The following is a 58,652-nucleotide window of genomic DNA, read 5'->3' as shown; positions in this document are numbered from 1 at the left end:
ATATATTCCTCTCAGTCCTCTCCCTAATTATTACTAAACTATTCTATTGCACCCCATATAAAATATGTCTGTGATCTTTCGTTTATGGTCTCCTTCATCACTTGGATTCAAATTTTAAATTAGATTATGTGGAGTTAAATTTTCAGAATCTCATGGTTTTGATATGAATGATAAGATACTCGTTTATCTCCTAGTTTTGATATGGATAATCTATTTTGGATAGAATTGAGCTATGAACTTTAATCTCAATGGTGAGAAGCTTAATAATAAGAGAATATCACCCCAAAAAAAAAAAAAGAGTCTCCTTGATTAATCATAGGAGTTCAAATTCCAGATCAAGTAAATTCCATAGCTATGACGTGAATGATCCACTATAACAGGACTTTGAGAGATGAACTGTAATGTTAATAGCTAAAAGCTTGTAAGAGCATCTCAATATTTTCTTTTTTTTAAAAAAATGGTGGCATGCATGCCTCATCATGTCTCTATTTCTTAAGTAAACTCCAAGAAGCAACAGAGGAGTGTCGCGGTATCAGGAAATTAAAAGAGATGATTGTTAGAATCTTTCCACCTCTTTTTTCAACAAAATCAAAAGTGGTTAAAAAACAACAACAAATGTTTCTTAAACTTCAAACGTCTTTTTAGTTATGTCTGATCACTGGGTCATGATAATGTCCCGCGGTGTCTTTAGATACAATCCGGGGAAAGGCAACCATAATCTTAAATCATCGCTATAACATTGCATTATGAAATTACCGAGTTGACCAGACATATATATTTGATTATTTGAAAACAAAAATCAAATAAAAATATATATTTCTAACCTGATTTTTATTTTCCAATAGAATATTATCCCGTCATTTCCCTCAGTAGTCACTGATGGAAAATTTTTATCGGTGATTGCCGAGGAAATAACAATTGGAAATGAAGGAATAAAAAAAAATAACATATCATTATTATAGATGGAATTATTGAGAAAACATGCCCATCGCAAATACCTGTCGGTGAATCCACCGATAATATTTAAATTATAACTTGACAGATGACCCCCTTTCTCACACTCCCCCATTTCTTCTTATTCTTCCTTTCTATTCAGCAAAAATCAACACACAACACCCTCTTATTTTTTCACAAATCAAGCTCCTATCATCACAAATCCGGACATTTTAACACTCAATCTGTTAGCATTCTTGTTCTAGTTAAGTTTTTTTTTTTTTGAAGATTCACCACGTCAAGCAAGCAAAACTATCTTTTTTTTTGTTGAAATTCATTTTTAAAATGTTATTTTTTGGCATTTTGATGTAGTATATGTAGTTTGTTTATGTGTTTACTTGTTTTATAGCTTTTTTCCATAGAGATTTGTTGTATGAATATATGATTTGTACATGTTAAAAGTTTGTTTGAGATTTTGAAAAATAATATTAATTTGTTTGTCATTTGATGAAAATGAGTTTAATTTTGTAACTTAAGTGTTTTATAATGAAATAATAATGGCTTATTTAATGGATATATTTCATATTTTGTTAATTTTATGTTAAGTTGAAAATTTAGGTAAATTTGGAGGAATTTGAATTTTTTTTTAGAAAATTGATAATGATTTAAGGATATTATTAAAATAGATCGAATAAGTTTGAGTTAAACCAATGATAGCTAATTAGGTGGGCACTAATAATTTGTTTAGTTCACATTACTAATTAATACATGTTTTCATCAATATTCTATATAGGTTTCATATTAGCAATAGATGATCATTCTTGGATGTATTGAGTTTCACTCAAAAGGTTGCGCAAGATGAATTATTGTAATGGAGTTGATAATTTTATTAATTACACGCAATTTAATCCAAAAAATATTAGTGGATGCGATTTAGATGTCCATGTAAGAGGTGTAAAAATAAAAAGTTTCTTAATCCTGATGTTGTCATGATGCATCTTTTATAAAAAAAATTTCATGGATAAATACTTATGTTGGTTTACACATGGAGAACTATATGTTCCTTACAAGATCATGATAGAAAAGATGATTATGTTAACTTCTAGTTCTAACAATGTGTATGGAGTTATAGATGATAATGATAATCGTTATAGGAGTATGGTTATGAATGTAATGAGAATGATACCATTATAAGATGGATGCATAAATCATAGTAAATTATCAGTCATTGTACATGTGTTCACCATCAAGTCAAAACATGGGCCGAGTTAGGCTGATTACGACAAAATCATCAAATAGACAAGAAGAATTTTACCTGGAGGGATTAGGCAGAAAGAGAGCTTCTATGCTACGAAATCCATGATGAAATCCTTTAGCCTATAATACCAAAAAATTGACATATTTAAACTTCTGCATATTGTACTACTTAGAAAATATAGATTTGACTGAGTGTAAAACTTGTGGACATACTTGGTATAAACCCAAAATTGGTAGGGAAAAGTCTCTTGTCACTCATAAAAAATGAGATACTTTCCAATCACTCTTAAACTATAAAGGTTATTCATGTCTTCAAAAACTATTGAGCATATAACATGCCATCATTTATATAAAATGGTTGATGGAATCATGATGCACCCTTCTAATGGTGAAACTTAGAAGCAATTTAATAGGGTACATCCTCAGTTTTCAATAGAACCACGAAACTTATATGTTGGGTACGCACAAATAAATTCAATTCATTTGCTGCACCATATTCTTATTGCCGGTGATATTCATGGTCTACAAATTACCCCCATGGATATGTATGAGGCCAAAGTTCAATAGTCATATCCGGTTTTAATAGTCCATGTAGGAATATAGATGTTTGTCTTTGACCATTGATTGATGAGTCGAAGCAATTGTAGTCCTCCAAGACTTTGACGTATGGTGTCTCAAGGAAATAAAATTTTCAGATAAAGATAATTTTAATATGGACTATCAATTGCTGTGTATGAGATGGTTTTTGGTTGGAGCTTGCATGAAAAACTAACATGTCCATACTATGTGAAAAATAACAAAGCCTTCACCTTAACAAATGGTGGTAAAATGAATTTTTTTTATTGCCACCGGAGATTCTTGCCAACTAATCACAAGTACATAAAGAATAAAAATGACTTCTTTATAAGTGGAGTTGAAAGGAATGTTGAACCGCCGGTACCATTGGGTGAATAATTGTATGATGTTGTCTCGTAGTACAAGACACTATGTTTGATTTTCAATTTGGTAAGCACAAGTTTTCTATTTTTGCTGCGACCCATATCTAAGTTAAACAAAGTATTTTTGGAAGCTTTCTTATTGGAAGACTAATCTCCTCCACCATAATTTAGACGCCTTACATATTAAAAAGAACATGTTTGAAAATATTTTTAACACGATAATAGATGTAAAAGGAAAGATAAAGGACAACATGAAAGATATAATGGATAAACCGTTGTTTTTTCACCGTAAGAATATAGAGTTTATGATGGGTCATACGTCATAAAACTCAAAGCTAGCTTCACCACATATAAGAATGCATAGTTAGTTTTCTAATAATAACTTAAGAGTTTGTGTTTCCTTTATGGATATGCTTTGAACATATCTAATTTATGTTTCTATTAATTATTTAAGAGTTTTTCCTTAAGATAATATTTTTTAAAACTTGCCGACAATTTTTTTTTCAAGAAACATATAACACTCGATTGCAGGAGAGATATAAGAACAATACTTCGAACCATTCAAAACTCGATCTGGATTTTTAGTTGGAAGCAGGATTGTTCGTTGGATCTAATAGAAATCAGATTTATGATATCTCAAACACTACGACCAATGATATACGGGCAGACCATAGTGTATTGACTGCTAGTTCCTCACAATCAGGTTTGAGCTCCCGATCTTTGAGTATCTAGACAATTGTATAAGAACAAGTTAAGGCTTAAACAACTCGATTTAGTGTTGAGATGACTCAACTTTAGTCCAAGATGACCAGACTTAAACAGTTGTATGAGAAACTGTTGTCAACCCTTAGTAATCCATTTGGTCAACTTTGTCACCAGCCTAGTTCTAGTGAAGATCCCCATCCTCCTACAACTTCTGTCTTATATAAATTGTATTCAAACTAATATTTTTTAAATTAGTAATAAAATTTTGGTTTTTTTATTTTAGTTTTATTTCTTTTAATGTTTTATTCTGTTTTGTTTATTAATTTATTTTACAAAAAATATTACATAAACCACTGACGAAATTAGCAATATTACAAAGCACTTTTCTACTCGATCGCACTATGTAGAGGGATGTTATTTTGAGAGGGACTTCCTAGAGGAACTCACACATATATAGTTACCATCGCACAATAGTACTGTCATGGGAGAACACTGATCAAGTTGCAGGAGGAGACTAAGGAAAATACATGAAAGAACACGTTCTTCACACGGTTTTCTCTCAAGTACTACAGCAGGCAGCTGCTATTGGGTGCCCAGAATCAGCAATATTAGCTGCACGTACGATTTTTTCCAAGTTAAAAGGGACAAGTGATCGACATCGTGCCGCCCAGAAGAGTCCCGAGACTTGAATTTTGGACACTTTAACCGTGTTTTGACGTGGTGTGCTGCCGACCATATATATATACATGTTTTCTTTTCTTGACGACACGGGCGTAGTACCGTGTCTCTACCAATCCATTTACTTTATTTACAAGACTAATAACACTTTCGTCCTAACCTAACTCTGATTACGCCATAATTAAACCATTGCCTGTTCGTGATTACGTGCTATAATTAAATATGCTACTTCATATCAAATAAGAATATCACAGTTTCGAACTCGACTAAACTGTTCGATCCACAAGGCATCAAAATTAACTAAATAAAAATGGGTGGTCGTTTGACCGAGTGGGTGAGGGGCTGTCTGCTTGTGGCATTCAGAAGCATTCGATAATTATAATATGATGCTCACGCTTAATTGTTTGCATGTGCATATAAGCTCATACGATAAAATTACAAAATATATATACATTGGACGTGAACCTTTTCTGTTTGGAGAGCTTGCTCCTGGCCGTTTTGAAACCAATTCTTGCTTCTTACTTGTATATATATATATATTAATTCGTCATTTGAGACAAAATAAGCCTATTAAGATTCACTAACTCAAAGCTTATTAGTTTCCCTTCTTTATTAATTTTATCGATCTCCTAAGATCAGCCAAATTAACAAGTTGCTTTCTCAGTAAGGAATATGAAACTTTCTGGTCTATTTTTCACAACAGAGATCAAAGTCAACCCAAAATGCTATATTAAATTTAATGTCACTATAGATATAGTTCTTGTGGCCTAGGGGTGGAATTTGCATTTCCCAAGTGAGGGTGTCAGAATCAAGAAAAACCCTCTCAGGATACGTGCCCCCCCTCCCAACAAGAAGGCATGCAAAGCCTAGTTTCTCCTGTTAACTTTTTCTTTGACAAAGTTGGTTCGCAGAGAAAGTGGGAGAAAGGAGGTAGAGGGGATGGTTTGCGAGGTTAGATTGTTTTCGAACAAATTATTGGGGAACAAAGTTTACGGCGGGAACATGCCAAACGATAGCTTGAACCAAGCGCATCGGCAAGGAATTGCAGCACTCAAAGCCATACATAGGAGCAACTGTAAGTGTGGCCCATCATGTGCAATATCACATTATTGTTGGCATAACACTTTTGACATACTAGCATAATCTAAAAAACATTTGAAAAAAACAGCATAGATCTTGAGTTGCATTGTTGGAAGTAGTACAACCTGTAAATTGCACTACTAGAAACAACACAATCTATGGGTTGCACTGTTAAAAACATAGCAATGCAACCTGTATATTCTCAAAACAGTGTAACCAAAAATTATTATTTTTTAAATATAAAGATTGTGTTATTCGAAACAATGTAACTACTTCATTTTTTTTTAATATTTTCAAAAAGTTATGCTATTAGAAATAATATAACTTGTTGATTTTTTTAAAATTTTTTTTTAATTTAATATATATGTTGTTGGGAATAATATAGCATCAAAAACTGTAAATGCTTATGCTTTCTCGAACAACGAAGCTTTTATATTTAAGAAAAAAAATAGATTACATCATTTTCAGTAACACAACTCATAATTAACTGTGTTATTTTAAAAAAAAAAAACAATATCATGAAAATTGCAATAGTTTGTCAAATATCTTTTAGCATATGTTAGTTTTTTTAAAAAAAAACCTCGTTTTTTTGTCACTGATTGCTTATGCCTTCAGGACGTGCACTTATTCCTTTCTCACGAGATGCAAATTTCTGAAAATAATTTTTGTCCCATTGTTATTGTGCATGCCTCCCACCATGCAGCTAGCGTAGGAACCTTTTCGGGGTCAAAAGAGACACCGCATCATTTATGATTGACATGATGATTTCAGTCTTGTGCGCGAAAAGAAAAGGCTACAAATTAATGATTTCCATGTGTTTTCTTGTGTGTGACAGAAAGTGATTGCAAGCAGCTCAACTGATGTGCTCAAGGATGGAAAAAAAAAGGTCTTAAAAAGGAGATTCTCCAAAAAAAAAACCTGCGCTCCATATGCCTGTGATTTGTGGTGTTGTTTGTCTAATCGGGATGTATGGAGTTCTTTGGAAGGTGAAAAGCACAATTCCTGTTTACATTTTAGATAATTAGTAGAAAAAAAATAAATCTTGTAGTTTAGTTGGAATACGATAATACCTGTTCAAATCTCACATTTTGCAACTATCGGCACGAGATCCCGTGTAGGCTTGCCAACTCTGTGCACTGCATGCACCGGAGACATGTTGAAGCATGAGGCAAAGGAAAACGAGTTTTATGTCTGGTTTGGAGGCTGTCCTGCAGCTGCAACTCTAGCTTTTTGTGATCGTATTGGTTCTTAGCAATCAAATATATTTGGTTAAATGAGCTGTTGGCATAGAAGTTATGAATAATATAATGAAAAAAGATTGAAAAGCTCTAAAATTAAGGTTTCCAGATAAAAAAAGTTATCTTTTTGAGTTTTTTACATGAAATTCATGCAAATCCCACAACCATTTTTTTTCTTTCGATTTTATCTCTCTCTCACTCTTAAGAAATCATACCAGCTTGCATGTTACCGTTGATATATATAATTGATAATAATTTACATACTAGAGCTACTTGTAGAGCGCACGGATTAAAAAGTTCTAGTACGTAGCATTTTGTTTTAATTTCAATAATCAATTCGAGAGCAATGGCTTTTAGAAGAGAAAAAAAAATCTGAATATATTACAGTGACACTTGTAACAAAACTAGCTAGTCCTTGACAAGAGGATATAACAATAAAACATTGAACAAAAGTTTGAGTGGTTAGTGCGCCTGCTATTTTTCAACTTGTAATTTCCGATCCCATCTGAAGCAGCACCACCGCACCACTCTTTACGCCACCACCAACACACCACTGACCCAACAAAACCAACCATCATCACCATCACTAGTCCGCCATCGCCTGTCAACAACCCCTTCCCTCATCCTCACCACCAGTACCGAACAAAAAACCATCCACAGCCCCGTAGTCATAATCCATCATACAACACAACCACCATCATCTCCATAACCTATTATCACCGAATCAACCTTCTCCTCCACACTACCACAACAACCATTGAACCTCATATCCTCTCTTTTTCTCGAGATTCACCTGACTTGTACAGCACCGCCAGACCCCACACTACTGACCTCACAGCCCACCTGAACCACCAACCACGCCCCAACCAAACCCATCTGCAACCACGCTCAAACCAGGAATATTGCCACTAGCACAAAACCCACTTCCAGTGTCCAGTAACCACCACGTACCACCGAGATGACCCCAGTAAACTCACTAGCAACACCAAAACCGAGCCATCCACACCTATGGACCAAGCCCAACTGAAGCAACACCATCAATCGCCAATGACGAAGCAAGAGAGAAGAAAAAACCAACCTAACTTGAAGAGAAATCGACCTAAATTTAGAGGGGGGACAGAGAGATGAGTTTTGAAGAGAGAAACAATGTGTAGTTTGTAAATAAATGAAAAAGAAAATGATGTATATTTTATATTAAGAAGAAACACTTTATAAATATGAATTTTTATTTTATAATAAATAAAATGAAAACTATATGAATATTTTATAAAAAATTGATTTTTTAATATTATTATATGGATATTTAGTGTGATAAATATTACTTTTCAAACTTAAAAATACATCAATTTTTTTTAAAAATTCATTTTTAATAACAACAATTAAAAAAAAAGACCCGCACAAGCTTTGGAAACCATGCCACTAGAAAAGAAATTAAAAGGCTAAATGTGTGCTCACGAGACACCTGGTATCCATGGTTGTTCTCACTAGGCCCACAGGCCTAATCTTACAACCTTGTATAATATCCAAAACTTTCCCGCGGTTTAACCCAAAGAGCTCAGCTGGAGCTGAGTCGTTGACGTCGTCCAGAGGAGATGGGCAAATAACCTCACTTGAATGAGGAACATTGAGCAAATAACAAAATTTCTCCACTGTTGGACATAACTCCTCCGTGGTAAAACCGAAGTGAAAGAGACTTAAAAAAGAAGTCCCAACTCCCAACACCTCGCAGCAACTCTCGGAATCTCCACTCCATCTTGCCACCTTTCAAAGAAAATAGAGCCTCAAGCTCATACTTCTTCAAGTTGATCCTCTCCACCTTCGACATAGAACAAATTCACTATCCATTGTGTCTCAAAAACTAAACCCTAAACGATGAGCGTTGGCTCTACAAATGGATACTTCTAAGATCCATACCCATGAAAACAAAAACTAGGAGTCCAGTCATAAGACTCATTGAGAAAGAAATGTTTAAATCATACATGCACCATAAAATCTGGGGAAGAAAAGAGCAACATGGAGCAAACAACTAAGCGTTAAAGGATGATGTGCATACCTCTGAATTCAAACTAGCCGGAAACTGAAAAAAAATATTCCACTCTCTCATTCATTTCCCTTCTTTTCTCAATGTTTTTTTTTCCTTACATAGGAGTTAGTATTTGAAGATTTACAATCTAAGCAGAAGTCATCAGAAAGTAGGATTCAATACTTGTTGAGGTAATTATGTTGGATCCTGAGGCAATACCTGATCCAATGGCTGAAATGTAAAGCCAATGTCAGCAAGTTTCTACAACATGAAAAAAAGACAAATCAGAAAATATAAGAAAGCACATAACTGGAAGCACAAGCCAAGTTCGTATCCTGGAAATGATTAATGCAATGAAAAACTTACAGGTAACTGAAAAGGAATATCTAGATTTGTTTCCAAATGCCAATCTGGCTCCAATTGACGCACAAAAGAAGATATGCGTTCTCCATCCTATAAAATTGGACCTACAAAAACAATAATGAGTTCGAGTCAGGTCCATGTATTCATACTTTGGAAAAAGAAAAAAAAACCCTAATAAATCATACATGGTTCAGTTCAAATACATGCAGGACCAGCCCAAAGAAGCTTGAGTTCAGTTCAGTTTGAACTCAACAGCTATAATCAAGCTTGAACAGGCTGAAGAGCAGGTCAGCTTCAACCTTAGTTTGACTTGGCATAGGCTACCACTGGAAATCTGTCCATTGATCCTTATTTTGGTGGTGTAAGGTCAGAAAGACATTTTAGTTTTTGATGAGCGAAGAGAGGTGCTTCAGTATATTTGATTAAAACTCAAACAACAAACACTTTGAAACTTAAAACTTTTTAGAATTCAATTTAGAGGTCACTAAACTTTCTGCATATTAACGAAGAGAAGGGGTTTCTAGATTTGAAGGATGCAAGAAATTGGTATGTACTAGGGTAGCAGAATCAAACTACACTATGGTCCAAAGTGCGTCTGTCCATGCATAAACATGAGCAGGGTCTAGGTCTTTTTCCTTGAGTTATTTATAAGGAGAACCAAAGAATTTTCCTGATCTTTAACCATTCATGTAAGTTACAACATTCCTGATTTGCATATGATGTTCAGAAGTATACAATTATTCATGCAAAAGCAGCTCAAATGTTATACATTATATCAACATCACAAATCAACAAGTCGTGCATTGGACTTAAAGTAAAAGGGAGGAAGAGCAATAGAAGGTAAAAGACTAATAGAGAAAGAAAAAGCTTCTCATCTTAATATGTGAAATTTCATGAACAAACCAAATGCCTATCTTAATCACATCAAATTTGCACAAGATAAATAATTTTGCATGAGCATTGGCTTAGTGTTATCCCAGGCCACCAGGGTTTAAAATAAACCTTCAATGAAAGTTAACATAACTAAAATAAAACAGAAAGAAAAATTTAGATGCATGTGGGTACATGGGTGTTTTGTATATTTATATACAGAACAAAATTGGAGTTTTTAATTCCGTATAATTTAGAATAGGCATTGACAATTAAGGCATGCAACCCCTGTAAGTTGTATTTGATGAAAAAATACTCTTGCAAGTATGACAACATAACAAAAAAGTAATGCTATACAAATAAAAATATTGTACACAAAAAAATCTTACATACCAAAGAGAGAGCATTTAATACAAAATGTCATCACTTCGCTTCTAGCAAGTGGTAGTAACACAAGTCACTTGCCACATCAGTTTGTTTTAAAACTATGTATAAAATTCATGTTTGTATAGAATTTTCCTAAAAGAATATAGGACAAAATCTAGGAAAGGTTCTCTAGGTCGAGTACATGAAAATCTTTTAGAAAGCTACGGTAAAAATATAAACATGAAAAATCATGATCTGCATATCAATAACTCTCACTCTGTAAAACAAGCCTAGGCTGACTACAGGAATCATTTTTCCCCCATTCTACGTGTTGAGGGCCAAACTTGAATGCAACCACTCATTCACACCAACGCATCTACAGTTCTACAATGTTATATTGCAAAACTATCTTAGAGATGAAGATCCATCCAACTTATAAAAATTGAATTGATTTTTACCATCATGAATTGTCATTATCATTACATACACAAAGACATTTGCGGCAGGAAAAATAATGTTTGTAAATAGAATGATTTGGAGAGATTTGTCACAATGGGCACACATCAGGGTCCATCAAGTGATCCCACATCTTGATCATCTAGCGGTTTTATGACTTGTATGCAACACCAGTACTCCCAACTATCTACCGGTCAATAATTTGTCAGAAGAATCCCTTCACCTCCTTGTTTCTAATTGAATTTTCACTCTTAGGACCCACTTCAATTGAAACATCAATCGGTAATATTTTTATTCACTGCCAATCCAAGGGTACAATAGCTGTAATGTATATGATATAACATGCAGACAAACACAGGAGGGGACAAGCGCCTGGTTTTCTCAAAAGTAAAATAAAAGTGTTATAGTTGCTTGAAACATGACGTTCAACAAGGTAAAACAAGGATAATAGAAAGGTGTTGAAAATAAGATACAAATAAAAGAGGGGCAATTTATCATCTTATGTCATGGAAGAAAATCAAAATCCAGTTTCATATCTTAAAAAATTCCATTTTCAGAGAATGAACCTTGGCCACCAGCAACTTAAATTAAACAAAAAGGTGGATAGAGAAAGAATACATGAAAATTTCAATTATTCTCACTAGCTAGCTAAACCCTTACAATAGTCAATGTTCTTCTATTTTGTGCCCATTAAAGCAATAATTAAGGAGTTTGATTTTCATAGTCTATGCTGACAGTGCATTGTTATATATAATTTTGATAATAGATATATGGAATCCATTGACCATCTTGGAACTTTTGCAGTTTTCCATTCTCCAAGTTTCTTTGGTCAGAAGAGAGTATGTAAGTTTGAAAACTTCATAAAAAAGAAAATGAAAAGGATGCAGTTTCTTTCACATTCCTCTGCTAGGGTAATATAAGTCCTAAAGGCAGTTAGCCAGTTACTCGTGCATTTCCAAATGAAACTACTAGAAACTATTATACCCATGTTAGATTTTAAGTAAATCAATGTAATTAATAAGTTCCAGATTCTGCTATAGAAATGCAAAACACAAAGCTAATGCAACAATCAGCAAACATCAACTGGTTATTTGATGAAATGATACCAGATGGATTTCAAGATGACCATGATTTACTACTTACCCCACTTTCATCATCAAGAGTTCTTTCCATAAGATAGATATCACAATATTTACTTATTTCCGACGGCACATCCATCACAGATTCCCTGACAGTTACATGATCCTACAAAAGCATATCATCTGGCATCAGTTTTGGCTCCTTCTGACTACACTCAAGAACTAATTTAGTCACCAACAAAACACAGGAATAGACCTGAAGTCATCAGGACTGCTTTCTTCAAGAATAACTCCCAGTAATCAACAAGTCATCTGCACAAAACCCTAAACATACAATAAACCTTCTGATTTTGTATTCCTATCAGTAAAAACAATGGAACCCTTCTGAATTTGTAATTTGGACTACGTACTAAACAAGATGTAAAGACTTTCTTGTTGATGTAATTGGTAATCATTAGATAAAACAATGCAAGAGGTTGAATTTCTCAACCCCCATGTGCTAACATTCCGTACCAGCATTTCTAGAATTATATAGCAAATATAACATAATGGCTTTTCATTTACATTGATTCACAGCGAAGTTTCCTGATTCCCATCCACATGCTCTCATTTGGATTCTTTGTTTTTTTTATTACCAGTTACCAGACCAATTTAGTATTTTTTTTTCTTAAGAAATTAGCAACCATAAAACACAAACTCCATAAGAAAAATCCGAAAGCTCGAGTCATTCCCTAAACCGAGACAATTCTTCAAATTTCTCAATTCTTTTTTTATAATTATGCATCTTCTTCCTTTTCTTTCTTGTTTTTCTTCCTGCAAGCTCCACTACAGAATCCAAAAAAATCTACGAGAAGTGGAATTAAATTTCAACAAAAAAATGCCAACCTTAACTAATTCATTGGGTAGGTGTTAACATTATTAAACAATAAATTGCCGACCAACATCAACTTATTCAATTCAGTGGAAATTAATTAAGGTAATCGAAGCAAGAAAGAAAACCCACACACAAAACAGGGAAGAAGATATGAATAAAACAAAAGGACATTTAATCTCACCTTTCGACCACTATTTAATTTCGTTTGCACAGTTTATTGCAGCGGGAGCTACACACCAAAAGAGAAAAAATAAATAAATAAGGGAAAGAAGGAAAATGTGAAACTGTTGCAAAAGAAAAGAAAAGACCTTCATCACCTTTGAAGAAGTGGATAACTGACACAGATCCTAATTCTTGATGATGATGAGTTTTCTTGCTCTCAAGAACCTCCATGTAAAAATTATAGAAAGGGCAAAACTAACCACGGCTCCGAGAGATGCAGCACTCTGTAAAATTTATTTATTATTTTTTTGTATTTTTCAAGAAACGAAATAAAGAAGAAAAGGAAGAAGCAGCAATGGATTGTGGATAGCTGAAGCTTTTTAGGTTTTACCTTGAGATTGGATGGATACAAGGAGAACAATGCGTGCGATTTTGCGATTAAGGAGTCAAGCTTAAAGAGCTTCTTTACTCCTACTTCTCCAGTTCTCCTTCTCCTTCTGTGAGAACCCGAGATTGTCGACACTTCCTCCTTTGAAATTCCCAGCACAGCATCACAGCGGCCCGTATGGATAGTCGTGATGAGGCAAAATCGAGTGCGCGTAACCACCCATCAACAACAGCGGGAAGTGTGAAACGTCAGCTCCCGCCGTCTCTCCAACATATTTCTTACTGCTGTTAGGGATACTAATAATACTAATAAAGGTGGTTTTGATTGCATTTATTGATGTCTTTCACCCCAGATCAGCATACCATTCTTTTCATTCCTTGTATTTAAATAAATAATTTTATGAAATTAAAACCATTTATTTATAGCCACAAAAGATTATATTTAAAAATGGTGGACAGTTCTAATATTTTCTTGTTGTCCCGATCCATGTACTGGATTGAAGAAACTCGAAAATCATTAACGTGAACAAGCTGACTTTAGGGTTTTCTCAATTCAGTATGCGAATTGATTTTTTTTTTCTTCAAATAAGTATATGGGTTTCTTTAAACGGATCATTGAAGCTAGATGTTTCTGTTTTTATCATTATTTGATATTTTTAAAAAAACCATGTTTATTATTTTAATAAATTAAGTTGGGTTTTACCATCGTTATTAGAGTACTCAATATAAATACTAATAGTTACTTTATATAATAGTTACTTTCTCGATTTGTGAAATAATTATTGATAATTACTTCTAAAATAAAATAAAATTCATTTATATCTTCTTCAATCTGGATGAAAACATCTAAAAAAAAATAGATTAAAAATATCCTATATTTAGATACATGTGACAACAATTAAATTTGTAAAGACAAATTAAGGTTCAAAACAAATTAAGCTAATTTTCCTTTATATTCATATTTTCTCTTATAATATTTATTTTACACTTTTTGGACAAAAACACCACCCAACCCCAAGTTTATGTTAAAAAACTTAAAAAAGAAAAACTAATTTTCAAAAATCTATGTTTCTCTCCCTTCCCTATTTCATTTTTCTTTTTGAAAAATTGCATGAGCTTTTAGTTTAATCATTTTTATTTTGTTTTTATGTTTGAAAAATCATATTTTATAGAAATAAACATTAAAAAATATAATTCAACTAGTCAAGTTTTATATTTACTTTTTAGAGATTACTTGTTTGAATTCCATAAATTTTAAGATTATTAAAAATTTATATAATTATTAACTTTAAAATTCATAAAATTAATTCATATACATACAAACTGATAATAAATAAAAATCCAAACAAAAATAAATAAATTATCAGATGCCATGTCAATTGTTTTTCCGGTCAGTCGGTCACCTCCCTTTCTCTCCATTAGATTACAATAACAAATGAAAATCAATTTGGAATATTTTTTTTAGGGTTTTTCTAGTCAAATCTCTAAACCCATCACTGTCAAAGGGACTCTCAACGCCACCAAATTCTTAGTGAGTGTGGACTGGGTGTGGGTTGGAGTGTAGCCATCAGTTGACTCGGAGAGGGCTGAGTCGACCAAATCCTCCAGTTTTCCATTTCTGCCAAATTCTCTAGTTTGCTGTAGTGGATGACTATGACCAATCATTTCAATTAGTTCCTTACTATTCCAAAGATGGCTATGATCATGTAAAGTGTAATTTTTTAAATTATATATACAATGGAAAAAAAAAACAACCAAACCCACCCTCGATGTCTCTCTCAACACAAAATCATGAAGTAGAATGGTCACGTTGACAAATTAAATGACAAGGGACTATATTAACAAGATCAAAATAGTTACGGGGCTAACCATTATAAGCAATTTTTGAAGGACCTTAATAGAGTTTACCCCCAGGATAAGATGACTTTTATTAGATAGTACTACTCAAGTCTCATTGAGCTAGCTTCCCGAGGATTGCTTCAATGTATAAAATAGTACTGAATCGGTTTAGGATAATTTTAGATTTCTCTCTTACTTGTGTGTGTGTGTTTTAAAAAAAAAGTAAATTCAGAAACTAATTAATAAAAATTTACTAATTACTCCCCTTACTCACTCACCGAACAACATAAAATTACTCGGAGCTATCCTTCTTGGGAAATGGTCTCCTGCCTGTTTCAGCTCTCCTGGTGTTTTCACTAGTAATGTCAACAGAAGAACTGAAAAATAGAAAGGATTAAACATGGCATTGAGAAGAATTACTTCGCATCTCGTTCGATAAAAAGGAAAGATCAACGGGATCAAGCATCATTTATCGGTCTAATAGGGTACATGAAGGGTGGCAACAAGATAACATGCTAAAAAGTAGTTATAATTTAAGCACCGGATGTTCCACTTCAAGGTTCACTTATCTCATGAATTTGTACACAGGAAATTTTTAACTCAAAATTCATCTAAAAAACAGTGATCAGGTTAGAGATTCTCTCCCTGGAGCCAAGGAGCAACGGGCACTTGGTGTTTCTTATTATCCGGTGCCTGGGCTTGATATCTGGTGAGGTAAACATTTCAGGTTCCAAAAATGGGATCTCTACAAATTTCTCCATTGTGGGGACCCATAAGTGTGATGACTGTGTACACAAAAGGAAGAATGGCCTCCTACCAGCTGCTTAACATATACAGTAGTAAAATTTCTGTACTTGCACAGACCAGATAACATCCAAATCGACCTCAAGAATTCTCCATCAGCACCTTGGCTCCTGCTTCCGTTGGATTCCAGAGGGCGAGCCAAACATCATTGACTAGAGATACAAGGGAAACAAAACAAACCAAAATTAAGGAAAACAGTTGATCAAAAGCTTTCTTATCTAACGATGATATTTCACCAGCACCATCACAAGCACAATCATAGGTCTAATGCCTGATAAATGTTCCAGGCCGGACTGCCTAACAGAAGCAGATCGATCCTCTATCAACCACCAAGATTCAAATTGTCTAACAGAATGAGGTGAGTACATCAAAGTAATTGGGGCCCTCAGACTATCAACCCGTGCAAGGGTGGAAGTAGTTGAATTAAATGGGACAATAAAGACTGAAAAACACCAAGATAAGCAGTGGATACAATAACACATTATGACAGGAGAACATAGTGAAATCTGCATCGCATGTTCAGGCCACAGGTAGCTTAAAAGAAAAGATATTTCGTGGTGGGGACTCCTAGGAAGAGGAAAATAAAAACACATACAGGATCTGCTAAAACAACTTAAAGAGGTACGTGCATAGATAAAAAGAACCACAAAAGGGAAGAAAGACAGAGTACGTGATCACCATACAGTCCTTCCATAAATTTGTTATAAAATTAAGTAATCATCAATTTGAAAGGATATTTTAGTTAAAATATGCTCCTTATGTAAATGTATCAAAACCAAGGAAATATACAAATGACTTGCTCTTGCAATTTTTTTAGTTTTATACTCGTTGACACATGAGTCTTAATGTAACAACACACAAAGACCCCATACTCATCCACAGAAATGTGCAATCAAATCAAATTGAATGTGGATTACCTGAACTGCATTGGGCAATATACTATTTGCAAGATCCTCGTTAATGGACACAGGTAGTGGTGGCATCTGACTCATTCCAGGCATCTCTCTCATACTGCAAAAAACAAAGTAGGATTTCTCACAGCTTAGCAATTCATAGCCAACAATAAATAGCATGGCATTTCATAGAACCAATACAAAAATAAAGTTATTGATAATACACATACTCATTCAGGATGGCAGTGATATTGTTCCTTGTGTGACAAAGGAGGTCAATGTTATCCTGCAACTGTTTATGAAAATGTTAAACTAGCAATCCATCCTCAGAAACCACAACTAGTCTTCTGCTACTCTAAACCTTTTAACTCAAGTTCAGAACCAGTATCATAAACTGGCTTCTCAGACCTCTTAAATAAACAAAAGAACAAAAGTTGGGAAATAATATCAAAATCCTAATACCAAGTGGCAAATATTAGCAGCAAGAACTTGATTTGTTGAAAAATCCCACCAATGAACACCCATGGTTATAAATAGTGGAGCAGTTTTGCAAGTCATCACAAGCATTGCTTAACAGCACATTTGCATAGGTCCATCAAATTGCACTGTGGCATTTTCTAGTTTCAGCCATGCTCTGATATTCAGACTTTCCCTTTTGTATCCACCAAAGTTGCAAAAATGTGATTTGAAGTATATGCAATTTGTAATAGCCCATGTATCTAACTGCAACCATTCAATGCAAAACCTTCTAGGGCTATACCGTAAATGCATTTTTTCTTTTCACCATGAAGACAAGGCAGGTACATAACCAGCCCAGAAACACACAAAGTCATCTTTGCAAAGACCAATTTATATCTATTATGTTCAAGAGCACGTTCCATTGAACGGGAAAAGGACAGCGTTCCTAGAATATAAAAAAAAAGGTGTCTTTGATGCATTGCATCTGATTTCAACCCATCAATTATTGAAGGATATGGATCAAATTTCAAAAAGATTTAAGAGAAATAGCAGTCACTATATGTCGTTTGCACATAGTGCTGAAATCTTTTGAATGTGCATCCGCTTCCTCTCAGCTAATACTTATTGTTTAAATCAACATTTAAGAAAAAATTTAACAGTATTCACCTTGAATATGGAAAGGTTCGCTGAGATCTGACTAAAAGCCTGGGCATTCTGGTCCAAGAGTCTAGCCATCCCACTAATTCCTGAAACCCACCCAGGTAAATTAATATAGTAATAAAACCATATAAACTTGCAACCAAGGAACTTGTAAAAGAAAGAAGAGTTATGAAGGCAAAGTGTAATCTGCATGATAAAAACGGGACACAACAGAATATAAAGAAAGGAGGAATGGAGATAAAAACAGACATTTTCAACAAGGCAGAAAATCTTGAACAATTTAAGACATTACAAAAATATTGATTTGAAAGAAAATAACCCACACTGAGCAAACTGTTCTGCAGCCAACTTTTGACAATATAACTTTTTCCAAGTACCTTATTAAAGGTTCCTCTTACTAACCTCAGGCCATTCAATCACATAACTGCCCACTTACTATGCTTTCTCTGGACTAGGTTGTTGTTTCTCAATTGTTCCATAAAAAATAAAAATAATGCATTTTCATCCAACCAAAATAGAACATCACCACATTGTCATGCTGTGGTCTGCGCCATGACGTACAGTATCTCACAAATTTCATCTGAGACTCAAGGCCCATTTATATGCAGGAGTTAAATCCATAATTTCCAGTTTTTTTTTTCTTTTTATTTGAGCTTAGCTTAGATTGCCAAAGTGGTCAGCAGAACATCATCCACAGCCAGGATCGATATTGGACAGATAAATCTCAAAATGATGCTGCCATTGTATGGTTACAAAAAAAAAGATCCGAGGGGAAATGCAAGACCTGAAAATACACCCTAGCCATTCACAATGTTCCGATAATGAATTTCGTAATCAGCCACAAAAGCAAAATCCAACTTGCTAGTCATTACCAGCAGTGTGTTGGAACTAGCAGCCTTTTAATTGGCTTTTGGCAGCCAACTTTGAGCACAATTATTAGAAAAATGATTCAATTCAACAACAGTAGGGTTCTTTACATTGTTTAGTCACTGGTATTATTCATGCTTTAAGTTCTCTTAATGATGAGATTCCTTTATACAAAGTAATCATAAGCAGCTTAAAAACACATAAATAGGTAGTGACTTCAAGTCATCAACAATCTCTTCACCATGAAGAAAGCTCTTTAACAAAAAACAACTCTTTTGGATGCCATGTTATGTTGAACTTTTAAATGAAATGAAATTTAGTTTTTTCTCTAGAATCATAGCAGTTACCAAGCTCTTTTCTGTTATGTTTTCTTTCTAGCATCTTTCCTGTCAAAAGAAACTTTTCTCTTTAGCTCTCATCCAAATCTCAGTGACTGCATATTATTTCATCTCTAGAAAAATTATACATTACTTCTTTTCGTAGCCTCCCAAAACTGAAATTAGTTTATTCTAACCTCTCCCAACCCTGCTTTTATCACTCCCCTTAAAATATAGCCCTAGTCTCACATTATCAAGCTATGCGACATGACAAAAAAATAGAACAAGAATGCTCCAATCAAAGTGAAGAAATTTCACAGAAGTTTTCAAAAACTTCCATAAACCACAGTGCTAGAATCAAAGCTACGATGCTCAAAAGTTAACTTCACCTTAGCAAAAACTTGCCCACATCCCTTTTCAAAATTCAACATAAAGAGTTTGAACTTTAAGTTTTGAACTTAAAAGAGTTTTTCTTTTAAATTCTGAAACAACGTTACATAGAAAAAGAAACAAAACAGGAGCATCAGATTTTAAAACATGTATTAAGTATGTATATTTACACACACATATTGCAATTATATCATGCTGCTGATCTGCAGTTTGAATGCAAATCATATACCAAACTCCAGAACATGAATAGAGAGAGAGATTTGGACAAATAGGAGCCAGAAGTTACTTAATGCAGTTAATGCAGAAAACGCAAACAATTGAGACATTAAACAAAGATGTTTCTCATAAAATGTGAAGACTAACCTTCAAAAGGAAAAGGTTCACTTTGGTCCATATGGTGCATCATTAGAGGATAAGCAGCCATGTTCTGCGGTAAAGCTGCAGCCATGTTCATCTTCGAGGATGATTCCACCAGCTTATCCTGAAGAAGCATGATCTTTAGAATACTGGTTCCTCAATCAACATTACATCCTAAAGACATTAATCATTTCAATCCATTAAGATAGAATTTCGATTGTCGGTTCTATGCTACATATAAATAAGTTGTAAGCATGAAGTTTACTTAATGGGATTTTTTATCACTTGTCCAGCCATGACAATTCAATCAAAATCAGAATTCCTGCTTCCATTAAAAAAAAGGGCCACGACTGCTACACAGCAACTTGGAGGAGGTATCCACAACATGGATAAGTTTAGCATTTTGAAGAGACAATCATAACCAAAATTGTTACCCAAACCCATATAACTAAGTCCCATAACAATGGATGCAGCAAATGTAACTATATTAGCACCTAGCATCACATTTCTGTTTGATGGACAAGTATAATTATGGTAAGTAAAAGTTCAATATTGAAGTTCAATACATTCTTTATCCTGAAACTTAAGCACCATTTCTTTTTCTCAAAGCACTGAACCATGTGATAAAACAAAACAATCTAAGATTACCTTCCTGTTGTTGATCATCTTTCCCATGTTATAATCTTCTGCTTTCCTTCTCTTTCTCTGCAGAAGATTTTCATAACTACCTTTAAGTCACATAAGCAGATGTGAGGAAAACTTTAACTACAAATATTTAGCAAGCAGTACACATGATCCATGAGATTGGCCAATGAAAAAGGTTTATGACATGGATAACTGATCATCAGATAATACATCAAGGCATAAAGATCCATCTGTCTAGGCAGAAAATACCTAACTACAGTTGCCCTCACATTTTCTTTTCTTCTTCTTCTTCTTTTTTTGTTTAACAAGCTTAAATTATTATTATCCCAAAGCCCTAACCAAAGCCTACATGCATGATAAACATCCGATGCCATCTTCTACAGCAGCTTGATTTGGCTCAGGGAAACGAATGAAACAAGAAATTCAACAAAAGAAGGTTGAGTCTCACAACATTTATACTTTCTATTTGAAGAATGAACAAGAAAGGGGAGCCAAAAAAAGCAAAAACTATTTGATAATTCAAAATTTCCAGTATGATGAATTGTGTCTTTCAAAAGCTTCCAAATGAACTACAGGGGGGAACCTACCATCATCCACCTACACCTTAACGCAACATCACGAACAGTTTTATCACGGAGCATGGCTGCGATCTTTATGTATCTCAGAATAGTTGGTTCATCGGCATATCTGTAAATTCAAATAGACACATCAGTGCTTGAAAATTATCTACAAAGGCAAAAGTAAGTAAAATCCTTCCTGATAGCAACAACTCCAGACCATATCAGAATAGACCAGTAAAAATTCGTAGCAGCATAACCACATCAAATCAAACTTTAAAACACAGAAAACAAGAGAAAGCTAATAAACCATCATCAACAATGTCAGGGGTAAGTACCCATATAACATATAAAACAACTAATAATACACAGGGTATCATTTCTTGATCTAGAAACATTACATGAATGAATAACTAAAGCAAACAAAGTTTCAGCTAAGATGGAAAATGGGGAGAAAAAAGCAATAACCCTGAAAGCAAACAACCTACTTGTGAAGGCCGTCCTCGAGTTTATACTGCTCCTCAACGGACCACTCAACAGCCAAGCCAGCGTCATGCTTTAAGCCAGGAACGGAATCAAGAAGTGACGAAGATGAGGCAGAAGAATTTCCAGCTTGAGCTTGAATAATTCCACCACTTCCACTACCACCAGGACTGTTATTATTACCAATCAAGCCGAAACTCCCAGGCAACATCAAGCTACTACTAGTACTGGTATTGATCCCAAAGTAAGACCCCATCCCAATGGGAACCATATCCGTTGTGCAGCCGCTGTTTATAGCGCCTGATTGAAACGAAATTGCGTGCCGATTAAGTGCAGAAGGTAAGGTTCCCTCTCGGTGAAACCCTGTGTTAGACTCTGCTGCCATTTCTTCCTTTCTATCTCTTGGCTTTAAGTTTAAACAACCATCATCACCACTTCAAAACTAATTGAGCTCCAATCAAGAATCAAAACACCCCCAAATCTAAATTCACTGTCAAAAACAGCTGATTCAGCTCATGTTTTCAGCTCAAGAACCAAAAGACATGCCAAGATGTAAGAAGAACATTTCAAACTGAACCGTAATAGACAGAAAGCCCAAACTAAATATTGGTCCCAAGCTGAAAATAGAGAAATAAAAATTATCAGTAAGTCTCCAAAATATGTGAAAGAAAGGTCTAAACAGAAGAGAAATTAGAAATTAAAAAAAAAAAAAAAAAGGAAGGGAAGGGGACGTGTGGTAATGAGAATGAGAGAAAAAGGAAAGGTGGGTGATTGAATGGTTTACCTTTTTGAGGGCTTACTTTCCGACGAAGCCCTAATTGGTTACTTGCCTTCTTCTTTTTCTCTCTCTCACTTCTTCTCACCCCTTCCTGCTTCAACAATACATACATGCATGCATGCATGTATGCATACATACCTACACACACACACATACACTCGCATACATACTCTTATACTTTACCCCCACTCTAAAAAAACCATCTTTTCCTTCTAATTGGTTTACCTTTGAATCAGATTAGGTATTATCTTTTAAATTTGCTAAAAATAAACAATCAATATCTAAATAAGAGGGTTCTAAAGAAGATTATTTTTCATTATTAATATTGAATTATAAAGTTATTGAAGAAGAACGCCGAAGAAAGTATTTTATTATTTCTCTAGTTAATTTTTTATAGAAAAACGAAAAATGTAAAGTCAATTAATGTTGAATGTAATATAATAATAATAATAATAACTGATGATGATGATGGATACAGATCTTGGAATTCAGGAACAGTGCCATATCTTGGAATTCAGGAACAGTGGGAATCCCCATAAGCATTTGATGCCAATTATTGTGGTTTCTCCACCTTTCCTTTTTTTTTTTTTTTTTTGTCCTCTTGGATTTATATATTCTCCATCTTTGAAATAAATCAGAGTTGTTTGCAATCATGATAGTATGATTTTTAATAAGAAATATATTAAAATAAAAATAAATAACAATCACAGCCACTCCCATCTCTCCTCCTGTGATTTTTGTTTTGTTTTGTAGATTTTGGTACACTCTGCCCCCTTTTATGTCTTAGCAAAGTGTTCTTGTATTCTTGCGATTCCATATCAATATCATTCATCAGCTTTTTGAATAATTAACGATTTAGTTTTATTCAACTACTTATTTCCTTTCAACATCTTTAATTTAGCAATAGTAATTCTTTTTGCTGGTGAATTAGTCTCCGAGTCAAATTATTTATTATGTTTGTAGGGAAGAAAATGCTGATTAAATACGTGGGAGTAAATCTAATTCGAAAGCGACAGGTTCAAATAACTTTGAAAAAAACAATGAATATAAAATATTTTCCTTCCATTTGCGTACTTTCTCGATTGTGTCTCCACCAGTTGTGGTCTGAAGATTGAATTTTGTTACTGCCATGAGCATGCTTAGATTTCTCTTAAATTACTTGAATAAATAATTAATCATGTAATCCAGTATTTGACCAGGTGCGTTTCATCACTCTGAATAACAAACATATCGTGCGATTATTACTATTTTTAGAAATAATATTCTATGAATTTCTTTTTTCCTCTAAACAAGCAGATATATATAACACAGGATCTTTGCCTTGCCGGGGGATAAAACACCAGAAAGGTATCTTTAGGCCTGCCACTGCTACGTACCACCTAAGCACTAATTAATTTGGAGATTTTCCTTAAACTTAAATGTTCGAACTCCATTGCTTATTGATTTTCTTGGTAATCAGTCATGGAGAAGAAGAGACTTTAGGTACGCGCCAATCTGAGAAAACATGATTAATACCATTAATTCTCTGTAAACTGGTTTGGTTAATTTGCCATTAATCCTTTCCCTTGCTGTCCTACTAGTTGCCGGGGAGCAGTCGAGAGTGACAGTGGAGAGGTCAAATAAAGGGTGTTAGATGCTCGATGAAATTCCCTATTTGAGTGGCTGTGAGCACATAATGCAGGTCTCATGGCAAGAGTACTCAGATTGTTAATGCGATATTTTGGATGGTTTTTTAATATAACAAAAGGGATTTATTCCCCTGTCATGTTGGAGATCAAAACTTCACTAATGAAAAGCCAATTTAGCAGCAGTAGATGCCCTTTTGGCTTTCCATATCCCTATCCCGTTGGAGATACACTTACCGAATAAGGACAACAAGCAGCTGCATACTTGAGTAATTCTGGTGTGCTTCGGATCATGAGGTTGATGCTGGAGACAATGAAACATGCATCTTACTAGGGCATCTTCAAAGGGTGGGCCAAGAGATAAAAACCTTTTTTTTATATAGCTTTTCTTCCATAATTTTGTAGCTTCAAGGGGATAGCTAAATGAAGAGCAGAATGACTCTTTTATCGAAGAAAAATCATTACTCTATATTAATCAAAAAGTCAAAAGCATTAAAATGGTTATTAATATTAAATATATTAAAATACAAATGAGTTGTTAAAATGACTTTTTTTTTCTATTAGAGTGCACATAAAAAGAAAAGAAAAAAAAGCCATATTTACACTTCAAAAAGCTATATCAAGAATTCCACGCTTCTAAATTGCTTTTGCTACTGGAGATGCTCGATCTCATGTATTTGACGATGAAAGATTTTTTTATTTCCATGCATTATAGTTACCTTTGGTCAGTTTGTGGATGTTGACAGGGCGTAGGATGATGAAAGCATGAAGTGCAACGGGAATATTTGAAGAAGCCATTTGACGTTGGTCAGTGTGGAGGCTGTAGAATTTAGAAGTGATCAGATCGAAGAATAATGGGTACTTGCAACCTATCTCTGTTGTGTTTTTTACAAAATATTTAAAGTAGAAGATGTGCACAACGTCATATGTCAAGAATTGCGCGGTGCCTTACCTGCTCCTGGACTTGCAGGATGTCCAGTAGGCTGTGAGGAATAGTCGTGGTGCGTGTAAGCTGGCCCGGACACCCCACGTAAATCCAAAAAAAAAAAAAAAAGAATTGTGCAGCAGATAAAGATTTGAGATATTCGATACAGCTAATTAAACTCTAGGAATCAATCTTCTCCTGGACAATCTCCCAGACAAACTATCTCTAGCTGGTAATGATTATAATCTTGTTTTGATATTCTGGAATGTTGCCTTGCCGATTTCCTTGATGATATTCGTTTTCATCTTCATATATCTTTCACAGTGCCAAACAAAAGAAAAACAAGTTATGCTGTTCTTATCAATTAATTTGTTTAATCGTAAGCTGCTGCTTAGGGACGTCGATGGACGGAAATCTATGAGAACTGCATACAATTCTATGGCTATTCTTCCCATTTCCATCGCCATTGTAAGCATTTTATGTGAGAAACTCTCGTCATAAATTGGACTTTCTTTTTCTTTTTTGATTTCTTGTTAATTTCGTGATAACCAAGTACTCAAGGTCATCAGTTATGATTATGACATCTGTGTGGAAAAAATAATAACAAATAAGGACGAACAGAATTAATAACATAGCAATGATTTGCTGCATACTGTATAACACTAAAAGTTCTCGTATGTGGGGGCAAAAGATATCAACGACCACCGAGGAAAATCTTACTGTCTCAGAAAATTTTAGCCATAACTTTTGATCATTTTCATATGTATGATGGTAACAAAATTGAGAAAGTAAGCAGTGATTTGATTTTCTTTGTTCGTTTGCAAGACGTCTACAACAATTATTGTGGTTAATGGGACACTTCCAAATTAATTGAACTCAAATTTATTAGGTTTGTTTTTATGGTGGTAAAGTGGTTTTTTGGACAAACTTGATTATTTTTTTTATGTATTTTTAGAATATTTTAATATTAAAAATAATTTTTTTAAAAAAATTATTTTAATATATTAAAATATTTTTAAAAAATAACAAGTATCACAATATCAAAATAACGCGTATCATATCGGTCCTTCCAGCAGTGGCAACCATCATGTTGTATTTATATGCAATCTAGCTAGTTTTTCATAAGATATTAAGATATCCAAGCTCTCCCATAAAAAGAACAGGGTGCTCCATGAATTGAGAAAAAGGATTTTGATTTACAAACCTTGCTTATAAAAAAGGAAAAAAAAAACAACTCAAATAGTTTAGCTTCTGAGAATCAACACATGCAGCAAACACTTCGCAAACATGTGTGGCCTGAAACTTAAAAAAAAAAAAAAAAAGATGACTAAAGAAGCTGTGTCATGGAGGGCGTGCAGATCATAAATTTAATCTTTAACCACCAGCAGGTAGAGAGAAGCATTTTACCGTCGAGTCTAGCTGGGAGCAGGAGGCCAGCCCTCCTCCCAAGTACAACAGTATTGAAACAGCAGATGTAAATTAAAAGGAGGATACAGTTGATCCATGTGGACCATTTCTTTGTCTCCTTGGCTTCGCGTAAAGGACGATCGTCCTTGCTACCAGCCCTCCGTGCATTAAGTGCTTCTATTAATGGCAAGGGTAAAGTATATGAGCATCAGTGTGCCCATGCTGGACCTGAAACCAACAATTACGAGTATCAATAAGTCGCACACAAGGGAAACTGCTGCTTGTGCAGTGTATGAGATTCAAGAAGGTGCATGTTTCAGCATTGTGTCCAATACAGGTCTCTAGTCACTGCCCATGCCCTATTAACTATCATTGCCAAAGATATAGGAGAGCAGACAGAGTAACTAAGATATTTTTTAAGATGAAACTTCAGAAGAATCTGAAAATCTAATCATGGGATACTCACATGGTTGCAAATATGAAAAGGATCTTCCGAGGACTAATTGCCATTAACCGGTTAAACCTCTTGTTCCATCCGTCAACCGGGTCTGCGAGATTAGGGCCGCCAGGGGTTGTTAGGGAGGGACCGAGTGCTTTATTTGTGACTAGTTGCTGCTTCAAAGGATCCAGCTGAGAGCTCCCTGCCACAAAATATGCAGGAAACATAATTCATGTGCTAAGCACCAAATACTTCTTTTCTGTCATGCCATGTCTTTTGAGAATTAACAGAAAAGGGCTCGATAGGATATTTGGGAATGTTTAAGTTAGCTTCTCAGCCAAAAACAAAATTAATGCCTATCAAGTCTCAACTAGGAAGTGAAAACCTTTCTGTAGTCATCAAACTAAAGTATATTGGTTTCGTTCATGTTCCTTGGCTTCTAGCTTCTTAGTTGTTATATTCTAATCTGCCACTTCACCCACACGCACAAGCTGATACCCATGGATCCATGTAGAGAGTATGAAGCATAATGAGCAATCACATCTGCGTACCTTTTATCAGGAGTTTCTTCGCTGGTTCATCAATGCCTTCTTCTTCATTACCAGTCCATCGTTCTGCTCGGTAAGACCATTTTCGAGACAGCGCTCTCTACAAGCAAGTCAAGAAACAGCAAATAATGTCATATTCATCAACAAAAGAAAACTGTTGTATGTGCATGAAATTAAAAGACAGAAAATGATAGATTTTGGAATTGACAAAAGGACATGCTGCTCACTGTCATTTTTGGGCTCCCAGAGCTCCTATCTGATGGCTGTGCAAGACTCTCCATGTCCAACACAACAAAAGCAGTTTTATCCAAAGTTGCAGCATCAGTCTGTGGACATAGCATCTCTTCTTTGGTCAAACAATTAAACTATATGAAGACATGCAAATTACTAGTAAATTCACTCTTCGATGATGTTGGCCAACCAAATTATCTTCGGAATCCCACATGCAGCAGTGGGAGAAAGAGAGCAAAATATCCAAGGAGTTTTCACATGCTTTCTATGATCATTTAGAGTTCAGTGAGTGAAGCAAAACCAGAAAAACAAGCCCGTGAGTCCACATCTATTATCAGGGATGCATTATAGACCAAAAGCTCCATATTCCCTTAAACCACACAAACTTCACAAGTAAAAGTAGCAGAATCTTGGAACAGTTTATTGAAGTGATTTTATCATAGAATACCAAAACTGATATGAATAATTTTATGATGCTTGTCTACAAAAGCTTTTTATTATAAACTGAAGTGCTAGTTGATTGGAATGCCATTAGAAATGCAAAATACAGGACGATCAAGAGAAGCAGAAAAGGAGAAGAGAGAAGAAAGCAGTAAACGGGCACGCTCTAGAAATGATGTTACCGCTGTTCCCATTAACACTATCTAGAGCTTTCAGCGTTCTCCTCTTGTTCATGAAGCCTGTTTCATCCCCACTCTTCCAACTTTATAAACACTTAACGAGGTGTTTAGTAAGAAAATCTTGTATTTTTATTGCTTAAATAGAAGTTTTTTCCACTCCAAAATACAGGGGCATGCCTTTTGAGATGCAAGTATACATGATTAATTTTCAAGAAAAAAAGAAGCAGAATAATCTTGATTTTTTATTAGCTGCAAAACTATCAATGATACATGCTCACCTTAATATCTATTATAATAATCTCAATATTAATCACTCACCTCCTCAACCTTGTATCTACAAATATATATGACATCCTTTTTATTAGAAGTAACTCGTAATTTTTTAATAAAAAATATGCATATGATTATGGACATTTATGTTATCAATTATACACTGTTCATAACGTGATAAAAATATATAGATAATTGTGGACATTTATCTTATCAGTTATCAAGGAGGGATTTTGGTGGAGATTCTGTACACAGGCTCGAATCTCGCGGTGTGGAAAACAACATGCCTAAAATAAATTCGCGCGGAGCAGGATGAACTTGTTATTAATTAATCCATAAGAAAACACAGTAACGAAACTTACCCAGATCTCTCCAAGATCTGGGATTATAATAGTAAGAGGTTAATTGGTGGAGGGGTTGAAACCACAGCAAACTGAGAATAATATAGAAAATGTCCCTTTTGATAAGGCCTCGTGCTTGAGAAAGGGAAAGCAACCTTCAAGCAATGGAACTCAAACAGTAATGGCGAGCATGTTGTCATCCCAGAAAATCAGGGTCAAATACTGAAGAGAAGAAGGTAATACCATTAGCAATTAATTTCCATGCTTGAAGAATAAAAAATGGCATTAGAGGCCTAATCCAGCTGAGCATAATAGAATAAGCTTGCAGGCAACACTTCAATTAGCTTCCACCTACTCTTTCTAGGGCCACCCGCCATGCAATGTGAGAAAACCGAGGCACCAGAGATTTAATTCAATTTGAGAAAATGATATAAGTTGGGAATCAATTTCGAAAATAGCAGAGTTCGAAGATAATCATGTGTCTGAATATATTTTGGACACGACTGTTATTCTTAATTACAACTGTTTAGTCAAATATCTTTCACAAATTAATTAATCTTAGTTAATTAAAATATAAAAGCGGGTTTATTGGTTAAAAAGCACGAAATGAAGATGATAGTGGTGAGGCAGAAGTCGAAAGTGGTCCTTGATGGGCTGGGCTAGAGATGGGTCACCCAGACAACTACTACTCTTGAACGAGATGGCTAAAGCTGTCCAATATTATTATTTTTTCCAAGTAGTTCCTTGTTTTGGTACTCCACGGGATATCTGCTGTAGCTCTCCACACAAAAAAGATTCCCCTGCCGCTGCTGGCATGTCTCTCTCTTTCGTCTTCGACGCACGAACGAGATCCGAAATTGAATATAATAGTATTTATTTTACAAAAATAAATTCCCCAAAACAGACTCACACTCGGAAATGCCAACACCCCCGAAGCCCGAACATCTCTTGCTGAAATCTCGAACCCATCTTTGGTATACTTTTTGTGAGTTCATGGCCGGATTTTGTTTTTTTTTTTCTTTTTTCGAGAGATTCTACTGTTAAGTGGAAAAGGAAGCAGGACTAGAGGAACTGGTTAATCAAGCTTTTCCAACAACTACCCTAGACGGTGTGTACAGCCCCTCTAACCCTGGCCATGGCTATGTCATCTGGCTCATTGGTTTTTTTTTAATAAAAAAAAGAGGATAAAATGCAAGGAATTTAACAGCACGATAGTACCGATTATGAGTTAATTTAAGATATATGAAAAATAAAAAGCCAGTGCAGACCGAAAAAACAGAGAAAGAGATGAAGTCTTGAATGGAGAGGAACGCATGGAAGATTAGAAGCAGAAGCCAATTAGGCAGCATTAATCGTCAACATAATAATCTTAGCCCATGGCAAGAATTAGCATCGAGATTGGTGGGAGTGAATTGCAGTAGAATTCAGTTAGCTAGAATTGTATGTAAGTTTAAGAAACGAAGAATTAAGAGAGGTTGCATGAGTACCTGCACGGGCAACTCCTCCATTGCAGATTAAGATGGAAGCAGAGCCCAGAAGCCAAGAGATTAAAGAGCCCCCGCCACTGTCAAGTACTGATCAAGCAAAGGGATAGGGAGAATATGTATGTATAGCACTCTCTGGGGTCTTGGAAGAAGCAAACTCTTGTCTCTCTCTACTCTTTCAGGAAGGAGGGGAGTAGGAGCTGTTGAAACAGAACATCAATCTTTTTTTCCTGCATCTTCCATGATAAGCTACCGATTACTGTATGATCTATTGATGTTAAAAAAGAAAAAAAGGTGATGTTTTTATGATGTTGAAGCTTCGCTGTTTCTTATTAGTTTACTAGTAATTCCTCATCTCCCTCCCTCCCTCCCTCCTCTCGAGTTTTTTTTCTCTAAAGCTCTTGTTTGACCCGTGACATTTTTTCTGTCGCGGCGTTGCCTTTTTTTTTTTTTTTTTAAAGGCAAATGTTTATAAAGTTGCATGTCTTATTATCACTGTTATTAAACCTATCACGGTATACAATTCAACGAAAGATACACTTTTCTTGGGGCAGCTTTTAAAATAAATTAGCAGCACGTTATTTTTTTAAGTATTTTTTATTTAGAATTATATTAAAATATTATTTAAAAAAATTAATATTAGCACATCAAATTAATTCAAATATATATATATATATATAAATAATTTAAAACTAAAAAAATCAAAAACTTTTTAAAATTAGAATTGAATCACAATATATCAAACAAGATCTAAACTTAGTTGTCCAAATAAATCAGAACATTTGCTTAAAATAAATTAAAATAGCAAAGATTTAAGAATATTATTTTTTTGGATGTTTTATATATACACACACACACACACACACTTTTGTCCATTTTATGGTATATTTTTTTCGTGTAAATTATAAATTTAACATGAAATATTTACATGTTTTGAACAATTTCAATGCAAGCACATTTTCAAGACACCCCTTTAACCAATCACCATTAATTTCTTACCACCGTTTCGAAAGCTTCGCCATTTAAGAATTTATTGCATGGGCACTTGTTGTACACTACCTGCACTCCAAGAATTGACACAATTTAATGACCATGTTCTCCTCATTTAAATTTAAATAATGATGGTGATTTAATACTATCATTTCTGTGATTATTGAGGATTTATATCATCTTTAAATAATAATATTGTGAATATATATATATATAAGAAAAAAACTTCCTTAGAGTCAGCATCTGATACAAGATTATTAAAAATACATTTTTAACACGACATGAAAAATATAAAATAACTCGTAAAAATAAATCATAAAATCATAAAAATTCTAATTAAAAAATAATAAAAAATAATTCAAGATAAATTTGAGATTGGAAAGATGAATTGATACATTTTAGGATATAAATTGAAAGAAATTATAAGATTAAATATCTTAATTAAATGGAATTGAAAAACTCAAAAGCCATGGACTATAATTAAAAGTAAGAAACATTCTGAGGATCAATTATCTTAGTTATAATTTCATTTCAGTCCCATTTGTTTCATTCCAATCAATTTAGTTCAATTAAATTGAACTAATTCAATTCAGCCCATTCAAAGCATGTTTTTGGTCTGATTTTGTCCAATTGATTCAATCTAGTCCAGGATTCAAATTAAACCCCAAATCCCAGCAAAATAAACCCTGATTCTAATCCTCCAATTCCATCTTCAGGAATCAAGTCCCAGAAATCATTCAATACTGCATTAATTCCAGATTTTCTCTCCTACAAAAAAATGGTGGACACCGGAGAATTCAAATGGGGGGACCAGGGAAAAAAACCAAGAAACAACAACATAGGACCAACAAAGAAGTTTGGAAATGTTTCCAGATTTCAACCGATCCAGATACCCACATCACCATAGCCATCCTTTCAAACACAAACCAACACCATGCCCATCAAATCGTGAGCTATCTCCACCATATCTCAGCCTTTATAAACATCATTATCTTCCTTACCTTCCACTAACCCAAAACAAACAGCACCAGGGAGAGGATACAAATTACTGGAAATTTCATCCTCTATTCCTCATGAACGAATACTGGAAATTTCTCCAGTTTCTCCTCCATCCGGGCCCTTCTCTCATTCAATCTCCTGGATCCATACTCCCTTTTTGAAATGCTGAAAGTTCACTTCACCCAACTCTATATAGAGCTCTTTCTTCCCTGTTTCAGGTTCGCTCAGAACAACTGGCTTCTTCACTCGTTGATTCTCAGATCTAAAATGCAAACCAGCTGCTTCGTGCATCTATTCTTTCCTGGCCAGTTTGGAGACTTGAAACCTCCACTTCAGCGTTTGTGTGCCCGAAGGTGCCTTTCTTTCCTTCTTGCCCGAGTTAAGCTCACTCACGCAGTTTCACGTTTCCTGGTTCACTTTCTACCTTTGTTTTCGAGTGGCGAACGGGAGCAGTAGAACAAAAGCATTGAGAATTTGAGATGTTAAAAGAAGTTCAGAGATGCACGATTTTGTGTAGACAATTTTAGGCTTAGGGATTTAGATTTTGTTTGTTGTCTCTGTGTGTGTGTGTGTGTGTGTGTGTGTGTGTCAACAGCTGAAAGAAAGATGAAAGAACGCGCAAAGTGCAATAGTCAATGGCCCAATAGTCGCTGGACAGCTGGAGCGAGGCAAGGGTTACGGGCAGTATATATTTTCTGCCAAAATCGTTAAAATAGTGTTGAAATCGTGTTTTTACATTATTTCACTTAATTTTAATGACTTTACTTGATTTTAATTTGATTTTATCTATTTTTAAGTTTTATAAATGATTTAATATGTTAAGTTTATATTAACTTGTAAAATCGTATAATTTTACTAATCAAATCATGATTTTAACAACTTTGATCTGATAGTAACACATGATTTATCCTCAAAGAAGCAAAGGAAAAGGCAATAAAGTTAAGAAAAACAAAATTAAATACAGAACTCGTTACATGTTTCTGTGATGCATTTTAACCTAAGAGTTAATGGTTGGCTGTTCGAAATCTGAATCCATTTCGTTCTTCTGGAGGGACATGGATTCTAACTCCCATGAAAATCCTATCTGTTTTTGCATTTCAAAAGGTATTTATTTATATTTTTATATTTTTAAATTGTTTTAATATGCTGATATTAAAAATAATTTTTAAAAATAAAAAATATTATTTTAATATATTTTCAAACAAAAAACAATTTAAAAAACAATACCACCCTCGGATATCTCCGAAACCTCACTAAGAACAAAAACTCCCATGAAGGCTTGCCAATTCGATGGTGCGGGTAGGGGTAGTATGGTAATTTCATAAAGGGATCGCTCAGGTGATTACACGATCCACCAGAAAGCCCAGCAGCCCACCATGAATCCCACAACGTGAGCCTTTTCATTTTAATGACCAAGCCTCATGCGTAATTGCTCTATTTGAGAGTCTTGAATTGCCTATTGTATTCGTTTCTCCATGTATTCCTCCATAAATCCTTTGAATGCATAGAAGGAAGTAATGCAAAGAAGAACAACAAAAGATGGAGTGAATTGTGATTCCATTCAAGAAAGAATTAGGTGGTAACCAAACAGTATCTATCGTCAAAGTGAAGTAATCGCTCTTCAAAATACAACCTTTCATGGCCATGGGAATAGGGCCCAGAAAACAGTGAGAATAAAATCTGCCCAGCTGAACAGGACAATTACTATCCTATCACCATCCTTAACAACCCCTTCAACAAATGTCAAATAGCACATTATGTAACTTAAGAACTTCTATGGCCGCAAGCTAACTAAACCAAATATTGAAGATGGGAAACTTTACAAGATTGTACTCTACAAATGCCTAGTTGAAGATTCAAGAATACATGTTTTTCCAAATTAAAGCCGCCATGTTTACTAACCGCTCAAATGCTCAAATGTTCTTCTCTAGGCAAGCTCTGAACGGTATCTGACCATCTTCCAGGTGAATGGTCACTGCTATTAGATGAAACTCGAGCCTCTGCCCTTGCATCTCTGATCATCCTAAAGACATCCCTCATTGACGGCCGGTTATCTGGTGTGAGTGAGACACAAGCCATTGCAATGTTTACAAGAGCCTGGAGTTTCTCCTCTGCAGCCTCATTACCCGAGGCAGGGTCATCTCCGGACTCGGTCTCTTCCTCGCGTACTGACCGAACCCACCTAGGAATATCTGGACCGTGCTCTTGAACAAGGTCCTGGAAGGGAGTCTTGCCAGTAAGAAGTTCCAATAGGAGTACACCAAAGCTGTAGACATCAGCTGGTTGGGTGGATGGTTTTCGTACATCTCGGATCTCAGGGGCTCTGTAGAACAGAGAAGTGGCACTGGGTTCCTCCAGTGAGTCTGGATTTTGGAACATGGTCAGACCATAGTCAGTAAGGCAGGACTCAAATTCAGGGCCTAAGAGGACATTGGAGGATTTCAAATTCCCATGGGTTAACCCAGGGTTCTGGTGGATATAGAGCAGTCCAGTTGCCAAGTCCTCAGCTATTTTGAGACACGAAGTCCAGTGAAGTGGCTTCCCACCGCCTGAAGTTCTAGTTCCTGTAAAAGAATTCAGAGAATGTAATCCAGGATACTACAAGAATTCTCCTAATACAACAGGAAATGCAGATGATAACTTTGCATTAGAGTTTCTATGAGCTCAGACCACTATTTATGGATTGACATTACAAGGAAAGAAACTCATGATTTTTATGCAGAAAGTTTATTGCAGGGAAACAAAAGAGGCATTTTATTGATGAATGTTCCAGGTTGATTCGGAATCGCAGTTGCTTCCAGTCCAATAAAATACTACTTAAACCTTTGAACATTTGGTTGCGACTAATTTGTTAGCATTATAAATATTTTCAGTTCTCAAATCCAGCCAGGACTCATAATGTCAACCTTCCAAGACCAAATGTGCATCCAAGCAGCAATTTTGAAAGCATACTAGTTTGTGAGTCCACAATTATTGGGGTTAGCAAGAAAGGAAAGGAAGCAAATATGTCATGGGATCAGATAAGAACAAACACAAATTCAAGCGAACTATTTGAGTCTCGAATCTTTAAAATCGGTTTAAACACGAGATAAAGAGATCATGGTTGCTGATTTACTGCTCTGCTCGCCAAGATGATGTTTAAGTCAATAACCCTCTCAACCAGAGAAGTCATACCTCCTCATTGCTGATAGGTTCTTGAGCAAAATCCAAGACAGTTTCAAAGCACTGGATTAAAGGAATAACTCTCAAGGGTTCGACATAATGCAACTCATGAAGCAAAAATAACAAAGTTGATGACAAGGAAAATCAACCACTAAATGCATCTGAATTGCAAAGTTTTCATCAACTATTCTGTGGAGAATGTAAGGCCTTGCGGAAAACATTAAGCTTTTCCCCCAATTTCTCACTTCTACAAACAGCAGAACAAGAGGTGACAAAGTTTTTAGTGAACAAATATTCTTAATAGAGAAGCAATTTTACATTTTCCTGTGAACTTCAGAAGCCAAGTTTCCTTTCCTTGGTAAACCTTCTCTCTCTTTCTACTTGGTCTTAAATCTGTTCATTTACTGCATTACTTAAACAATACAAGTTCTTCATTCATATTAACTTTAAGGTTTAGGAACATAAATTTAAAGACATTTTGACCAAAAACAAATAAATTTAAATATGTTTTTCTTTATAATTCTCTGAAGAAAAAACTGTCGGGAAATGGCATTATCAAAATCTATAAAAACAAGTATTAGCTAACAAGGTAACATGAACAGTGGGCATATTTAGCTTAGCGGTACTCTCTTGAAGGAGAGGGAGTGTATATATATATATTGACGGCTTCCACATTCCACAACCCATTTAACTGCAAAAAAAAAATACATTTGGACACCATAACCATGCAAGAACACAACAAAACAAAAGGCAAGCTGGAGTCAACAGACACATTCGGCACATGCAGGTATCAGAGTATGTTGTCAATTTTAAAGCTTAAACTTTTTCGAGATTGAGTTTCTTATTGTTGAAAAAAAAACTGTCCTTATTTACCTAAATCTCTAGAAAAATGATAAAAAGATACTACTCCATTATTATTGTTAGCTGCCATTTTTTATTTATTTATCAACTACAGCATTAATATTTTCAAAGACCAGACCCCATCAGGCCATCCCCGTAAGATTCTCCCACTGTTTGTTATTATAATAGAGTTGTTTCTCAAAATATTTTTTAAAAAAAATATTAAAATATTATTTTTTAAAATTTATTTTTAACATAAACATATCAAAACTATTTTAAACAAAAATCAGACAAAAAAAATTAATTTTTTTTTAAAAATACCGTTTCTGCTGCAAAAACAAAAATGCAAGAAAGTCTAGAATGCCTATAGCTATTACGGTCATTCCTAATTATACCGGTGCTCAAAGAATATTGACCCATGTTTGAATTATAGAGCATCTGCAACATGATCATTTTTACAAATCTCTCTCCAGGCATTTCACTCCATATATGTTCAGTTCAAAGTTAATAATGATTGATCAGATGATCTCCAAAAAGTTAGAATTAGCAGTACTGGAAAAGCATATTAGCCTTGTCTTTTTTCTCTTTTCTTGCTTTTGTTGTGTTGTCTCCCTCTTTCTTCTTCGGTTTTCAATGAATGGCCGCTCGCTCCACCAGCTCATTTTCCTGGCAACTTTCCAGGGAGACAGAGGGTACACAAACGAGGGGCCACAGCTGCATGGGAGGAGATCTGACGGTTGAGGTGTTTAGATGAGCCACGTGTGCCAGTCTACATTTTTATTCTTGTTTAATTTCCTTGACCTCCTACAGAGTATCTGACTCCATTAAATACAGTAGAATAGAGCTCCTCCTTTGTGGCACTGTGTCTTTACTCGACCTTAGAAATTATAAACAGAGTCTATCTATGGCCAAAAAAATCGAGGGCCAGGCCAAGAATGGAAAATGTGGGCAGGTGGGAAAAGCACAGCACATGACATGGTTTGAATCGAGGGAGGGGAACATGCTACCCCATTTTGCTGTTGGCGTTCATCTCACCCTCTTCTTATGTGAATATAATTAATGAGCAATGCATGGAAGGCTACGAATGGATACCTAAATTTAATTTTCTTTTACGTCTAAAAAATGTTTTTAAATAATAAAAAAATACATTATTTTAATATTTTTTAAATAAAAAATACCCTGAAAACACAATCATTACTCGTCACATTCAAACCTCAAATCAAAAAACCATTTATTCCAGCCACAACTTGTTTAACATTCGACAGATTGGACCGTTAAATATTGCTATAATCAGGCAACTAGAAGCAAAACACAAAGGAAGAACCAAAGGAAAGGGTAAAATAATTGATCAAATCAGAGAAATAATCATTACTGATTTAAACTAATTGATTGGAAAATAAACGAAGAGTGATTTAAGCGACATACCGTGGAGGAGAGAAAAGAGACTGCCGTTGGGGAAATAATCATATACAATTAGCCTTTCCTCCTTAGCCTGGAAATAAGCTCTGAGTGGGACTAAGCTGGGATGCCTTAGCCTACCAAGCAAGTCCATGTGTCTCCTAAACTCCTCGAGCCTGGGATATCTTGCATCTTTTAACCTTTTAACGGTCACGATGAACCCAGACTCCATCACAGCTTTGTAGGTACTCCCTATAGTACCCCTCCCCAAAGTCTCAGCTGACGCCTTCAATAAATCCTCCAAGCTGTAACTCATCTGCTGATCCCCTGCACCCAAGAACACCAAACTCCCTAAACCCTCACTCTCCCACGAAAACCCCCCTTGTCTTCCACCATTATTACCATCCATGCCACCTGCACCTCCTGATGCTTCTCCTCCCCTTTCAACCCCGACAATCCCTTTGTTTCTCTCTTCTACCATTGACGGCCCTTCTTTCTTGTTGCCATTCTTGAAACAAAAACAGCATACCAAAAGCAGACAAGTTATAAGAAACACAAACCCACCGGCAGTTGCTGCTACAATCTTGATTGTCTTGCTACGTTTGGACGTTGGTTTTGAAGATGGATAGGTTGGACTTAAAGATGGTCCGAAATTTAAATTGTTGCAAGGGTTCTGAATCTGTACACCACAAAGATTGAGATTGCCAATGAAAGAGGGTGTATTGAACCTAATCAATGGTGGGGTCACGGGAATTTGACCAGAGAGTTTATTGTTAGACACATTGAAGAATCTTAGACTGGTTTGGTTCAAAGGAGGAATTGCTCCAGTGAAGTTATTATCTTCTAAGTAAAGAGCATACAAACGACTGAGGTTGAGGATTGACACTGGGATTGGACCAGAGATTTGGTTTCGAGCTAAAACTATGACTTTTAAACGGTGTAGGCCTGTAATGGAATCTGGGAAATCACCGGAGAAGTTGTTGCTGTCGAGGAAGAGAGATTTGAGATTGACAAGGCCAGAAAGATTTGGGATTTGGCCTGAAAGTGAGTTCCCTTTGAAACTCAAGACTCGAAGTTGGTCTAGTTGATTCAAGATTTTGGCATCCAGAGTACCACTCTGGTTTTGGTACTCTACAACAAGCTTTGTGACCCTTCCATTCTTGCATTCTTTGACACCTTGCCATTTGCACACATTGGTTCCATGTTGCCATGGGAGGGAGTTTAAAGGATCAATGGCTGATTTGAGGGCTAACAGGGCCTCAGCATCGCCTGATCTAACTGGACAAAGAAGAGAAACAACAGTGAAGTATAACAATGAGAAGAGAAAAGGGTACCTTGAAACCAGAGGTTCCATCTTAATCCTTGAATTGAATGTTTTTTTTTTCTGAAAGTCGACTCTAAAATAGAATGGAGGGTTAATTTTTTTTGTTTTTGTTTCCAAAAACAGCTGAAGGATATTAAAACCTCCAAAAACACCGAATCTTTGATGTGCTTGCCTTGTAGTAGTCCTAGTAGCAAAATCTTTCCAAAGACCCAGAAGGCCAAAATCACTTTCAAGTCCTGTTTTTGGCGCTTCTTAATTGGAAATACCACAACACAAATCACTTTTAAAACACCAAATCTTCAAGATCTGCATATCACCAGAAGACTCGAGCTTGAAAAACCATCTTCATCAACGAAGATGCGCCGAGAAGTTGTCATTTTCCGTTGACTGCATTAAAACAGTTAGACAGCTTTGAAACAACTTTTTGAAGCAGAAACATGCAGGCAGGCAGTAATGGAAGCTCGTCTACTCACTCAGACGGGGATTTAAGGCCAAATAACGCCTCATTGGTGAATTTAAGTCTGAGGTTCAATCAAAGTAAGACACAGGGACTGACCATTTGACATCGTTTCTCCAACTCTTTGCTTTGAACTGCTTGCAAAACTCACGGACACAACAGCTTAGCCTTCACGTGAGCTGAACTCAGAACTTGCAGACTAGAAAATAGTAAATCTTCCTTTCCTCTCTTATTTCTGGAACTACGAATAATATAATTCCCAAAAGGCATTATTGAACAGAGGAAAATTACAATAATGCATCTATTTTTATCTTTATTCCTTTTCTGTTCAATTTATTGGGCTGCTCAAAACCCAAAACCCCGTTATTTAAAATAAAAAAAATGTTGAAACTTTGAGGTGATGAGATCCAACGTGAACTCCCTCAGCTCCTCTTTCACCTAAACTTTAGTGCATCAGCATCGAAATGCAAAACCCAATTCAATAAGCAACCACCCCATTTGCTTGCTTTGCCTCAAGAATCAAACCAAGCAGTACTAGTGCAATCAGAGAAGTGTGTTACAAGTGAAAGAAAAAAAGACTTTTTTTTTGTGGTAGGTGATGAAGATGAAGCAGCTGGGAAATCAATAAAACACGAAATTATGAATGAATGATACAAAGCTAAGAAAACCCAACCCTCTCCCTCCCAGATGTCTTATAGATCTACCTGTAATATCTTGTAGCCTGTTCTTATTAATTATAACAACTCCACAAAAAAAGTAAATGGTGTGGTGTGTAATAATTCAAGAGTGAGTGTATGTATGTACGTATGCATGTGTAAATGGGAGCGGTAGGCCAGCTGAGTAGAAGAGAAAAGGAACAGCCTTATATTTCACTATGCGTGCAGTTAAGAGTCTCGAGAAATGGGTGAGGGAAATGAAGGCAGGCAAAAGGATGGAGACATGCTTTGTAGACAGTGATAAATTCGGAGTTAACAAGAAATGTGGCAGCATTAAATGGGATTCAAGTGGGTGGCATGGCGTAGTTGAGCTCGCGTTATGGCTTTTTTTTTGTGTCTTGGTTTGCTGGTGCAATCCCAATTCGATTGACTCTGCTAGTGGTAGCAATAGTTCTTCTTCTTTTTCTTCTTCTTTTTTTGAGCACGATTGTATTTATGCTTTAAAATTATTATTTCAAACAAAAATATATTTTAAAAATAAATTATAATCACACATCCAAACATAACATGCCCTTAATTGCGTGGATGATGAATGGGAGAGCAACTAGCATATCAAGTCTTTCTAATTGCAAGCTGTCAAGTTGAATTTTATTTGACAACCAAGGTGATAGATGATTTTGGACCAAGATTACGATTTGCTAGGGTAGACAGTCCCGACGATGTTGCCTGATATCCAGGCCGAGAACGTTGATCGCGCAACCTTGTTGAGCGGGGTCCTTTGAATTCCTTCCTTCTTCGCTGTATATGCTATTATTATGGAAACAGTAACTTCTGCTGATCAAGAGAAAATTTATTTAATATGAGAAGCGGTTTAGTATCATTTTAAAAAAACATTATTTCGTTGTCAGTTTTTTTAAAAAAAAATATTTAAAAACTTGTCTGTTTTCTAGTTTTTTTATTATTTTTTTTTCTTAAAAATACATTTTGTTTTAATTTGATAGCCGAGACCAACCTCTAAGTTTAACCATGATTTAGACTAGATTGGGGTGGGGCCAGAATTAGAGCCATGTTTGAGCCACCTAAGTTTTGAGTCTAAACTCTAATTGCTTTGCTTTCTTTTGCAGTGTGGTTGTGGGTGCTTTTCAAATAGCTTTTCGTGCTGAAATACATGTCAATGATGTTTTTTTATTTTTTAAAAATTATTTTTGATATCAGCACATCAAAAGTAATAAATTTATATATAATCAAGTAAATTTATATAATCAAGTTTTTAAATTTATATATAATCAATTTTGAAAACGACACCACACAACTCACGAGATTTTTAGGCTGGAATTATGGTGTTAGTTATCTTTATAGAAGTGTCATGTCTAGATGCAATTAACTCTGTTATTAAGAAATATTTTAAATTTCAATCTTAAATTGGTATGATGAAGGTACTTCCATAAATTGAAAATGCTCCCACTTTGATTTAAGGGAACATGATAAAATTATTCTATGCGAGTCTAAAAAATGGTGACGAGTAACGACGGACCAGTCAAACATGACAAAATGTTTTTTTTTTTTTTTTTTTTTTTGGAAAATAGCACTGATCACTTGCGTTCGCTATTCAGACAACCATGTTGGTCCAGCCCATTAATCAAGCAATTAGTTATTAAAAAAAACAAGAGCTATCTAGAGAGGGTTCTCAATCACATGAAGTCCATGTTTCCTCTAGTTGTGCCTCTTACCTGGCCTAGTTGTCCCGAAGGTCGCTCGTCTGTTTTTGCCCCTCGGGTTGACCAACCAGGTATTTGACAGTATAGTTATTGATGTTTTTTAAGTAATTTTTATTTATAAATATATTAAAATAACATTTTTTATTTTTTAAAAATTAATTTTGATTTTAATGTATCAAAATAATCTAAAAATATTAATTTAAATCAAATAAAAAATATTTAAATATTTTTAAAATACAAAAACAAATAAAATATTAAGTGGCGATATCAGCTACTAACCCAGCAATATCACGACAGCAGTGATATATACAAAGATGCTTTTCAGACGATTATTTCAATGAAAAATGCACCCTATCATCATTTGTGAAAAACCCGACTCTTTTTAGGCTTGGCAGTAAACAAAGCCATCATCCTTGATTGTAAACAATTAACAATACTATAAAACAGCCCATAGTCTTTAAATGCGTAAGACGAACCAAATAAACAGCTTGAATGCTATGACTGAGCCCGAGCTGCAGCTCTTTCTAGTGCCCTCAACCTGTTAGCTTCCATGCGAGCTTTCTGTTCTTCTGAGATCGAAACTTCATTGGAGCAGCTAGCTCCATTAATTTCATTTGGTAATTCCATGTCCCTCCTGTCCAAGGTCTGAGTTGGTTCCTGTAGTTAAAATGACCATCATACATTATTAAATATAGCCATAGTTCATACATTCTCCTCATTCTTTTTAAGCCTAGACCATTGGTAACATACCACCTTAGGAAACAACAATCCACTTCAGGACTCTTAATCAAAGTTTATATGAGTTGGCAGCCATAGTTCTTAAACTTAAACTAATGATTTTGTTGGCTCTTGGATTGAAGAAATATACATGCACCACAAAGACCGCGCAAGATAGAAAGGAGAATCTGACTGGTAAAACAGAAACCTAAGTTCTTAGGAACTCGAGTGAAACAGAGAACAAGGTAAGAAATACCATAACCCTCTTTAATCCTCATTGTTTTTGCAATAAATCCAGCCTAGCAAAAGAATCTACATGGAAATCCACCCGCAAATACACCCAAGAGAAACAGAAGCATAGATCATGATATGGATTTCCTCATGTTTTAAGGTGATTCCTTTTTCTAGTGAATTCAAAATACCGTGGTAAATTTGAGGCTTATCTTCCTTTCCTCTTTGTTCTAAATCACCACCAAGCTATGTCATTTAAAACAAGGAACAAATCAGGATCTCATGGCAAATCTTTCAATTAATGTTATCCATAGGCTATTACCAAAAATAATAATTAGCATTAAAATTAATGAATCTTTGAGAACAGAAGAAACATTAGAATTATATATTTGATTATGCTATCCACTAAATGAAATATCAATTGCACAAGTTCTTCTTTTCTGACAAATTCTGACAACCAAAGAGAACCACAGATGTGAGGAAATAAATAACCTTGGAAAAACTTTGAATGAAATAGCACTTACTTCAGTAGCCCTATCATAAACCTCATGAAGCATGTCTTCTGGTAAACCATCCACATCTTGGTTCTTTGAAAGTGGATCTTCCTCATTATGAGTTACCTCAGAGTTCAAGCCTTCATCAGGTGTAGATAGATCTAAGAGAATTCAACAAGGACATGAGAACCGCACTAAGTTATAAAAACAAAAGCATCTTATGTTGGCAGCAGTACTTAATCGGATGCTTAAGCTCAGTCAAGTGTCAAACAGGTGCGGGTTTTATGAACAATTTCTTGCCAAAATGTTGAGCAAAGAATACAAGTCGGATCTCAAGTTCAATAAGGAACTATCAAGCCAATAAACTATTCTGTTTATAGCCCCAGAGAGAAAATTAGGCACGATGTCCTAACTTGATTTAAAAAAAAAAATGAAATGCATCTCTAGAGCATAACAGCAAAATGACTTAATTTTATGGGAAAGTATCAAGCATCCAAACATGAGACAGATTCTCTTGAGAGGAATCCCTTCATGCACTGATATTAAACAACAGGACTGTCACTAAATTCTCTCAAAAACCCATTTCAAAGGGAGCATTATTAGATAGTGGCTCTTTTTTTTTTTGGCTCTAATCAGGATTGATCGGCACCCAAAGGTAGTCTAGCTGCTTTAGAGAGCCATTTCTGCCAGAATGCTCTAGAACATAGTGTCGACTGCTTGTTGCTTACATGTGGAACAGGAAAATTGGTAGACTAGCACTGAGATTGTTGCAATGTTGTGAGTTATATCAAGAAATTTCTAAGGACCAATGACAGAGGGAAGTTAGGCAAGTCTATCATAACAAAAATCCAACTTTACCCATAAAAATTCTAAAAGCCAACAAGAAACTTAATTTTTTCTTTTCATTTACATTTTTTTATTGGATGAATGGTTGCACATTCACCTATGCTGTTATCCATTTCTAAGGGACCATAATAACCATAGAATAAATCATGTCCCTTCAAAGGTATACAGAGTATGTTTTGGTTCAAGGAAAAAAACCCAATAAATATGCAAACATAAGTGAGACCAGAATGCGTCTGTAACAGCAAGACAGCCAGCATACCATGCTCAACATTTGCACTGACATGTTCAGTTAAGGATTCACGCAACTTTGTTGGATCCCCTCCACTGGCAACTCTCTCTCTCAATTCTCGAACACACATCTGCTCAAAATAGTGCAAAAAATTAACATGAGAAGATTCATGGAAGTTGTCTGTGCATATATATTCGTGCTTTGTATGTTCTGTTGCCCAACACCTTCCACAAAAGGTCCTTAAGCAAATCATCAGAAATACTGGATCTCCTAATAAGCTACTTTGGCTATAATTGTAAGATCAGTTCCTGCCTTAAATTCATCTTAATTAAGGAAGAACCACACGAAAAACTCAATTTTTTTGTTCATTTATTCAAGCATGTAATTTTATTTATTTATTTATTTCAGAGGGGGTGTACCAAAAGAACACCCTCTGGTAGCTTTTATAAAGTTTAAGCTACAGTCCCACAAAAAACATCTAGTGCATATCAAGTCATACTTACAACAATGTCAAATTTCTTAAATTGTTTATGATATGATCTGCGTTAAGCATGGCCATTCACTTTACATTTACAATGATTAAACTTATGGTAAATGGCATTCATTTTTTCTTTGAAAAACAATGATATGTGTGTTGTCACGATACCCATATTCAGTATCTACATGTTAATAAGCTTAAGTAAATCATCTGCTATGGTCTAAAATTACCATTTTGGGCTCAATATATTTTTCCAAAAAGAACTTTCTTACCTTTGCACGTTTCGTAGCGGCAACTTGCTCCACCTTATGTACAAATTGATCAAATGAATAATAAGGGAGCAAATGAGAGTGCCATTCACTGTATAAACCGATCAAGTTTCCCAGATCACTGACCTACAAAACAGAACAAAAATAATTGAACTTGAATAAAATAAAATCGAGAATGAAGTTAAATACCATCAGACAGCTAAAGGAAAAGGGTTGCAAATATGAAAATAAAATATTTAATTGATGCTTGCTTGAAATTGATCAAAATTGCTAAAATCGAAAATGGTACCTCGTGCCCGCGGCCACGATACTTGAAGTTGCGAGGAAAGTGGCGAAGAATGAAGCCAAGCCCATTATCTTCCCCGAGTAGAAGCTCGGGTGTGAGCTTTGGCCTACTTCTTGGCACTTTCTTTGGCTTCTCTGCTGCTTTTGCCGGCTTTGAGTTACTACCACTGAAATAATTACTGTTATTGCTGCTGCTATTGTTATTAGAAGGGAAAGATCTGGGAGAACTGGGATTGGAGCTAGGGTTAGGGTTAGGGTTTGAATCAGGGCAGTCACGGGACCAGTGGCCTGGACGTCCACACTTGTAACAACCAGTCGGTGCTGCGTTTGTCTTCTCCATTTTTACAACCTTTGACCAGTTAGCGATCGATTTTTTGTCTCCGCTTCCTCTTCCGTTCCTGTGCTTTGTATTTATTTTCTTTTTCCTTTTTTCATTTTGGCGGGAACACAGGGCGGGAAATGTTTTTGGTTCTAGAGGAGGGAATCAGTTTGGGACCTATGGGTAGCGTCACGTGTAATTTTATTTAGAGAAATTTACCGCAAACATCCTGTAAATTTAAAATTATACTTATCGGATTTTAAAAAGTTATACTTTGCATTTTAAACTTTATGATTTTCAAAAAAAAAAAATCAATAGAAATTACTTGATTATATATAAATTTATTATTGTTTTTTATTTAATAATTAAAAAACCCCTAAGCCTATTAAAATTACAAAACTGTCCACCCATCTTCTTATCCTAAACACCAAGACTAGCAGCCACCTTCCCTTATATTTGACCCCTCAGCAGCCACCATCGTCACCATTTACTAATGGATTTACACGCATTTTTCTTAAAAAGATGCAAATGAATAGTGTAACCTTCCACGTCTGGTACTATCAGTGGTGAGTATCAACATACTGGAGAAAATTACGCGAGGGTGTGAGGCAGGTGTTTTCTTTGCCCATAGTCGCGGAGCTATTGGTATTTCAAGGCCCTGAGCTCAAATGATTTTTGCAGCGCCATTGACTCCCTCCTGGTAAAGATTCAAGAGCTGAGATCACTGAAATGGTGGCTTCAATGGGTCATTCTTGTGATAAATTTGCAGACTTGTTGTCTTGGTATATGGCTTGCAAGGTTTGCGGGCCTTGTCCTGATGATTGGAGCCTTAGCCAGAGGTTGATTTTGCGTGGATGAGAGCCTCTGCCCAGAAGAAGATGCCTTGCAAAGTCTGTTCCAAAAGTGGATCCTTATCGTTTTTGTGTTTCACTTTGGAAACCTGTTAGTGAATAGATTTTAACTTGGAGTGGTCTCGGTTGCAGGAAATTTGAGTGCTTGTGTAAAAAGAAATTGAGTGAGTGGAGGAATTAGAATTGGATTTGATATTGGTGGCGGGTCTGGAACTTTTTCTGTGTGCGCGTGGAATTCAAGATCAATAGCGCGGACAGTGAAGCCATGTTTAGCAACAGTCTCATAATCCACACTCAAAATCCCAACCTTTTCTCGCCACGAGATTCAAGTACCTCAAATTCTTCATTTATGCAAAATCAAGTGCATTAAACGCACACAGCCGCACAATAATGAACCCGGGGAGCAGAAGTCCCAGAACCCATACACCAGTTTCAAAAATCCCTTTCTTTTTCTCTCAAATCTTCCCTCCGCTTCGTTTTCAAGCCATCTCCACAATCCTTCAAATAAAAAAAACCCTAAACTCAATCCCAATGGCCAACGATCCACAGCCGAGTTCCTCTTCGATCTCTACAAACAAACTCACCCCGACTCGCTCCTCCTCCGACTCACTCGACTCCTTTTCTCCTCTGGAAACACCTCACCCCCGCCACCGACGAGTCCTTCCTCTACCCCATCAAAAACTCTCTCCTCTCCTATCCTCCACACGAAACCACAAAATTCATCACCAAAAAGATAAATGACACAATCTCCGAACTCGCCGCCGTTGTTTTCCCTGGTGGTGGCTGGCCGTAGTTGTTGTCGTTCATGTTTCAGTGTGTTGCCGCTCAAAACAATCACTATATCCAAGAATCAACGCTTTTAAACTTAGCTCGACTGAGTTGATATGTCATTTGTGTGTCATATTGGTTATAATATATACGGGTTTCGTAGTTTATTTTTTCATATTTAAAAATTTGTTTTGATTTAAGATGGTGTTGGTTAATATGCTGTTTTTTAAAATGTTTTTTTTATTTGTAAATATATTAAAATAATATTTTTTATTTTTTAAAATTTATTTTTAACATTGATATATTAAAAAATTAAAAAATATTAAAATATTAATTTTAAAAAAAATTAATTTAACAAAAGATAGTTTCAATCTCAATGTTAAACACCTTCTAGAACTATTTGGATTACGGTATATATGTTTCTAAAAGTTTTATTTTTTTATTTAAAAATAATTTTTTTAATATTTTTATATTATACCCACTAATTTTAAAAAAATAATGTTATTATTTTGATATATTTTCAAGCAAAAAAAACTTTAAAAAATATTAGAGAGTTATATAAATTATATATTGAAACCTAAACCGAGAGCTTAATCTTTTGTATAAGATGATTATTCAAGTAAGTTCGAATCTTATTATTCTTATTTTATTTGATAAAAATTAAGTGTGATGTAGTGTGAGATTGTACAAATTTCAAATTTAAAAGGGTTTTATTTGAGGGGTGTGTGAAAATTTTAAGCTTAAAAAACTTTTATTCGAGGGGAAGTGTTATAAAATCTATATATTATATCTCGAAACTTCATCTAAAAACTTTAATTATTTGATTGGATTGGTTATTTGATAAAAAAAAATAATCGTTGTTACACTCTTAAACACCTAATAAGAGATATTTGATATTGTAGTTTAAGTTTTTTTTAAAATGGTTTTTTTAATATATATTAAAATTTATTAGAAAAAACTTTTAATTTTTTTTAAAAATACATGAAACCTGTTATTTTAAAAAAATCTGATTTTGACTACATTATACTACGTCAGGGTAGTTTTATTTTGCTATTGGTGTCGAGTACGTGTAAAACCATGGCATAATAGGCCCCGCAAGGAGCATAACCTGGCCAGGAATTCTCCGCATGAGAGACAACACTACCTGGTTTTTGGGCACTGGCTAGGCTACTGTTCCAGGCCTCTAGAAAAGGTTTTTGGGCTTCTCCCTGGTTTTTGAGTTGGGCCCATTGAGACATATGTTTAGGCTGGGCTGTAGAAGGTCGGATTGGATAGGTCACTACCTGCGATACAGTTCAATGACGAGAAAAATTTAGAATGTGTTTGAGAATATGGTTGTAATTATTTTTTAAAATGTTTTTAATTTGAAAATATATTAAAATCATGTTTTTTTATTTTTTAAAATTTATTTTTGATATCAACGCATCAAATGATCTAAAAATATAAAAAAAATATTAATTAGAAGCAAAGAAAAAATAAATAAATTTTTTTAAAAGAATTTTTAAAATATTAAAATAAACAGGAAATTATTGAGACCTGCAAAATAAAGTTATTTGCTGTAGGCATAGAATCTTTAAATACTTGAGTTCATAAATATTTATGAGAGCAAAAATAGTGTAGTGGTGTAGAAAATATGTTCATGACTAGAAGAGAGCATTTCTCTCCATCCTCAACCGTGTGGCATTAGAATATAGAAGAGAGGTTTGTTCCCTCTGTGATCTCAAGTTCGAGTTATGTGGTTGTTTATATGATGGTCATTGGAGGCTTATATAGTCATTAACTTCAAAGCCCGTGGGATTAATCGAGATACACGCAAACTGGTTTGGACAAAAACGTTAAACTAAAAAAAAAAAAATATGGAAAGAGAGATCTTTTACTTAGGATTGGTGAGATCCCCTCTCCTTTCTTTTTCTTTTCTTTTTTTGTTAGACGGTGTTTATAAAATGGTAGGCCTGAATTTCCTCGATCAAACGGAAAAGCAACTTTTATAATGTTGTATCAAGCACATAAGAGAACATTCTTTTGTTGCCGAAATGTATGGGCTATTTTGACTCGAGATCGAGGAGGTACTGGTAATGAACCTTGCCTTGCAAGAAGTAGCCTATTTTGATTCCTTGGCTCCTTGCTTATTGCAAAGCAGTGAAGGGCTGAAGGCCCGAAGGGGATTGCTGTTATGATTCTTCCTAATGCAACCACCATGGAGGGGGGGGGGGGGGGGGATGAAGTAGAAACTATGAAAGCTAATTGCAGAAAGTTTGAGTATTCCAGCAGTATCACTTTCCTTTCAACGTCTATCAAGAATGTTTGCACTTAGAAACAAACACAAAATGACAACAGTGGTTTATACTGTCACCATGGTTTACACTTCTTGTAAATCAATAATTTTCCTATATTCTTCTGATCTCAAACCTCTGATCATGGCAAGGTAATGTTTCCCTATATTCTTCTGATTTCAAACCTCTGATCATGGCAAGGTAACGGGTTTCGAATTTTATGGTATTATATACAGATATTCCTGGCCAGTGTAGTTCCTCCCTACCAAAATCTCCAGACAACGGCACTCTGGGATACTTAAGCATTGATAGACCAATCATAATCTTGGTACACAATGTTAACAGGGCCCCCGTCTCCCAAAAGATGCGTCAGTAGACCTGCTTTAGTTGCGTCCAAGTAGTTGATAATCCACCTCAGAATTTCTTTCTCTTGCCCAAAATCACCGCTGAACCTGCAGACCAAAAGTTTACAGATCATACATTTGATAATTTTGACCTGAGATGCAATGAATGTGTGCATGATTACCATACCACATCACATGGAAACATCTAAGTCTTAGTAACTTTTAATGAAAATAAAAGGCACAGACGTAAGTAGGCACTCCATTGCTCACCACTTGATAATCCGTGTAAGGTAAACTGTCCTCTTTTCCAAGTCCACCTCAATTCCATTACGTTGGAAGAATTCTCTTGTAGCGCATCTCAATTCAGCTTCAATTCCTTGGGGTGTGAAAAACCTCACTGTGGGGCTTGATCTTGTGCCATTGCAGAGCCCGAAATGAATTAATGGATTCACTTTAGGAAGAACGACCTGCCATTTCATCGGAGACAGTTCAAGTTCTTAGCCACTGTCTCATTTAAATATATTCAAGTTAACTTCAAAGGTCAGCTCATTTCTCTCGTTCTTTGGAACTCAACGAGTAAGAGTGTTTGAGGCAAGCTTGATCTTTCAAACGGAAAATAACGTACTACTTTGAAAGTTACTAATGCATTGCTAGAAATCAAGTTCACATTCAAAGAAGTACCAAAATAAAAATAAACAAAGTTTAGCAGACATAGCCAACCTCAGCTGAAATTTTTACCTCTAAGCGTTTGTCTCCAGTGCCAAAAGGCTTTACTAATGAGTAGGGAGATCTTCTGTTGCTTCTGAGAATTCCATTCTTAATTGTATTTAGGGAGTAGGGAGATCCTCCTACAATGTATTGAAAGTCGGAATAGAAGGATCTCCTATCAATTGCCCCTTCTGGACACCCCACTCTAATTACAGCGTGGATGACCATGGCATTGTGCAAATTCAAGAAGAAAGCCAGTTTCTCATCTTGTGACAGCTTTAGGAGATCCACCCTGTGAAGATCTTGAGCCAAATTGTCATATCTGCATTCATAGATGGACAGAAATGAACTTAGAGAAGCTAAAGTGACTCGGAACATTAACTGCCAAAGAACAAGTGGGTATATCTGCATTGCAGCAGAACCTAACAGTATCTCGGTACACGCTAAGATTTCGTTGATGCTGATCCTGTGCAAATTTTCCTTTCAAGGAAATGAACACTCAGAGTAGGAGAACTTTGTTGATAAGTTTACATGTGCTTTTTCATTATATAATATGGCACAATACCACTTAAGTTGAATATAAAAGGACATGTGTGATTATGGAAGTCTTGTAAATCAGCACATAGAAACACAAGTATATAGGTATTTCAATCCACATGTATATATGAATGAATCATTTCAGTCTCGGGTATAATAGTGACCTTTTTAGCCACTGAAACCAAAACCAAACATAGTGAAGAGTAAAAACAAAATGAACCAAACTGAGACTGGAGAGGTTAACTTCAGATAAATTTTGTAATTTTCTTTTGGATGATCACCTATAAGTATACCATTTATATTCCCGTCCCTTTGAATGATTATGCTAAAACAGTCCTCTTTCCTATCATTCTGCCATTCAATTTGACCATTCATATTCTACCTTCCCTCTTTCCGATGTTCTTTATGGGCGACCTTTACTTGAATCCTTTTTATACACACAAGAATCTCTCCTTGTAAATTCGGCACCCTCTTGATCAAATTCACTACATCAACAATAAGATTAAACCTCCATGCCACCTTGTGTGAGCTATTCCATAAATTGAACTAAGTGGTTTAACTTAATTAGATACTTATGAATGACAATTGGAGCTCTTTTTGCAGAAACTGGAAAGGTGATGGCTGCTAAATAAGATCTGGTCAGCAGTAATGTGAGGAATACCTTTCCAGCAGGACGCGTGAGATTGGAAGCACAATAATAGATGGAGTAAAAGTAAAACCAGTGAGAAACGAGAATAGCGTACCTTCGGAATTCCTCGCTTTTGCTGATGCCGGCATAATCAAGAAGGCACCTGTCATCAGAGGCATGTGACTCTAGTATTGCAGACATTATCTTGTTGAGCCTTTGTCCAACCACAACGGCGGGCTTAGGCTCACTGTCGTTGGTAGACCCTCTAAAATTGTAGCATTTGGGAATAAATGGTTCATGCTCAATGAAACGATAATAATGGTTCCCATCTTCAAAATCATTTTCCCTACAAGTACATTGAAAATAAAACAAACTGTTAAAAATTATGATGACCAATACATGTTGCACTCATACAGGAGACAGACTTCTTACCCAAAAACATGATGAATGAAGTGCTTCCTGGCCAACTGCTTACCAATCTCAACAGCCTACATATGTTTTCATATGAAAAGCAATTAGCATCAATGTAAGAACGGAACTCTAAAATTCAAAGTGGTGGGAGCCGCAACCTTGTCCATCTAGTTGGCTTCACTTGTTATTGATTATGCACCAATAATGATGCAAAGTACTTCACAAAATGGAGCATGCAAAACCAGAAATAAGAACTAATTTCTTTTCATTGCCTTTTTCATTCAATTTTTTTTTTCATTGTCTTCTTCATTTGGAAAGTTTTCAAATTCTATGCATTCTATGGTCAGCAATGTAAAACGCTAAGATCCCATCTCTTCTTTGCTCTTTTTTTTTTCTTAACAGCTCTGAATTTAATTCCAAGTGTTAAATCAATTTTTTAGTTTGGAATTTTTTTAAGGGTACTGATTTGAATTTTAAATAGAATTCAATTGCTAAAAAATAATCAAAAGTAAATCAAATGAAAGACCCTCTTATTTACTACTGTAATTATTTTTAGAATTAACATTAAAAACAATATTCTAAAAATACCCTTAATAACACAAACTCTACTTTTTACAAAATCATCCATTGTCTCTTTCCTTCTTTTTCTAACTCCCACGGTCTTTTCTAAGAGCATCTTTAATGGAGAAGCTAAATGGATAACTAAAAATAAAAAACTAATATTTTAGCTTTTCTTTACTTGTTTTGCATACTCCAAGGAGAAAGCCAAACAAAATACTAAAATGTCTTTTTTCTCCCACAAATGTTATTCCTACATATCTTTCCAAAGAACCAAAACCAATAAAGTGGGGTCATTAAAAAAATAAAGCAATTAAATATAGCCATGTGGAAAAAAAAAATATCAAACTTATTAAGAAATAATAAAACACTTCTTTCTTCCACTTCAATATAAATGGCTTTTCAAATGGCTTTTTTTCATTGGAATAGATATGATAAAAAAAAGCTATATTTATACTATTCAAAATGCTATTTTATCAATTTAGCTTTTCAAAATAGTATTTTGCATTGGAGATGCTCTGAAACCTTTCATATCTTTCCTTATTTTTCTTACTCCCACAGTCTCTTCTAACACCTTTCATATCATAGGATTGAAACTTCAGTTATCACAAAAGTTTTTAGGGGAACTCGGTAAGAACAAACAATTTTTTCCTATAAATTATTGTATTTTCTTTTGCATAATTTTTTTTATCTTTTTTCTGGTTTATAATTTGAATCTGTTATTATATCTTGTTGTTTTCTTTACTGGGTATGTTAATTTTATAATAAGAGAAATAGATGCTAGTGGAAGCTTGAAAATATGGTAATTGTTGCTTTTCAAAGTGTTTTTCACTTGAAAATACATTAAAATAGTTTTTTTTTATTTTAAACAAATTATTTTTTACATCAGCACATCAAAATGATCTAAAAACATCAAAAAAATATAAATTTAAAAAAAAAAAATTTAAATTTTTTTTAAAATATTTTTGAAACACAAAATAAACAAATATGTGAGATTATTGGCAGTTGTGGGAATTGTGGGAAGAGAAATTCTAGTTTGAATACAAAACTTATTTATGCATAAGGAGACAAACCAACAAACCTTTCCAAGTTTTTTAAACAAATATATATATTTTTTATTTTTTTCAAAGAATATTTAATAAACAATTAATATGAGATAGGTTTCTTTAAATCTTCTTTAAAATGATTATATTTTATGTTATTTTAAATAAATATAAGGGTTTTTGTAAAAAAAAATGACATAGTTTGTGTTATTCATCTCTATTTCATGATAATCACGAGGTTTTATTATTAATGAAGTATTATTTACACAACTGTTATTTCTATTAGCGTTTCACTATTTTCCTAAAAATTTTATATCCTATGTATATACTAAATTTTTTTGTCAAGCTGTAACTGTGTTAGTTTACTAAGGCCCCGTTTGTTTACTGGAAAGTAGTTTTTTTTTTGAAAGTGAATTCCGGAGAAAATGAATTCCAGGAAAGTGAATTCCGAGAAAGTATTTTTTGATATTTAGTAGTATAAAAAAATAAGTTGGAAACTATTTTCTAGTGTTCGGTTATGTTATGGAAAATGAGCTGGAAAATAACTTATTAATGTTTTATTTTTTTTAAGTTTATTAAAATAATGAGGAACAAATCTTACAAATTAAAAAGTTGAATGAGAATGAAATTGAAAAAAATATATATAGTTTCATAAATTATCTCAGATAAAATAAATAATAATCAAAATAATAGAGATCAAATAAAAAATAAAAAAAATTGAAAGATGAAGAAATTGAAATAATAATAATTTACATTTCATAAATTATTTCAAATAAAATAAGTAATAATCAAAAGAACGAGGACCAGATTTGATAGATAAAAATTTTCAATAAAAAAATGATAAGAAAAAAGCAAATAGCAATTATAAAAATAAGAACCAAAGTTAATATAAAAATTAAATTTTAAAAGATGAAATTAAAAAATAAATATTCAAAACAAAATATATATAGCAATTAAAAGTCTGAGTATCAAATTTGATATAATCAACAAATAATGATATTTCTAAATTTTTCACAATTTTTAGAAAGTGTTTTCCGCCGAAATTTTCCAAGAAAACATTTTCCTGAAAACTAAGCCAAATTTTTCTTTGACTGGAAAGTGTTTTTCGTTGATCAATTTTTCTAATGACAAACAAATATATGAAAGTTTGGAAAGTATTTTTCATTGATCATCTTTTTTAATGATAAAAAAATACAAAAAAATTTAAAAAATAATTTGTTTAAAATAACTTTTCAGAAAATAAACATGTTATAAAAAAACCTATGAAAAGGAGAACTTTCAAGTATCAAATGTTGGGAAAAAGGCGGAATTTGGGGCTACGGAAGGAAAGGCCTAAAGACGTGCCCAACAGGCCAACATCCTAAAAGCAACTTTGCCTTTCCCTTTTCACTAGATGGATAATGGATAGAGTTGGGTGGAGCGGATCCAACGTCTGGGAGTGGTCTCTATCATGATACGCAAGGGAGTGGGACCCGCTCAAACAGCTCCTGGTGATGGTTTCAGCCTCTGAGGGATTTTTACTAGCTTTTCAATCTTAAGACGTAAAGATCAATAAAAACTCAAAAGCTTTAAATGTGAGTATTTGTTTTTTAAAATATATTTTTTATTTTTTAAAATTTATTTTTAATATTAGTATATTAAAATAATTTAAAAATAAAAATAAAAATTAACAAACTTTAGTATGGACAGCACTCCTAAATAGGCAGCTATGCATCAAAAGGAGTCAACCGAAGATACTAATTCCGGAGATTTTGGGATTGTTTTTCCTGCACCAACTATTATTCACCAAATAATTATCATTTTTTTGAATGACCAAAGAGTATTCTCGGATGAAGTCCATTTAACATGATAATTTATACTCACATATAATAATGGGCAGGCTTGATTTGGCAACCTATGTGACTGCATTTGCGTGCACACATTGGCAATTACCAGCAAATACAGCCTTAATCATGTCGTTTACCAGGATCTGTGAACCCTAATGCAATTTACTACCAGCACTAATAGCCAATTTAAGTATGAGATTAATCAAATCATTTATTTATTTTCAACAAACAAGGTGGTTGATCCTCCCTCCACCATCTGCGTGTTCGGAATGATTGATGTCTGCTTTCCTTAAATTGGAAAGTGGAGACACCACCACCTCTGACTTGATTTTCTCTCCCCAATCCACAAAAACAACATGTCTATTATCGTCATTTCCAACTTAAGCTAACATTAATTATCGTCCGAATATTTCCCTTCCTCTCCGCCAATATATTAGTCAGAATCAGACTAGTCAAAGCTTAAACAAAAAGAAAGTCAAACTAGAATTTAGCAGTACGACAAAACTAGCATAGCTTAGGGTACGTTAAACGACAGCGTATTTATACGTACCTTCTTCCTGCCGCAATCGAAGTGGTGAATGATCACCTCGACCATCTCATTCCCAGCAAAACAATTCTTAACAATCTTCATCTTCATCAGACGGTCCTGAATTGGTAATTTCTGCCTCAAAACCTTCACTATCCCAACCATCTCGTCCGTTGATTCCTCCTCGTGGTCATCAAATCCATACACCGTTGGTGCCGGCGCATTCCCTGAACATTTCTTCGCTAGCATCTCCTTCAACCTCTGCTCGAAACCTCCACTGTTTCTCAACGAATTCAAAGCCACCAAACCACCAAACAATTTCTCGTTGAAAAATATCTGCGGCACCTGAGAATTTCCGGTTCTCTCAATCAACTCTTTCTCTCTTTGCCGATACACGTCAATGTTGATTTCAACAAACTTTAATCCTCTCTCTCTAAAAAACGAACGGACCGCGGTGCAGTCTCTGCAATTTGACCTTGAAAAGAAACTTATCCGTCCTTTAATCTGTTCCTCTTCGTCGTCCTTTTTGAGCTTCACTGTAACTTTGAGTCCCGATATGTTGAACCTTGTCACGCCTGAGTCGAATGAGTTCACCTTATGATTTATGTTATAATCATCACCGTCATCGGACTTGAAAAAGGAAAATCTTTTTGAAATCGATGCTGATATGCTGTTGCTTCTGTCCTTGATGAATTTTCCGATGGACGGCATGTCGACGACAGTGAAACTATTAGGCAATGATTTGGATCGGGTTACAACGTCGTCGTTTTGTTGTGGGGAAGGTGTAGATGAAGGTGAGAGACCTGGAGGTGCCTCTGGCTTTGGGAGATGAATATCAGGCTGGATTACTTGTATATAGCCGTTGACTTTGGGTGAAACGGCTATAATATCTTCATTCTCTTCTTTCTCCACGTGATTTCCGGTTGGTGTGATTCTTTCAACGGCATCGTCTGAAGAGAATATCTCGGTTGCCGAATCTTGTTTCTCCTCCTCCATCTCTATTTCGCAAAAACCGTCTTCCTGTTGATCCTTTTGTGCAGGTTTGATATCTCCAGCTGGATCATCGTAATTAAAATCTGAGTTTGAATTTGGAGAGGGATGGACGGATTTGGAGAGATTCTCCTTTGCCAATCCTGTTTGAATAATCCCCTTAACGAGATTTCCATCAGCAACTCCGTTTGCCTCTGCTACGTTATTCCCTAATTTCTCTTGGGCATCAGCCTTGATCAGTTCTCCGTTTGTTAACTCCATTTTGGTAACACAAAAGAAATAAAAAACGAGAAAATATTGTTTTCAATGGACACAAAGGCACAAGATTTTTTTAGAGGGAGGGGGGGATTTTGATGAGGTGGGGGTTGAAGAGAGCGTTGTGACCGCAGGGGTTTTGTGGATGGAGGATATATAGATATATGGGGAGGGAGTGGGGAGGTTTAACAAATCAAATGCAGCATTTTAAAATTCATTAAAAAATTAAAACAAACTAGAAGAAGAAGAAGAAGAGGTCACATACACGGTGACATTCACTCTCTCTCCCTCTCTCTCTCTCTTTCTTTCAAATAGGATATTTTCATATCATTTTAAAAGTAACTCTTTTCCAATTAATCCCTCGTGTGGAATGTATGACCATATTTATTACGGGGTGATTGTGATTGTTTTAGATGTACTTTTTTAAAGTATTTTTTTAAAAATATATATTAAAATAATATTTTTTATTTTTAAAAATTTATTTTTAATATTAACACATCAACATCAAAATAATTATAAAAACAATAAAAAAAATTAATTTAAAATTAAAAAATTAAAATTTTATAAAACTTGTTCCCCCAATTAGACTTTATATCTAACTTGAAAATTAATAGGTATATACTCGGTTGAATTGAGTAAGTTACTCTAAATTAATTCAAGTGATTATTTTAAAAAAAACCAAATATGATGATTTTTTTAGAAAAATAAAAGAAAATCAAATTAGTTTCTGACTCAATCTGTTAATTTATAAGGTTAACTAAACTAATCATGGGTTAGAAACAGGCAGGTTTGGAATTTAGTTTATTTATAAAAATGATTTATTTATAGTTTTTGATAGTTATAGAATTCAATCTCGATAACATAAAAAATATCTAGATATTAATATTTTTATTTTTATTTTTATTTTTATTTTTATTTTTATTTTTACTTACGAGCTAGTATTGGTATTTTCTTCTTTAAAAAACTTTTTAGTTAATTTATTACCACAAAAAAACAATCAACCAGTTTTTGGGTTGAGACCTGACCGAGCCAATTATATCAGTTGAGCAAATGCGAATAAAATTAAGATAGAAACAGATATTTTATTGTTAGAGCTACAATCACAAAGTACCTCATAGCCGGCTGATGATAATATGGAGCGGCCCCACAGGAACAGTAGTCAACGGAGAAACTG

The 58,652-nt window shown here is 34.8% G+C and overlaps 5 protein-coding genes and 1 long non-coding RNA gene across 12 annotated transcripts; all 6 read right to left on the bottom strand.

The window, feature by feature from the left end:
- Nucleotides 1-8,782: 8,782 nt before the first annotated feature.
- On the bottom strand, nucleotides 8,783-13,982 carry LOC133696645 (uncharacterized). 4 transcript variants are annotated; one of them, XR_009842709.1, is made up of 8 exons: nucleotides 13,414-13,982; nucleotides 13,178-13,306; nucleotides 13,042-13,089; nucleotides 12,243-12,310; nucleotides 12,051-12,152; nucleotides 9,401-9,562; nucleotides 9,219-9,319; nucleotides 8,783-9,113 (listed from the first exon to the last, which is right to left on the bottom strand). It is a non-coding gene; the product is annotated as an uncharacterized LOC133696645 (long non-coding RNA). The 4 variants fall into 4 exon arrangements; XR_009842710.1 differs by lacking the exon at nucleotides 9,401-9,562 and having other exon boundaries at nucleotides 8,783-9,083; nucleotides 13,414-13,977; XR_009842707.1 differs by lacking the exon at nucleotides 9,401-9,562 and having other exon boundaries at nucleotides 13,414-13,976.
- A 1,672-nt stretch (nucleotides 13,983-15,654) lies between these two features.
- LOC133697889 (uncharacterized) lies at nucleotides 15,655-22,662 on the bottom strand. Of its 2 annotated transcripts, XM_062120709.1 has the most exons (9): nucleotides 22,465-22,662; nucleotides 21,686-22,297; nucleotides 21,228-21,327; nucleotides 20,644-20,700; nucleotides 20,002-20,119; nucleotides 18,071-18,150; nucleotides 17,176-17,237; nucleotides 16,970-17,063; nucleotides 15,655-16,204 (listed from the first exon to the last, which is right to left on the bottom strand). In XM_062120709.1, exons 2-9 carry the CDS (start codon nucleotides 22,063-22,065, stop codon nucleotides 16,148-16,150), a joined length of 948 nt encoding a protein of 315 aa, XP_061976693.1. In that variant the 5' UTR covers nucleotides 22,066-22,297; nucleotides 22,465-22,662; the 3' UTR covers nucleotides 15,655-16,147. The 2 variants fall into 2 exon arrangements, with proteins under 2 accessions (XP_061976693.1, XP_061976694.1); XM_062120710.1 differs by lacking the exon at nucleotides 22,465-22,662 and having other exon boundaries at nucleotides 21,686-22,418.
- Nucleotides 22,663-26,143: 3,481 nt separating this feature from the next.
- Nucleotides 26,144-30,727, bottom strand: LOC133696609 (uncharacterized). 3 transcript variants are annotated; one of them, XM_062118833.1, is made up of 6 exons: nucleotides 30,352-30,727; nucleotides 29,020-29,086; nucleotides 27,630-27,728; nucleotides 27,406-27,502; nucleotides 26,882-27,056; nucleotides 26,144-26,643 (listed from the first exon to the last, which is right to left on the bottom strand). In XM_062118833.1, the coding sequence occupies exons 2-6, from the start codon at nucleotides 29,062-29,064 to the stop codon at nucleotides 26,583-26,585; spliced, it is 477 nt and encodes a 158-aa protein (XP_061974817.1). In that variant the 5' UTR covers nucleotides 29,065-29,086; nucleotides 30,352-30,727; the 3' UTR covers nucleotides 26,144-26,582. The 3 variants fall into 3 exon arrangements, with proteins under 3 accessions (XP_061974817.1, XP_061974818.1, XP_061974819.1); XM_062118834.1 differs by lacking the exon at nucleotides 29,020-29,086 and having other exon boundaries at nucleotides 30,352-30,726; XM_062118835.1 differs by lacking the exons at nucleotides 29,020-29,086; nucleotides 30,352-30,727 and adding an exon at nucleotides 28,257-28,649.
- A 3,150-nt stretch (nucleotides 30,728-33,877) lies between these two features.
- On the bottom strand, nucleotides 33,878-40,377 carry LOC133697374 (inactive leucine-rich repeat receptor-like serine/threonine-protein kinase At1g60630). The gene is made up of 3 exons (XM_062119857.1): nucleotides 39,535-40,377; nucleotides 37,765-39,448; nucleotides 33,878-34,901 (listed from the first exon to the last, which is right to left on the bottom strand). Exons 2-3 carry the CDS (start codon nucleotides 39,089-39,091, stop codon nucleotides 34,243-34,245), a joined length of 1,986 nt encoding a protein of 661 aa, XP_061975841.1. The 5' UTR covers nucleotides 39,092-39,448; nucleotides 39,535-40,377; the 3' UTR covers nucleotides 33,878-34,242.
- A 1,713-nt stretch (nucleotides 40,378-42,090) lies between these two features.
- LOC133696794 (uncharacterized) lies at nucleotides 42,091-45,915 on the bottom strand. Its single transcript, XM_062119073.1, has 5 exons — nucleotides 45,446-45,915; nucleotides 45,160-45,282; nucleotides 44,440-44,539; nucleotides 43,365-43,495; nucleotides 42,091-42,549 (listed from the first exon to the last, which is right to left on the bottom strand). The coding sequence occupies exons 1-5, from the start codon at nucleotides 45,779-45,781 to the stop codon at nucleotides 42,388-42,390; spliced, it is 852 nt and encodes a 283-aa protein (XP_061975057.1). The 5' UTR covers nucleotides 45,782-45,915; the 3' UTR covers nucleotides 42,091-42,387.
- Nucleotides 45,916-49,623: 3,708 nt separating this feature from the next.
- LOC133696298 (uncharacterized) lies at nucleotides 49,624-57,766 on the bottom strand. Its single transcript, XM_062118450.1, has 6 exons — nucleotides 56,258-57,766; nucleotides 52,302-52,357; nucleotides 51,985-52,215; nucleotides 50,735-51,026; nucleotides 50,267-50,463; nucleotides 49,624-50,104 (listed from the first exon to the last, which is right to left on the bottom strand). Exons 1-6 carry the CDS (start codon nucleotides 57,482-57,484, stop codon nucleotides 49,951-49,953), a joined length of 2,157 nt encoding a protein of 718 aa, XP_061974434.1. The 5' UTR covers nucleotides 57,485-57,766; the 3' UTR covers nucleotides 49,624-49,950.
- Nucleotides 57,767-58,652: the final 886 nt, after the last annotated feature.

The sequence above is a fragment of the Populus nigra genome, chromosome 6, assembly GCF_951802175.1.
Source record: "Populus nigra chromosome 6, ddPopNigr1.1, whole genome shotgun sequence".
NCBI lineage: Eukaryota > Viridiplantae > Streptophyta > Magnoliopsida > Malpighiales > Salicaceae > Populus > Populus nigra.
Note: the sequence above shows the minus strand (reverse complement) of the source record. Positions and strands in the feature narration are given on the sequence as shown.

What these genes read in the sequence shown, in the direction of transcription:
- LOC133697889 (XM_062120709.1), bottom strand. Translation starts at nt 22,065, where the DNA reads ATGGCAGCAGAGTCTAACACAGGGTTTCACCGAGAGGGAACCTTACCT. An exon ending in TGAACCTTTTCCTTTTGAAG is followed by an intron (nt 18,151 to 20,001) that starts GTTAGTCTTCAC and finishes GGTGGGTTTCAG; the next exon opens with GAATTAGTGGGATGGCTAGA. An exon ending in CGAACCTTTCCATATTCAAG is followed by an intron (nt 17,238 to 18,070) that starts GTGAATACTGTT and finishes TTTCATAAACAG; the next exon opens with TTGCAGGATAACATTGACCT.
- LOC133696609 (XM_062118833.1), bottom strand. Translation starts at nt 29,064, where the DNA reads ATGACAACATGCTCGCCATTACTGTTTGAGTTCCATTGCTTGAAG. An exon ending in CTGGGAGCCCAAAAATGACA is followed by an intron (nt 27,503 to 27,629) that starts GTGAGCAGCATG and finishes ACTTGCTTGTAG; the next exon opens with AGAGCGCTGTCTCGAAAATG. An exon ending in GAAGAAACTCCTGATAAAAG is followed by an intron (nt 27,057 to 27,405) that starts GTACGCAGATGT and finishes ATTTTGTGGCAG; the next exon opens with GGAGCTCTCAGCTGGATCCT.
- LOC133697374 (XM_062119857.1), bottom strand. Translation starts at nt 39,091, where the DNA reads ATGGAACCTCTGGTTTCAAGGTACCCTTTTCTCTTCTCATTGTTATAC. An exon ending in TCTCTTTTCTCTCCTCCACG is followed by an intron (nt 34,902 to 37,764) that starts GTATGTCGCTTA and finishes ATTCTTTTACAG; the next exon opens with GAACTAGAACTTCAGGCGGT.
- LOC133696794 (XM_062119073.1), bottom strand. Translation starts at nt 45,781, where the DNA reads ATGGAGAAGACAAACGCAGCACCGACTGGTTGTTACAAGTGTGGACGT. An exon ending in ATCGTGGCCGCGGGCACGAG is followed by an intron (nt 45,283 to 45,445) that starts GTACCATTTTCG and finishes TCTGTTTTGTAG; the next exon opens with GTCAGTGATCTGGGAAACTT. An exon ending in TTTATGATAGGGCTACTGAA is followed by an intron (nt 42,550 to 43,364) that starts GTAAGTGCTATT and finishes TTTTAACTACAG; the next exon opens with GAACCAACTCAGACCTTGGA.
- LOC133696298 (XM_062118450.1), bottom strand. Translation starts at nt 57,484, where the DNA reads ATGGAGTTAACAAACGGAGAACTGATCAAGGCTGATGCCCAAGAGAAA. An exon ending in AAAAGCGAGGAATTCCGAAG is followed by an intron (nt 51,027 to 51,984) that starts GTACGCTATTCT and finishes CTATGAATGCAG; the next exon opens with ATATGACAATTTGGCTCAAG. An exon ending in CTTACACGGATTATCAAGTG is followed by an intron (nt 50,105 to 50,266) that starts GTGAGCAATGGA and finishes TTTGGTCTGCAG; the next exon opens with GTTCAGCGGTGATTTTGGGC.